General features: G+C 38.0%; 3 protein-coding genes across 6 annotated transcripts; 1 reads left to right on the plus strand and 2 right to left on the minus strand.

The window, feature by feature from the left end:
* Window positions 1–8,069: 8,069 nt before the first annotated feature.
* LOC122009308 (methyl-CpG-binding domain-containing protein 2-like) lies at window positions 8,070–12,151 on the plus strand. The gene is made up of 5 exons (XM_042565417.1): window positions 8,070–8,271; window positions 9,138–9,697; window positions 10,780–10,833; window positions 11,542–11,693; window positions 11,774–12,151. The coding sequence occupies exons 1-5, from the start codon at window positions 8,269–8,271 to the stop codon at window positions 11,791–11,793; spliced, it is 789 nt and encodes a 262-aa protein (XP_042421351.1). The 5' UTR covers window positions 8,070–8,268; the 3' UTR covers window positions 11,794–12,151.
* A 1,060-nt stretch (window positions 12,152–13,211) lies between these two features.
* Window positions 13,212–15,363, minus strand: LOC122009310 (gamma-glutamylcyclotransferase 2-2-like). Its single transcript, XM_042565418.1, has 9 exons — window positions 15,165–15,363; window positions 14,853–14,971; window positions 14,689–14,765; window positions 14,549–14,605; window positions 14,412–14,468; window positions 14,279–14,319; window positions 14,133–14,204; window positions 13,968–14,047; window positions 13,212–13,667 (listed from the first exon to the last, which is right to left on the minus strand). The coding sequence occupies exons 2-9, from the start codon at window positions 14,959–14,961 to the stop codon at window positions 13,534–13,536; spliced, it is 627 nt and encodes a 208-aa protein (XP_042421352.1). The 5' UTR covers window positions 14,962–14,971; window positions 15,165–15,363; the 3' UTR covers window positions 13,212–13,533.
* A 7,883-nt stretch (window positions 15,364–23,246) lies between these two features.
* Window positions 23,247–41,646, minus strand: LOC122009311 (putative acyl-activating enzyme 19). 4 transcript variants are annotated; one of them, XM_042565419.1, is made up of 17 exons: window positions 41,269–41,646; window positions 40,595–41,032; window positions 40,150–40,346; window positions 38,672–38,872; window positions 35,916–36,629; window positions 33,778–34,526; window positions 32,302–32,377; window positions 32,105–32,191; window positions 31,971–32,014; window positions 31,451–31,559; window positions 31,032–31,091; window positions 29,825–29,909; window positions 29,617–29,681; window positions 29,171–29,230; window positions 24,474–24,518; window positions 23,623–23,729; window positions 23,247–23,546 (listed from the first exon to the last, which is right to left on the minus strand). In XM_042565419.1, the coding sequence occupies exons 1-17, from the start codon at window positions 41,573–41,575 to the stop codon at window positions 23,321–23,323; spliced, it is 3,570 nt and encodes a 1,189-aa protein (XP_042421353.1). In that variant the 5' UTR covers window positions 41,576–41,646; the 3' UTR covers window positions 23,247–23,320. The 4 variants fall into 4 exon arrangements, 2 of the variants coding, with proteins under 2 accessions (XP_042421353.1, XP_042421354.1); XM_042565420.1 differs by having other exon boundaries at window positions 41,429–41,547; XR_006119525.1 differs by lacking the exon at window positions 23,247–23,546 and adding an exon at window positions 24,703–24,826 and having other exon boundaries at window positions 23,641–23,729.
* Window positions 41,647–72,089: the final 30,443 nt, after the last annotated feature.

The following is a 72,089-nucleotide window of genomic DNA, read 5'->3' on the forward strand; positions in this document are numbered from 1 at the left end:
GAAATAAATATCAAATATATATGCTTGTTATTATATTAGGATTAAGAGCACACACTTCCATAATAACTGAGGTCTTTGTTCCTTTATAAAGTCAGTATAAAAGAAACGACCTCTAATGGTCCTACTCAATACACTCTTAGTGTACTAGTGTAATTATATAGTTAAGATAAACTAACACCTAATTACACTACGACCTTCCAATGGTTTGTTCCTTTCCATCATGGTCATGAGCTACTGTTTATAATTTATAAGGTACTGATAACATGATCTTCTGTGTGTGACACCACACACCATGTTATCTATAATATAAATTAATTGAACAACTACATTTATCACAAATGTAGACATTTGACCAATGTGATTCTTATTTCTAGATAAATGTTTTATACCAAAAGCTAGGCTTTTAGTATACATTCTAACACTTGTTAATATATGTACTCTGGCTTAGAACAAGTCATCTCCTGGATCTATCTCTATAGATCTTGATGCCCAAAATATAGGTTGCTTCACCTAAGTCCTTCATTGAGAAACAATTCTCAAGCCAAGTCTTCACTAACTGAAGAGTAGGGATATCATTTCTAATGAGATGTATGTCATCTACATACAATATAAGAAAAATGACTGTGCTCCCACTAACCTTCTTGTAGACACAAAGTTCATCTTCATTCTTAATGAAACCAAACGTTTTTGATTGCATCATCGAATCGAAGATTCCAGCTTCTAGAAGTTTGCTTTGATCCATAAATGGATTGTTGCAACTTACACACCTTTCCAGCAAGCTTTGGATCGACAAATCCTCAAGTTGTGTCATGTACACATCCTCGAGTCGATTCCGTTAAGAAATGTGATTTTGACATCCATCTGCCAGATCTAATAATCATAGTAAGCAGCAATAGCAAGCATGATCCGAATAGACTTGAGCATCGCAACTGGTGAAAAGGTTTCATCATAGTCTATACCATGAATCTGCTTGAATCCTTTAACCACTAATCTACCTTTATAGGTATGCATATTTCCATCCATGTCAGTCTTCACCTTGAAGACCCACTTACACCCAATGGGTTTGATCCCTTCTGGTGGATCAACCAAAGTCCATACTTGGTTAGTGTACATGGATTCCATTTCGGATCTCATGACCTCTAGCCATTTCTCAGAAGCTAGACCCTATACAGCTTCCTGATAAGATGTAGGCTCATCAAGACCAATAAGCATTACATCACCGTTATCAGACAAGTGAAATAATTATCTCTCAGGTTGACGATGGGTCCTATCAGATCTATGTAGAGTTTGTGCTACTTGAACATGTAGTTGCTCCGTAACTTCTTGTGGTGTAACAAAATCCTGATCCACAACATCTTGTGGTACCTGTTCAATTTCCATCAAGGTTTCGGTGCTAATTGTGTATCTTGAACTTCTTCAAGATCGACTTCACTCCCACTAGTTTTTCTAGAAATAAATTCCCTTTCTAGAAACACACTAGTTCTGGCAACAAACACCTTGCCATGTGTGAGATTATAGAAGTAATATCCCTTTGTTTCCTTGGGATATCCTATAAAATAGCACTTGTTCAATTTGAGTCCTAGTTTATCTGAGACTAGTCGTCGAACGTAAGCCTCACAATCCCAAATCTTCATAAAAAATATCTTGGGACTCTTCCCTATCCATATCACATTTGGTGTCTTTATGACAGCCTTAGATGGAACTCGGTTAAGTGTGAAAGCAGCAGTCTCTAGAGCATGTCCCCAGAAGGAAATAGGAAGATCTGTATGACTCATCATCGATTATACCACATCTAATAAAGTACGATTCCTCCTTTCTGATACACCATTCCATAGTGGTGTTCCAAGTGGAGTGAGTTGAGATATGATCCCACACTCAACAATATGGTCATGAAACTCTTGACTAAGGTATTCCCCACCTCGATCTAATCGAAGCATCTTAATACTCTTACCAAGTTGATTTTTATACTTCATTCTTGAATTCTTTGAACTTTTCAAAGAATTCTGGCTTGTGTCTCATCAGAAACACATAGCCATATTCACTGAAATTATCAGTAAAAGTAATGAAGTAATGTTAGCCTCCTCTAGCTGCTACTCTAAAAGGGTCACATACATCAGTATGTATGAGTCCTAAAAGATCATTAGCCCTTTCATAGTGTCCACTGAATGGAGTCTTTGTCATCTTGTCTCGAAGACAAGATTTGCATGTCTCATATGATTTAAAATCAAATGAGTCCAAAATCCATCCTTATGGAGTTGGGATATGCAACTCTCATTTTGTGAACTAAGCGAGAATGCCAGAGATATATTTGATTCAAATCATTAGACTTGAACCATTTGGTATTTATGTCATAGATTGGGTTGCCAAAGTCTAGAATATAGAGTACATAAACAGGATGTGCACTACAATAGAACATTTCATTGAAATAAATGGAACAACATTTGTCCTTTATTACAAATGAAAAACCTTTCTTGTCCAAACAAGAAATAGAGATAATGTTCTTGGTCAAGGTAGACACATAGTAGCACTCTTTAAGTTCTAAAACAAGTCCAGTAGGCAAAGATAAGGAATAAGTTCCTACAGCGACAACAGCAACTCTTGCACCATTGCCTACTCGTAGGTCCACTTCGCCCTTTGTCAACACTCTACTATTTCTCAGCCCCTACACATTCGTACAAATGTGAGACACACATCCGGTATCTAATATCCATGAAGAAGAAATAGATAGATTGATTTTTATAACATATATACATGAGGCAGAAGTCTCACTTCTCTTCCTTTTTCAGTTCCTCTAGGTATACCTTACAGGTCCTCTTCCAGTGTTCGGTCTCACCACAGTGGAAGCAGGTTCTTTCCTTAGCAACGCCACCTTTGGGTTTCAGTGCATGAGTCTTGTCATTTCTTTTGGCTTGGGTCTTACCCTTACCTTTAGGCTTCCACTTGCCTTTGCCCTTAGACACCATCAAAATGGTACTAGGCTTTTCCTTCTTAAGGTTGAGTTCAACAGTTCTCAACATGCTCAACATCTTAGGCAGCGGTTTATCAATTTCATTCATGTTGCATTTCATGACAAATTGACTATAGCTATTGGGCAATGATTGCAAGATAAGATCAGTGGCCAATTCTTGGCCTAGTGGGAATCTCAACCTTTGTAGATTCTCCACATTCCCGATCATTTTGAGAACATATGGCCCTACGGGACTTCCGTCTTGCATTTTGCATTGAAATAGTGCTTTAGAGATTTCAAATCTCTCATGCCTTGCTTGTCCTTGATATAGTTTTCTAAGGTGTTCAACCATATCATAAGTATCCATGTTCTCATGTTGCTTCTGAAGCTTAGAGTTCATGGTGGCGAGCATAAGGCATTATACATCTAATGCATCGTCTTGATGCTTGTAAGCATCCCTATCAGCTCTAGTGGCAGTAGAAGGGTGTTGGAGGATCGGTGGCCGGCTTGAAGGGGGGTTGGATAGCTAGGCCACCCCCAAGTCGATTTCTTCTCTACAATACGTTAGTTTGCGCAAGCGGAAATATAGAAACTAAAACAATGAAACACAAACGAGAATACAAACGCTAACACGCTCGATGTAACGTGGTTCGGAGATTGCTTGCTCCTACTCCACGACGTGTCCTTGAGGTGGACGAGCCCTTGATCCTTTGGTGGATCAGTCCCCGGCAATCTCCGGCTAAAGCTTCTCCTTCTCGGTGGAGCAAACCTCTCACAAAGTTCTCTTCCTCTTTACAAGATGAAACTTAGGGCTAGAAGGAAGAGAGTTGGCTTGGAAGCTTTGGGCAAGATTCAGAAGGTTTACAATGAGTATCAGTAACCCCTTCAATGCCCCAAAGCTCCCCTTAAGTAAGAGGAAAGAGTTGATCACCAATCAACTCAAACCCTGACACCAGTCGACTGGTCCATGCACCAGTCGACTGGTGCTAGCCGTTAGGCAATGCCAACGGCTCTCTTTAGAGCCCGTTTTCTGCCAACGGTCATGTACCAGTCGACTGGTCTTAGGACCAGTCGATTGGTCCCCTTAGTCGACAAGGACAGAATGCTTCTGTGCATTCTGTGAACCTGGATCAGTCGACTGGTCCCATGACCAGTCGACTGGTCCCAGTACATTCACTCCTCTCATCCTTTCCGAAGTCGCCTTTGAAGTCCTCTTCCTCGGCCTTCGTCCCTCAGATGCACCCAAGCCCGCGGCTCCTCTCCGTGCCATCCTTCACGCTGCCTTGAAGTCCACTTCCTTCGGCTCCACTCCATTGCTCCTCGTCCGCGCGGTCCCTCGGATGTCTTCCACACCATCCTTCACCAACTCAACGATCCGAGCCCTTGGATGAGCTTCCCGAACTTGGTCACACCAAGTCCTTATGTGTTCCACCAAGTCCTGCATGACTCAAACACATATCAAATACATATGAAAGCCTAACTTAAACTCTTTGACACACACATCAAAACCTAGGTCGATTGCACCAACAAAGGGGGCACTTTAGGAATAGGCTGCTCTAGGACGTACAGTTTTCTTTCTCTCTTGAGAACTATTCTTATGTTTCTATACCAGTCTAGAAATTAGATCCATTGAGCTTATTCTTATCAAGGACAGATCGTAGAGATAGTATCTTCTACTTACTAGACGACATGGTGGTCTACAACAATAAAATGCAGAGAAGTATCATACTCAGATCATTTAATTAGGCCTTTAATTAAATGATTCTCCCTCTGAATTCTAAAGCTTGATAGAATCAAGTTGCTACTAGCTCTAAGCTTAAAAGCAAAGACATTCTAGTGAGACAAGATCCATATTATACTTTATCTTGAGTTAGCTTTGGCTAATCGCCTAAGACTTGTATAAATTAGGTAGACAACGTTTACCAATTACATCCTATGTAACTCTTGTATCCTTAGATGAACAACACTATTTGTTCGTTTTCCCATCTTATAAAATCCATATTATAATTCATCTTGAGTTAGCTTTGGCTAATCGCCCAAGACTAGTATAATATGATTTACATCTTATGGGATATGCCTTTAAGTTCTCAATCCAATTGAGATAACTTAATTAAGTCATACCCAAAGGTCGGTAGTTGGACATCACAATTGTCCTATCACACTCTACCAAGATAAAACGAGCCACTTTGCTTTGGCAAACCTGACTACAGATGATCGAGGTAGTAATGAGTACCAAACTCTGGTAGACATATGTAAATGACATAATTACGATAGCTACACATGCATCACATACATCATGGCATATATCAACATATACACAAGTTTAAACGTGACAAGGTTATGACTCCCATAAACTACGATCTTCTCAAGCCAATGAGAAGAGCGATAAGTCAACCTAGGTCTAAGCCGCTTCTCCAAGCGCTTCCTTGGTTGTCGTGTGTTGTTGTCCTTCCTTTTCACCCGTCTTCCAGAAGACTAACTCTTTCTAATTTTGTACATTACAAAATCTAAAGAAACTTAAGTTACATTCGAGTGTAATCTAATTACAACAAGAATAAAAGGGATGAAGACACGACACGCAGGCCGTATTATGAATTACAACATTACACACATCCAATCACATTGGGGTTAAAGGGTCATAACCATGCACCATGTCATATCTATTCATAATATTTTATGACATAAAATTTACTATGATTTCAACAAACAAATTATGAGCCGCAACGCCACGGCAGCGCCCCCGAAGTAAAATTTATTTTGCATACTCATTTTATGAGTTGCTGCTTTACCCGAGACCTTACTACCCATTATACCAACTATGTTTTGTTCTAAACAAAACACCTCTAGCTGAGACCTTGTTGGTCACACACCAACTTCGTTTTGTTCCAAACAAAACAACTCTAGTCGAGACCTTGTTGGTCACACACCAACTTTCGGTCAAGAGTCAAGATTTGACTGAGTCACAAAATCTAGCCAAGACTCATAGTCTGGCCGAGATTCACTCTCTTGGCCGAAACCTTATGTGGCCGAAACTCATAAGAGTTTGCAAATCATAGTAAATCCTATCATACAATTTCTATATCATATATAAAAATTCTAAAACTTAGCATAGGCCTTTCGCAAGTGGCTCTGATACCACTGTTGGGATCTAGCGCGCCAGAAGATGCAGAAACGCAGCGGAAAAATACTAGATCCACTTATCCAGCGGATCCATGCGAAAGGGAAGAAACAATTTCTATTAAACTAATCTATGCTAAGCTACATGATAGGATTATACCTTTATTGCGTGCCCTTCGCAATCTCGCAGCAACATTTTCTTTGGATCTAGATCTTAGCGCGTTCAAGTGTCCGCGCCTCTATGATATCCACACGAACATATCCTTCGTTCGTCCCACGAACGAAGCCTTCGGAGAAGAACCATCTTCTTGTGCTAGCAAGAAGTATGGTTCGGCCATGGAAGAAAATTTGGTCATGGAAGAAGGAGGAAGAAGGAGGAGGAAGATCAAGAGACACTCATCTCATCTAATGAAAAATCTCACCAAAAACCTATTTATATTCATCCAATGAATATGAAGGGTTTTTGTCTCTTTGTATTCCTCTTAATGGATTGGATTTATTATATTGGATTAACCATTAATCCAATAACCAAATAAGTCTAACCCATTGAGTGTAACCTATCAATCCAATTTGTCTAATTCGGATTGAACTCAATCTAATGAGTGAGTTCATTTGAGTCTAACTTAATTAGTAACCAAAAGGTCTAATCATCTAATGATTAGCTCTTAGGGCTAATTACTAACAGAATGATCGACCATTGATGGCCGACGACTATCATTAATCCTTGGACATTGAATGATCATTACTTTGTGTTTAATGCTGATGAAGGATGATGCTCCTATATAAAGAGAGACCATGGTCGAGAGCAGATAACGCACAAAATGCAAAAGCAAAAGAATCTCCATCCACCTTTATTCCCCAAAACTTTCTCTCCACTGTGCATTTTCACTCAGTGGTTTGCCCGTAATAGCAATCGGATACTTTCTCAGTTCGCCACGAACAACCAATGTTTTGGTTGTGTCCGTGGTTTTACCGTTATATCCTGGGAAATTGACGACCCGAGAAAACTTCAAAGTATAGTTGGAGGTGGGGCAAATCTGTTTTAAGGAAATTATGTCCATCGCAAGCCTTCGAATCGTCAATCGCTCGGTCGGTCTACACTCAGCCGCTCGGCCGCTTTGAACTCGGCCACATTACCGCTTGATTCCACTACTGCTTGCCCGCTCTGCACTCGGTCGCTCTGTAGTCTACACTGAGCACTTGGCAAAAACCAGCTCCCGTTGGTAACCTGAGATTATCTGCTCAGGTTATCTTGATAGATAAGTTGAATTTAATTTTGTGTAATTTTAATTTGGCTAATTTTCTAAAAATTATTGGTAAAATCGACACGGTTTCAAATCTTGGAAACAACCTCTTGCAAAAAGTAGGGTAAGATTGTGTACAATGGATCCTTCCTCGGGATTCCGCATAGCGGGAGTTTCATGAACGGTGTTGTCTTTTTTTTTTATTTTCTAAAATCTCCAAGAGATTGTCTAACATTTATATGAGGAAAAAAATACACATATAAATTCATTGTGTTATTAAAAATCATTATATATACATATTTTAGTGATATTTTTAGTTATATTTCAGATTATGGGTGTCTGTTCGACACAACTAAGGATAAGTAAAAATTTAATAAAATTAAATTAACTGAATTGGATCGATCAAATTTAAAAATTTAGTTCAATTAATTTAACTTTTATTTTTTTAAATCAAATTAATTTTAATTAATTCGATTTAATTTTAATTTTAAAATTCATAATTCTATTCCTCTAAGGATAGTAGTTAGATTTTTATTTAAAAATATAATTGATTAAATAAAATATATAATTTAATTAAATTATTTTTATTTTAAAATTTTGATTTTTCAGTTATTTTAATAAAAAATGAATTAACTAATATTTAATCTTTAATCGGTTTGATTTATTTAATTTGTAAAATAAAAATTGGGTCCGTATGAAAAAATTTCAATGGGTTCGGTTTCTGATTTATTTAACCGAATACTTTTAGCCCTAGACACAACTGGACACAACGTGACACATAAATACCGCGACTCTGATCGCCTGAAACAACATTTGGCGCATCGGGGCGCGAGTAGATCGTTTCCCTTCCTCCACCTGCCTCCTTCCAGATCCATCTCACGCTTTTCGTTTCGAGTTCACTCCGCTCTTGCATCGCCGCCTCCGCACTAGATCTACTCGCCGGTGGTTTCCTATGCAGAAATGGTAGGGTTTACGGTTAATTCGACGAGGTCTTGTGTCCTCTGTTGATTCTTTTGTTTCCTGTTTTTTTTTTCCCTGCGATTTTTACCATAAATTAAATTATTAGCGAATAGAAAAAAAAAGGGTTGAGATGACAGCTTAGGAAATTTATTGGATCATTGGAAATGTATTGATCGGGACAGTCAATTGACTTCTAATGTTCCAAATATGTCGTTTGTGTGTGTAATGCTTCTGTCTAGGGATTTCCGTAACCAAACTACTTAGTTTAATATGTTTAGATCAGTTGTTTGCCAATATCTGCTAATTACTCAAATTTACTTACAACCGGTTTGTAACTAGGCACCAGTTCATTCAAACATCTGATTTTCATGTTTTTGTGACATATCTCATGCATTTGATGATCATTTTATGGTACAAAGTAATTGTTCATATTGCATTGAAAGTCTGTACTTATTTTTCTTGTGTTTGGTATTGTGTGCCTATCATCCTTGGTATCAGATCATCCTTAGAGGACATTTCTAATAGCCCTCTTTTTTATGGTCTTTTGACATAGGGATGCCTAACTGTTTGAGATAACAAGTAGGTGGCCCTTATTTACTCTATTGTAGTTACAGTTAAGTAAGCAAAAAATTGTATATATAACTCATCCTTTTCTTGTTTTTCATACTTGTTTTTTTAGTTTCTCTGGAATTGTATATCTCAGTTACCTTTAGGAAGATTGAGAAAAATGTCTGATCTGACTAACTTACCGCATTTAGTTATTCTATAAATAATTTGGATTTTCAGCTTCTCTAGTCTGACACTATTTGCTATTGTTTGTATCACAATTGCTAGTTATTCTGATTGTGAATTTATCATTTTGGATGCAGTCTCATCTTGGTGCTGTTTCTCCGAAATTTAAAAAGAAACAAGCTAGATCATCACAGAAGTTAACTACCAAACTCCACAGTTCTTTGGAAGACCCCAACACAAATGATTCGGAGGATGATCTACCTGTAGATAATGCTTCAAAGCAATTGGTGCTTCATAATGAGGCTTCTAGTAATCATGGACAAGGTGCTACTGATCTTATTGAAAGTTATCCTAGATCCTCTCAGAGTTCTGTCGCCTCATCAGCATCAAATCATTCTTCTAGAGTCGTGCCGTATGTAGGACACTTCACAGTCCAGTGTTCTGAATGCCTCAAGTGGAGACTTATTCCGACAAAGGAGAAGTATGAAGAAATACGAGAAAAAATCTCAGAAGTCCCTTTCTTATGCACCCGAGCTCGTGAATGGCGCCCTGATATCTCCTGTGATGATCCAGCTGATATTTACCAAGACGGGAGTAAGCTTTGGGCAATAGATAAGCCTGACATCTCTCAAGCTCCTCCTGGATGGGAAAGGTTGCTTAGGATCCGGGGTGAAGGAGGCTCTAGGTTCGCTGACATGTATGTTTTCTTTTTCACATTCCGTCATAATTTCACAGTTATTGGCTTAGCATTATGAAATTATATATATATATATATATATATATATATATATATATAGTTTCTCTAACTTATCTCTTCTAGATGGTAGCCTGTGATGTACCGACACCAAATTTGAATGTGCATTTAATCGGGAAGGCTGGGACCTATATCTAATTATGTATGAAGAGATATTCTAGAATTGCAAAAGCAGGTTGAGTTTCAATTCCTAGTTGATTTAAAGATGATCATTGGAGGAAAGACATGTTATAGATAAACGTAAAGGATTGGAAGCAGTTTCCAAGGTTTAAAATTTTGTTCACGAGCTAAAGTTTCAGTCTTTAGTTAGAAAGAAACAGTACTGATGCCATGTCAGCATGCTGGCCAATGGTGCCGATGGCACTCATCAGGACTGTGAAACGAAGGAGGAGGTTGTGACTAGCTGAGGACCCAATAATAATGGCCTGTGCACCACCGCTCGCGAGTCGAAGTGTTCCACGTATCAATCAGTGAGTGAAATGATAAGTTGCCTGTGCCTACTACCACACGACAAAATTTAAAACCTTGATCTTTACCAACCCTGTAGCAGGTACCTTCTTAAAGATGAATATGTGTACCTGAAGCTAAAAGCATTAACTCACTGAAGTCAGTTGAGCTGATTTGTTTAGAAACTTGTCAAAATTTATTGTTATGGTACTTGTTTTCCACTTAATACTGTTGGAATGTTCTTCAACTTTCATGGCCACATTTGTGAGTCTTCTCATTGTCTCACCGAGTTAGTTTGAGCATTACAAACACAACTTAGCCATCTAAATTTGCGGACACTACTTTTTTTCTTTAATCTTATAGTTCTGATTTTTCTCTGTTCTGTAATAGCTGAACCTGAAAAGTTGATTTAATAAGATCAACCACTCAAGTCTGCTTCTGTACGTGGGAAACCCTGATTCAAGGGAAAAATTTATGATTTGACACAAGCAAAGCAAACATTATAGGCTTGATATTTCATTCTTTTTTTTTTTTTTGTTTAAGAATTAACTTCTCAATTCTCTTGGCTGTTTTTTTAGATATTATGTTACACCATCAGGAAAGAAGCTTCGCTCAATGGTTGAGGTGGAACGGTATGTCTCTTTTTACCCTACAGCACAATACTACACTCTTTGGCTTCCAATCTGGGCTTTCATAGTATGCTCTAGAGTTTACTTGCTTTTTCAAAATACACTCCACAGTTTTGGGATGTCAAAATGCCCCAAGAGTGTTATTTTTCTTTTTAATTTTATTTTACCTCCTAGTTAGAAGAGGAGTCTTGGCTTAATGGTAAAGTTGTTGTCGTATGATCCCGAGATCACGGGTTTGAGTCGCGGAAATAACCTCTTGCAATGTAGGATAACGCTGTGTACAATAGATCCAATGTAGTCCGACTCTTCCACATGATCCCGCATTGCCGGGAGCTTCGTGCACCGGACTATCCTTGATTTTACCTCCTAGCCACTAACACTGTTTTTGAATGACGACAAAAAATAATGACATGATAGGTGAAATGAATACACATGTTTACTGCATCATCCTTTCGCTAAGTAGCCTAATGGTATTAGTGTTTTAGGGGCAAAATGACAAGAATTTTCAGACTTTTGGGGACTTTTTGATAATCATAAAACTCTGATAGAGCATTTTGAAAAACAAGTAAACCATGGACGATAAACTGAAATTTCTCCATGAACTCAAAAAGGTTTCGTTATTTTTTTCTTTCGAAAATGAATATGCACGAAAGTTATCCACATTCTTTGGTGTTCATCCACAAAACTTATATGGCGTGCCATTTCTTGTAGGTACCTACAGGCACAACCAGAGCATGCCAGAGATGGTGTGAATATTTCTCAATTCTCGTTTTTGATCCCTCGACCTCTGCAGGACAACTATGTTAGGAAGCCCTCTGCTACTCGAAATATGAATAAACCCACACCTCTTGAGCCTTATGAAGGCAAGTGATTTCATACATTTCTAGATGCTGAAAAGCCTCTTTTGCAAAAGCTTAATTATAACAAAGGTGCTCTCACGCAGACCAGCCGAAACAAAACTAAAATCCTGCAGATCCTTCAACCTGTGACTCTATAAACAGCAAAAACAGAAAAAAGATTCCAGCAAGAAGACGGTTCGAGTTACTTTGAAGCCCTTGTTTCTGATGCTCAGCGAACTAGATGTTTTGGTATGAATCTTCTGTTAATTTTGATTTTTGGTCTATATGTGCCTATGAGCACAGGATGCTTGTTAATATTGCAATGCGCAAATGTTGGTCTCTAGGGTAAGCCTCTTTTTTTTTGTCATGGGCCAAACATTTAATAGATGTAAATGGCAGTAAGATCATTGCAATTGCTGCTAGTGTTCTTAATGCAATCTGTTTGACTTTTAGTTGGAAAATATGATATTAGGTTAAGTCTATTCACCACGTCTTTATTTATTTATTTATTAACCTTCTAATCTCAATTTAATTTGGGTTAAGATTAGGTTATGTAATGTTTAGAGTGTTGTTTATTGTCTTTTTGTTCTTAAAATTGTCAAAGCAGGTTCACCAGATCTGATAGCAACTCTAGTTTCAGAAAATCTGAAGGCGGCTACTTGTAATATTTGAGTGCTGCATCTTATAGCAGTATTCTGAAAATTGGATTTTGGCTTTATAGAATCGGTTTACTTTTAAATTTTAGGTTGGATAAATTTGCTTCATTGGGCAGCCTGATGCATGAACTTTCCGCTGGTGGGAGAATTCGGGGAGGGACGGAGGGTAGTCCTCCGGTGTGAGATTTTGGGGAGGGTTGGATTATTGAGTTTATTGTACGCAATTTTATGTTGAATTTGTGTTTCAAAGCCCATGGTAATAATTTTACCATTGCGCCAATCTCCAGAACAAATTTGCTTCATTTCTTTAGAAAAAAATTATAAATGATACAAATAGTGAGCGAATTAGATTTAATGACTTGTTTTGTTGATGTATGTGTAGAAGAGGGGTTTAATAAATTTACTCAAATATGAATAAGACACTGTTAATGATCCTGATGAACTTCAATTGCCTAAAACAATTGCATTTTTCGTCTACAATGATTAGGAACTAAAAAATTCATTGCATTAATTAAATGATAGATTTTTTATTTTGCTCTTAGAGAGTGATTTGAACCAGTTGATTGGTGGATCAATTGGCCTCAATGATTGGGGGTAAGCGACTCAATTTGGGCAAGCGGTTCAACACTTGGCTAGAGTTGAGTTGCAATCCAATAGTGGCAAGAACAATTCTCTCATCCCAATGCCTCCATCAACTTATTTTCAGGCAAATAAAGAAGAGGTAAATGACTAACAATTACTAGACTATCAATTTAAGGTGGTATTAGAGATGTCAGAGGCATTATTTTGGACTATCAAAAGACTGAAGAAAAGTACACACCAGAAGTAAACAAACCATATAATAAAAAAAACCCAAGATCCAAAAGTCAGAAATTTGGCAGGCAGATGAGATAATGCAGTTTTTTTCCCTTTGTATAAAGTCAAAAATGAGAGTATGAAGTATAGGAGTATTGAGCCCTTTTCCTTACTACTGATGATAATTGAAACAATTTCTGATTCCCGTGGACAACAATAATCTCTCTAGCAATTGGTATGAAGCTTTAGAGCTAGTGATGTTAGATGCAACTGGTTAAAGAAAGAGGGAAATTAATCAGCAACTACCGAGCTCTTTGTGTTTTTTCTCCTTGTAAATCGATTCGTGAATCCACAACAGTGGCTTCTGAGAGGGATTTGATAGGAAGGAAGTGCGTGTGCGTAGAGGCGGAACTTTAGTAGGCGACTGAACTTCTAAGAGGCAGAACTTTAGTAGGAGACTGAACGTCAACGGGCGTCTGAACTTTCAAACTATCAAGCACATTTCTCACTTCATTGGCTAGCTCGATTACATAGTCGTCTTCATGACCTGACATATCGAAGAATATATGTATAAGTATCTTGTTTTCCCACATTGTCTTGCATAGGGCTTAATGGAGAAATAAGATTTCATGATGTTAGATGTTGATTTAAGTGAGTCTAAAACATTTCCCTGTTCTTATTAATAGCAGTCACAAATGAGTTATGAAAAGTGATTACCAATTGTATTTTTTATCAGATCGGGTTTCTATCGTGTAAACATGATTAAAGAAATCGACAAGTGCATGTTTATGGTGAAATGAGGATGAATAAAATTAAGCAAACAACTAACTTCGCGATGATTTATTACCTATGTTCGACATTGCTTTCTCTAGCAAAAAGAGATAATCCCTGTTGTTTCCACAAGGCCCATTGGCCGTAGCTATTTGACTGAAGAAAACAAGTTGAAATGGTGTCAAAAAGGGTAATACAAATAATTGCCAAGGTAACAACAATGTAGGGAATCTTATCTCACCTTGCCATTTCATCCAATGGAGCTGGACCCAAATAATATTTATTGGCTTCCTTGTCCATTGTCGATATAAATCTGAAAAATTGCACCATAATTTGTCAATTTCAGAGCTTTATATGACCACGAGTTAGGTCGCTTAAGAATCTTACACTAAGACTCCTGTTAAAGCTGGTTCCGAAGTCTCTCCTTCCTGAAGATTAAAAAACAAAAGGCAGGATTAGAAGAAAAAAAAGAGGAGTTTTCAAAAGAAAATAAGCTAAAGAAATAGAAGACTAAGCTTACTCTGTAAAAGTCCAAGTGAGTTTGGATATCATATTCGCATTCTCTTCTCTCCAAATACTGAAAAGCAAGGCAAAAGCTCAGAAGATCCAACAAAACAAGGTGATGAAACTTCAAAAGAAATGAAAGTGTAAATCAACCTTCATTGCTGCTATTTCCTTTTCCAGGCCTCCTCTGACACAATAAGCAGCACCCCACTGAAATAGAATCAATCATTAGATGAAAGGAGATGAACTGGAGACCTAATTTGCCAAACAAGAACTGCAAAGAGTCCACTTACGCAAATGGCTCCTTCCGTGGGTTCCAAAGTGCAGGTTCTCGCAGGATTCTCCGGTGTGCCTCTGTGGTCGATGCAAGCTGGAACAAGACAGGCCAAAGTCAGAACCTCGTCTCCAGATCATGGCGATGGGAATTGGAAGGGGGAAAATTCGGCTAGAACCATACCTAGGTTAAAAACACGCTTGTAATCCTTGATGAAACCTATTATCTTCTCATCAAACTCGAATCCCGGGTTCCAAATCAGAGACCCGTAGCCGAAAACCCAGAGCACCATCTTCGAATCCCTGCATTTCATTTCCACAAAAATCGAAGTTACTTTCCGAGATCTTCCCCACTTTTCTCCCGCATTTGTAATTTTGATCTCCTATCTAACTCCAACTCTCCAAGCATCATCTGATGGCAGATCTTCCTCGAGCAACTGACTTCTCGATTACAAAACTCGATCGAAAACATCAAAAGGGGCGAAAATGAACTCACCGAAAAGGGGGATCTGATTCGAGGAGGGATTCAAGCGAATCGAGCAGGGGGCTGGCGGAGCAGAGATTCCTCCTCCTCCTCCACCACCTCCACCACCACCAATCGGCGAACCAAAGAGCAACCTCAGCCAATGCAGGGCAGAATGGAGATGGATCGAGAGCTTTGACGGAGGGTTTGCGTGGGAAACTAGAGACGGAGATTAGCACCTTTTTAAAACCGCAGGTTGCAAACTGAAATTACAATATAGTCCTCAATCGTAGCTATTTCCATGGAATATTACAGGGGCATTTATGCACTTTCAGTTTCCTGATACGATACAATGAACCTGGACGGTTCGCCCGCGTCGATTCTCGTGCTTTGACCCAGATTTTTTTAATAATTTGTTTCATTGAAATTCAGAAAAAATAAAGTATCAAATCACGTGGAGCTGCACTTGGCCGGGATGCCGACCAGGTTCATACCGCGTTCGCCGAGATCCGCGCACAAAATGACGGTGAGACTTCGGCGTCCACCCAAATCTTTTGCCAAATCTTCGTCGCGCCATAAAGAAATGGTGGGGCCCATAGGGAATTCCAAGCGGTAGTTGTCACAGTTGAGAATTAGTTGTGGACGGCATACCCCCAAATAAAGATTATGTTTACTTCCGTGGAAAGAAGAGGAGAAAAAAATTAAAGAAACACAAATGAAAAGAACATGTTTACTTCCGTGGAAAGAAGAGGATACTAATGGCTTGTATGTTTGGAAGGACAGATTCAAACTTTTCAAAAGGTTTTTCACGCATAAAAATTTTCACTGCTTATTAATGAAAAAGGATGAATTATTTATTTTTCCGTTATTTATGTTAGTATTCTGACATAGTTTTGATGTGGTCAACTGAATTAAGTTAAATTCTGTGTGTATTTGATGTCTTGTGTTTAAGTGTGCAGAAATTTAGGAACACAGGAAGTCGAGCGAAAGACGCAACTAGCTAGAAGAACGGTACGGGAGAGAATCGACAAGCTCGATGCGTCCGAGGGACGAGGTGCTCTGGAAGAGTACTCTAGCAGATGAGAAAGAAGCGTGTGACGTTTCCCAAGGACGAAAAGCCGGAGCAGAAACTTGCTTGAGGAGAAGGCCCAGGGGCGGATCCAGAATTTTAAATTTGGGGGGGCCGCATGCTAAGTGACAAAAATAATTATCGTCAGAAATTTGTACACCCTTGAACGACCTCCGAATTCTCAATTTATGACTGAAATCGAGATTAAAATTTACCTAAAATCACCGTCCTAGGTTACCGTGGTTGACAAGACAACAATAGCGAACAAGCTCAAATGTAGTTCCGACACGAAACAAGGGCCAACAGCCCTTCTCAAGTTGCGATATTACTTCAAGATTTTGGTATCAAACTACCAATAGAAAATTTAGGTTGCGGACTTTCTAAATATATATGTAATCAATTTTGAATTCTGACGATCAACGATGCTACAATTGACAATGAAAGCAACAACAATGATTTTGAAGTGAATTGGAAAAGATCGAGATGTCTAGCCATAGGAGAGAAAATGCCTATATCATAAATTAGAAAAGATTTCTATATAGTAATAAACTAATAATATTATTACTAATAATATTTGTATATAATTAATGATCAGTAGTTTCCTTTTGTTAAATTTAATTTTTTTTTTCAACATAATTCCTATCAGGTAAATTAAAAAACACCCAAAAGAAATATTTTTCTCTTAAATTATATAGCATATTTAATAAGTATATCATTATTATATTAAAATATATTAAAAAGGAAGATTAATTTCATCATCTTGTACTCCTTCACCATTCTAATTATATCGGTATAATATATATATATATATATATATATATCCTAGTATATATAATATAACCATGCACATATAGGGAGGATTTACATGGAGACTTGGGGGGGTCGTGGCCCCCCCAAGTCCCCTTGTAAATCCGCCACTGAGAAGGCCGGAAGATGGGTCCAGGTGAGCCCAATTCTGGATGGACGAAAACACCCAAGCGATCAAAACAGCGAAAAAGCAAATGGAGTGTTGTGGAACTGTTGGAGGCACCATCAACATGTGGAGCTGCTAGAGGCACCCTCAACAGCATTAAAGGCGCCCTCGCGCCTTTTTGGTGGAAGGCGTTTTCAATCCCCTGAAGATAGAGATTATCTTCACATGGATAAAACTTGTCACGCTAGAGGCGCCTTCAAGCCTATTGAACGCACATTCCAGTCTCGGATAGAATTTTCCAATGGCTATAAAAAGACTAGGGGTGGCAATTCGATTCGGGTTCGGGTTGACAGGTTCGGGTTGGCAGGTTGGCGGGTTGGCAAATGACAACCTGAACCCGACCTGATTATTATTTCGAGTCAAAATATTCAACCTGAACCTGATCTGTTTATTTGCACTTGACCCGAACCCGACCCGAACCCGACCCGAACCCGACCCGTTTGACCCGTTTAACCCGCTTGACCCGTTTAACCCGTTTAACTCGTTCGACCTGTTTGACCCGTTTAACCTGTTTGACCCGTTTGACCCGAATATGACCTGAAATCATTAAATAAAATTTGTATATTTAATTAAAAATTAAAAATAACATTTATCTACACAAATTGAAAATTCATATCATAAATGATAAGTCATAGCAACATTGCAATCAATAGCATAACATATCTATATGTTTAGGGTTTTTAACTTTTTTAAATTTGTAATTTTAGTTTAAATTTGTAATTTTAGTTTAAATTTATAATTATTTATAAACGGGTTCGCGGGTTGTAATCGGGTCATTCAGGTTGACCCGAACCCGACCTGTTTATTAATTGGGTCAAATGGGTCGATCCGATTTCGACCCGAACCCGAAACTACCCAACCCTAACCTGATTTTTTCGTGTTCGGTTCGAGTCGTGTTTTCGTGTCGGGTCAAAAATTGCCACCCCTAAAAAAGACCCCTATAGTTACGAAATATTCAACAACTTAAGTATTCATTTCCTAATAACTTTCTAAGCATTTAACAAGTGTAAGAGGCTTCTCCGTCTTCACCGAAGGAGATCTTTAGTGCTTTCTTTTGTCTTAAATTAACAACCACCTAAGTTGTAACCAAGTAACTTTCTTTGTCTCTTTATTTTATTAGTTGTTAAATTGCTTTAAGTTAATTGTGTTACTAATCTTGTTTGAAAGATCGAGAAAGGTCCATTTTAAATTTACAAGCAATTCACCCATCCCTTTTTGCCAACCGTACGGATCCTAATAAGTGGTATCAGAGTCAGGTTCGCTTCAGAAGGACTAACCACCATCTGAAACAAAAGAAATGGTCGAATCCAGCATCTTCCCATCGAAATTTGAGGGAGACTTCGCAACGTGGAAGAAGCGCATGAAGGTATTATTCAAAACCGACTTCGAAATTCTATTAATTATAAAATACGGTTTTGTAGCACTTACAGATCAGCACAGACCCAAGAAAGAAGACCGCATGGATGAAGAAGGAGCAAACCGACTTCGTGGCTAATGGAAAAAGTATAGTTCAATCTGTTTAACGTTCTTTCGCCCTAGGAGGTCAGCCGGATCAGAAGCTACGACTTCACCAAAGATCTCTGGGAGAAATTCTTGGAGTTTCACGAAGATACTTCAAAAGCCAAACTGGCAAAGAGAGACATCCTTCGAAGCCAACTAACGAACCTCCGGATGAACAAGGGAGAGAAGGTAGCCCAACTCCATGCAAGGATCAAAGACATGATCACACAGCTCAACAACCTCGAAGAAAAAGTAACAAATCATGACTCCTTAAGGTACACACTTAATATTTTCCCAAGAACTCAAGTGTGGTCAGTCTTAGTAGATGCTTCCTATATCTCTAAGGACCTAGAGGTATGTACTCTTAAAGGTCTATTTTCAACTCTTGAACTTCACGAGACCCGTTGTGTAAATTCTCAAGAATTAGAAAAATCTAACAACATTGCTCTAAATGCCAAGGACGAATCAGACGTCGACACCTCCTTGGACGATGATGAAACAACTTATATGGTAAGAAAATTTAAAAAAAATTTAGAACTAATAAGTTCAATCAAGTGTAGGCAAAGAAAAGAAAAACAAGGAAGATAAGATGCTATAACTGTAATGAAGAGGGACATATCAAGGAGTAGTACCCAAAGATGAAGAAGAAGGACAATAAGAAGGGACCAAGTACAACAAAGTACAAAACCTTGAGAGTGACTTGAGATGAGTCGTCATCAGAATCTAATCTAGAGGAGTACGCTGGACTTGCACTGATGACAAGTCACCAGGAGGAGAAGAGCATAGATGAAGGGGGAGGCTCCTAAGAAGAAAGCTGCAGCGAGGAAGAAAAAACAGACTTCAGAGCGGATCTGGTAAGTGAGGTATGTTTACTACCCATGACTAGGGGTGTAAATGAGCCAAGCCGTTCGTGAGCTATTCGAAGCTCGATTCGATAAAAGCTCGTTTGAGCTCATTTAATGAGACTCGTTAAGATAAACAAACCAAGCTCAAACTTCACAATATTCGGCTCGTTAGCTCGTGAACATGTTCGTTAAGCTCATGAATCAACTTTTAAATAAAAAAATAATAATTTTGATATTGAATTTATAGATTTTACATTCTACTTATGAAAAACATAAACAAATATATTAAATTTATTTATTAGAATAAAATTATAAATTTTAATAAGAATATTATAATTTTTAAAAAATATATAATTTAGTTTTTAATGAATATTTAAATTTATAATTTATATTTGTTAAGTTTGTTTAGGCTCGATAAAAGCTCGAATAAGCTCGTGAACCATGAATATATTCGTTAAATAAAGTTCAAGCTTGGCACGATTATAAACGAGCCAAACTCAAACATCCAAGAGTTCGGCTCGGCTAAACTTAGCTCGATTACACGCCTACCCGTGACCAGTTATATTCAGGTATTAAATCTATGACTAGATCATTATATAACCTAAAATCTAAAAATAATAATTTTAAAAAAGAAGCTCTTGAATTGAAAACAATCTTAGCAAAAACTTGCTCTTTAAAAATGTATTATAAGTTAAAGGAAGAAAATGAAAAATTGAAGGACCAAATTTAAAAATCTAGAAATTATGTCTGTCTTAATCAAAATCCCTGGAAAAATTATAGAAGTCTAAATTGGTATCTTAAATATCATAAGGGATAAATTAGAAAAATATCACAAAAATATATTCCAAAGAAATTTTTTATTAACCCTATAAGTAAAAAATTTATTTTGGGTCCCAAAATCTTTTTTAGAATAAATAAAGCATTATGCATGTTTAGAAATATTAATTTGCAAAACCAAGTTCGTATGTTTACTGTTAATAATTATTTCTGAGTTTTTTTTGTTACTAGAATAAAAAATCTCTTAGTATTAATTTTTCCATAATTTTTCTTCAAATAAAATAGTTTTTTCTTCGGATAAGTATTTTGAAAAACCTAAGTTTTTAGAAAATTACGGCTATATTTTGAATACATAAAAAAATCAACCTGATTTTTGGACTAATAAAATTATTTATAAAATAATTATTTCTGAAAAGAATCATAACTAGTCAAAACATTTTTTCATATAATTTTTCTGTTATAAATTTTTATCCAAATTTTTTTTACTGATAGAATCATTGAATTTCTATTCAAAAATATATTTTTATAAATTTTTTATAAATAATAAATTTTCTATAAATTATTTACCGAAAACTTTATTTTTAAATTAAAAAATCTTGAAGCTTTATTTTTGAAAATTTTAATTTTTCTTTAACGGTACATTCTTTTATCAATACTTGCAAAATATTTGAGAATTTATTTTCATGATTTTTTAAAATTTAACTTGCAAAACCTATCTTTTTTTGCAAAATAATTTGTTTATACTAAAACACTTGTAAATTTTTCGTGAAAATTTTTCTATTGAACCTTAAGATAAATTTTAAAAATTCAAACTCATTTTTTTTTGCAAATGTGGTTATTAAATTGTGGGAATTCAAATTTTTTTTATAAATATTGAAATATGCTTCCTTACTCTTAGAAAAGTTTCAAATTCTTTATCTAACTTTACTTTTCTCAACTTTATTTTTGATGTGATCAAATGGAGAGAATGAGAGTTGAGAGTTTAAGTCTAGGAGAAATTATATTTGTACTTTTGTAGCTTACAAAAGTTATAATTTTCACTGTGATTTTAACCACTTTTCCCTAACTCTAACTCGGGTTTATGCATATTAAAAAAGGAGAGATTGTTAGCACCCCGAAATAGTTTTGATGTGGTCAACTTAGCTAGGTTAGGTCTTGTGTGTATTTGATATCTTCTATCTAAGTATGTAGGAACTTAAGAGTACAGAAAATCGAGCGAAAGACGCAGCTAGTGAAAATGATGGCATGGGAGAAAGTCGACGGGCTCGGTGCGCCCAAGGGACGAAGTGCTGTGGAAGAGTACGCTGGCAGACGAGAAGGAAGCGCGCGGTGTTTCCGAGGGACGGGAAGTTGGAGTGGAAGCTTGCTCGAGGAAAAGGTCAGAAGATGGGTCCGAGTGAGCCTAATTCTGGATGGACGAAATCATCCAGGCGATCGGAGCAGTGGAAAAGCAAACGAAGTACTGTGGAGCTGTTAGAGGTGTCCTCAACAACGTTGAAGGCGCGAAGGCGCCTTCGCGCCTTTATGGAAGACACCTTCAATCCTTTAAAGGTGTCTTCGATTGGGCAAATAGTAACCGTTAGTGAAGATAGAGTTTATCTTCGCACGGATAAAACTTGCTACGCTGGAGCCGCCTTCAAGCCTATTGAAGACATCTTCTAACCTCGGATAGAATTTTCTAGGGACCCTGAAGTTAGGAATATTCAACAACTCAGGCATTTATTTCCTAATAACTTTCTGAGCATTTAACGAGTATAAGAAACTTCTCCGACTTCATCGAAAGAGATCTTTAGTGCTTTTTTTTTATCTTGGATTAACAACCATTTAGGTTGTAATCAAGTAACTTTCTTTCTCTCTTTATTTTATTAGTTATTAAATTACTTTAAGTTACTTGTGCTACTAATCTTGTTTGAAAGATCAAGAAAGGTCCATTTTAAATTTACAGGCAATTGACAACCCTCCTTCTTGTCAGTCGTACGGTCCTAACAGTTTACATATTATAAAATAACAAACTGATGAATTAATTTGTGAGCATGTTTTTATCTATTCAAAATTGAACGGAACGATTTTCCTTCCCGATCACATCTATACCATCAACCATGCAAGGCATGAGTGGCCTTGCACAACCGCCCTAGTCCAACCCTGAGGAGGCTAGGCTGTGTGGCCGCCAACCCTATACGACCCACTTAGCGTTGCCTTACACGGGCAGCTTTGCACGACCACCCCCCGCCCGACCACACGAGCAATCTTGCATGACCATCTAACCTCGCAAGAGCAGCTCTACAAGGCCGCCCAGCCTAGCGTGGCCGCGGGCATCCCTATTCCCTGTATTTCTCTGTCATTCCCTCTTCCTTTTGGAGAGATTCTTTTCTCTAGTTTTTTTTCCCCTCTCTCTCTTCCCTCCCCGCTGGATTTTTTTTTTAAATTTCTTTCCTTCCCTAATCCGAATAAGCAGAACCTAAAGCAAATATATTTACTCAGTACAAATTTATAAGGTAGTTTTAAAGTATAATTGTATGCTTCAATCAATATTTGTGGGGCACAGGCAATGCCTTATTGAGACACTTACAAGGATGACAATGAAACCTCTTACCTTTTCTCTTAAAACGAGTTGGGAGGGTTTCCTTCTCTTTCATTTTGAATCATTTCTCTATATTTTATTTTTTAAAACAAAAAAAATCTTAATTATGAAACTAACTGTAGGCATCAATTGACCAATGAATGGTTATATTTTGTAATCCATAATAAATTCAGCAGTTAATTATTCAAACTAAATAGTTGTTCAACATACTGAAATTTCAGCAAAACGTTTTCAACTTTTCAAACACATTTTCAAAGGAAAGAGAAGTTTTCATAGAAAATGAATTTGATAAAATACTTTTCAAAAATTAATTAATAAATAAATGCATTCAATTACCTACTTATTTATTTGAATAAAAATTTACTTAATCTTAAATAAAATATTTTTTCTTGAAAATAAAAAAAAAACTATAACAAGAATATAAATCTTGTTAGATGGACACGGTCAGGGAACAACCGTGAGGCAATGCACATAATCATCTCTGCATCCAACAAAGATGCGACCTCCTACCATTACAGGAGATGAGAATATGTCACCTGGGAGTTTCGCGACGGCAAACTGTTCGACCATTGGGGTCGCTGCATCGGCGCTCCGTCCAGCCTCTCGCTTCGCTTCTGCACTGATTCTTATCAAATGGATATTCCCAGAACTGCTGCAAATGCAAGCCAGCCTGAAATGGAAGAGCAAGTTGTGGTTATTCTAGGAATAAAGATCTGGCCGCAGGGAACCACAAGAGTATCACATACCTATCATTCGGACATGATGGGTCAGAAACCAATTCAGTGTGCTCGTCGACATAAGCGGAAGATGTGATTGGATCCCTCATGTCGTATTCCCAGTGAATAGTTCCTTCCTACAATGCAGCACAAGGAATTTGTCAGATCGAGCAATGTCATTGAACTTCTTTTTGGCGTATTATATTCGAACAAGAGAATCTAAACGACTTCTTTGTGCCAAGTGAGGAAAAATAATGGAACACATCTATTAATGTTTAGTTGGGTACTCCTGAAATAGATTCCTAATGACACTTAATCCTAAATAATAGTTCAGATCAACCGACTAATCTCCACATATGTCATTAAAAATGCAACCCCCACTAACATTTCTAATTTATTTGTCAAAATGCTTGCCTCCGAGTGACTTAGGTGGGGTATCTCAGAAGGGTAAAATAAATATTTTACTCTCAGAGGCGGCATTTTGATAGCAAAATGAAAATTGGAAAGGTCTTTAAAAGACCTTGAGGGGCAGTTTGGAAAAGTTATTAAATCTTGAAGGTGTATTTTGACAATTTCCCTAGAAGTAGAACATTAACTAACTTCATGGGCTTCAAGATGAATTGGTAGCTAGCTAATAAATTAATCCGACAACTTGAACCCAAGCAAGAGAAACATGTGCCTGTGATGGTCTTGATGTGAACAAAAAAAAAAACCATCGATCAGCAAGAAAAGCAGGGCAATCTGTAGGAGACAAAGATATAGAATAGGAATAAATTCCTTTGTAAATACACTATTAATTGATACACTCGGAAGGTTGTCTCAATAAGATTAAGTGAAATCATAAAGGGAATGAACCAAATGAGTTGAGCATCAATGTTTACCATGTCAAAGGAGTATAACTTTCCATTTCGGGAACATATTAAGATCTGCAAATGGAGAAAAAGCATTACTCAGTTTTTGTTAAACAATGCAGGAACTAAACCATTCACTCATCATTTTACACTATAACTCATGGAAAAGTTTAAATGTGGTAACAGTAGGAACAAGAGTAACAAAAACATCAGAGTTCTAGGGTTTTCCCGGTGACATGCAAGAATTGTGAATGCTTACCAGCATGGTGCTAGACCAAGAAAGAACCAGCATGGCAAATTTGCTTCTTGACATCCTTACATTACATGCCCATAATAGTTTGCATCCAAATGCCAAACATAAACCATATAACCAAGTATCGAAGCTGAAAACAAGTTATGAACAATGAAATCACTATAAAGAATAGAAAAGGGTTTTCTTTTCAAGCATACATGCATCTTTAACCAGCATCCAGACTTGTTACTGCTTGGCATATATTGTCTTGATGTCTACCAAGTTTGCTGTGCCCTTATCAAGTAAATTGCCTTTTGAAGCATTTTTTAATTATGTGCTACTATATTTCTTTGTTGGCAATCCAGTCACTTGGAATACATCCTTCAGCAACGTGTACAGATAATATCGACTGATGCTGGCTATTAATTGGTGAAACTGAAAAAAAAAAGATTTTGTCGTGCAATTAGAGTTGGCTAGACACTTTTGATCTTGGCCCATAGGTTAGGATGTGTTTTGACAGATTAGTGGTATTAGGCATCTGTTCCTACGCAATTATCTTAGACAGTAAACCAGACCCAGAATGCCAGAGGTGTGCACCTAGATGCAATATTTACAGACACATTTGTGAGCCCTCATGAATGAATTCAGATAATCTCAAGATATCAAAAGAGAACATAAAACATATTTTGCAAGTAGACTGTTCAAAATACATCGTATTTCAAATAGATTGTACTCACTATTTAAGGGGTGGTAATTTCTAACTTCTATCAGTATAATGAAATGAGAAATTCTGCAGAAGATCATTTATTTAAGAGTTAGGGATCTAGATGACCTGTCTATATGTATAGGATGAGAATGGTGGCCAATGTAGAAATAACCTAAAATATGAGTACAACTGTAAAATACGGTGCCCAGATAATGATTAAATAATAAGGTTATTTGAAAAATAATCTTATTGGATTTTTAGGAGTTTTTAGAAATTTTCTGGGAATTTTTCGGAATTTGTATGACGTAGGTTAAGGAGATAAATTATTGGGTCAGGATAAAGCCTGTTTAAATTACCTGATTTAAACGAGGAAATGTTTAATTTCTTTAAATGTTTTCTTTTCCCTTTACTTTAAAAACCTGCCCGTGCCCTAACCTTAATCGCCGATCCTTTCCCTCTCCCTCTCCCGCTCGCGATCCCCTGCCCAAAACATCGCCGACCCATCTTCCCTCTTCGTTGAGCTTGCGACGCCGCGCCCTAGCCAACTCGGCGTCGTTTCCTTCCTCCGGAGTTTCTTCCCATCTCTCCCGAGCAGGCACCATCTTCACCGGCGGCCTCTCCTTCCTTCCCTCGCGCGGGCACCACGGCAGCCGTCGGTCTCCTCTGTTCGAGTTGTGCCCTAATTGATCCAGCAGGTATAATCCCTCCTGTAGGTATGAATGTAGATTTTTCCTTAGTCAGGTTGGTAGGGAACTTCGATTTCTATCCTAGTTTGGCGTAAGGGATCCTGTTTGGTTTCTACTAGCGATGGTTTTGGTTCTTCCCGGTGAAATGTGTGATTCGGTGTAAGGTTTTGATTTCTGGTACTGATGATTTACGTGCACTATCGGGTTTTATTAACATGATCAGTGTTGGATGGAGCTTGAAGTCTCAAGATACTCTCTTCATGTTTTCTGATGGTTGATGTGTTGTGAACGAATTTGATAACTGATTCTTCCGTGAGGAATTGAAGATTGGTTTCTGCGTGCTATTTGTTGCGTGAAGGTTTGGTAGGGATCTTAGGTTGTGAGTTTTCTATGAGATTTGATTCTTTATGATGATGTAGTACTGGTGTGATCTTCGCTTCTTGAGTTGTTTAGTCCGAAATTTTGGTGTGGGAGTTGTGTACATCTGATTGTTGGTAACTTATTCTTGAGGTGTGGTAGCTAGTTAAATCTGAATTTAGAATCTTGTTGCCGATTTGTATGCTTAATTGATGACCGAATTGGATAGAGTGGTTGTGGATTTTTGGTGAATCAATTTAATAGGTTTTCATTCCTTTTGACGGCTTCAAATTCGTTTGGACAGACTTAAGGGTTGTGAATTGATCTTGACGATAACTTTGGATTTCTGAGCAAGTTTGTATATTCCGAAAAAAAAAAAAATCTCGATATTGTTTTGGTTTCGGCAAATAGCCTTGAATTCTGGAGGGATTTGGATGAATCGAGATTCATAGTTAGATTAGGGTTTTTTCGCTAATTGGGTTGGGTTTCGGTTTAGCTAGTGTCGTTATGAAATTAGCTAAATTGTACATCACGTGATTGCAGGACATTGATTGAAGACGGTTGACGCGATCTGCATATAAAGGCGGGTACTTCTTGCTTTGTTTTCTTTTAGTACTTTGACCTTAGTGCATGAATTATTTTGGATAAGGACTGTTTACCTTGACTCCACTCTTATTTTCCTGCGCTTGATACTTCCACGCAATCCTTGAGAAATTCGTTCCATATCTATACAGTCTCTTGTTGTTGTCCATGATCAGTAGCAGATACTAGATACCATGTTTGTATGCTTTGACTGTTATTTATTTATATATTATGTTGAGCATGCTGGCTTCATGTAGTATACATGTTTCTGCTTATATATATATGATGACTGTTGCATTGTTTGCATCATGTCATTGCATGCATGCCGCATCCTCGGCCACTCGAGAGAGTGGTAGCTGGAGTTGATGCCGCTTGTCCTGTCGTGCCGCACTCGGCCACTTGTGTGAGTGGTAGCTGGAGTACGAGCAGCAGGGACCCCGTCGCAGATGTAGCTAGTTAGCTACTATGCAACTGTCCCCTCGGCCACTCGTGTGAGTGGTAGCTGGAGTGGTGTACAGTCTGTCACTGACCCGGCCTCTCGACCATACAGGGGTCATGGTGCGGAGAGGTGGGCGGGAGTGACCATCCGTGCATACGCTGTTGTTATTATATTTGTTTTGGTTGCTGCTGTCTATATATGCTGTTATAGCTTACTTATTGTTGTTGCTCACCTATGCTGCTATGCTTGCTTATGATGAGATATACCTTCGTTGTAGGGGTTTAGTCCTTGGTTTACTTATATGGAAATTTGTATATGTCTTACATGTTACCTCTGTAGCTATGAGCAGTACTATAGCAGACTAGTACTACTTTCTGAACTTCTATACCTAGCCTAGGATATGGTTTCAGGTATGAGCATTCATTATGGTCCTATTTTAGTATCTGCTATTTCTTTTATGAGACTGTATACTCTTGGCTCACTTTCTAGTTATATGTATGTTCATGCACTATCTCTTCCCTTACCCGCTGAGTTCCAATACTCACCACCTCGCAAATTGGTTTTCTTTCGCCAGGTAACAGATAGATGAGTCATGAATGCTTGGAGAGTCTCGGCTGCCGGTCCCACGTCACACTCGAGGATAGTTTCTTTTGGGTCTTGTCACTGTTTGGATGTATATTAGTTTTGCGTATTTTGGTTTTGAACAAGTCGATGTGTTTTTAGAGTCTAGTCTGGTGGTTGTAGGTAATTTAGTTAGTGACTTTGTCGGTCATACATTTGTTTTCTTTTGTGATTTCCGCTGCGTTTACATCCAGCCGTGTAGGCTGAGTATTTATCGTTCTGTCTTCCGCTGTGTGTGTTTCTATTTTGTTCCAATCGTTTAGGCTGATGGTTATAGATGGTGGTTATGTGTTATTTCATTTTGTCCAGCCGGGTAGGCTGAGTATATTAAACTGCGTGTTATGATGTTTTTATTTGTGCATATATTCCAGCCGAGTGTGGCTGATGTATATTTTGTATGTAGTAATGTTTCATATTGTCACCCGTACAGGGGAGGTGCTGCCGAAATTTCTTCGGACAGGGACTCCTCTAGGGGCGTGACAACAACAAACTACTGGGACTGCTAGCAAATCCTTGCTGCCTGTCGAATCAACACATAGGAGCTCTCTCTATCATAGTTAACAGGACTTCCTCACTGAGACCACTGCCAAAGAACACCATCAGATGTGATTCTCAAATTTCTACTTCGTTTCCATGTAGGTGCACCGGCCAAAGGGTGTCTTAGCCCAATATCAGATGGGATGAAACAAAAATTTAAAAATATAGTGATGGTTAAGTACTAAACTGCGATGGTTCTATTAAATCTGATATTGAGCTTGCAGGAACTAGTGACATTATTAGAAACTCCCAAGGCTCCCTAGCTGCTGCTGGTGGTTGCAAACTTTAATAACTTATGTGAAATTTGCAGCCATCAGGTAAAAACTACAGAAGAGGCTGGTTAGTTTCCTACATTCGCAAATGATGCAAGCATAAATGTTTGATCAAGCAGAACAGTAGAAAAACTCATTGTTGGGCATCTATTCTAGATTGATTGATTCAATAGTGCCATACAATATAGGAGAAATCGACCAATTGTGTACCTTAAAAACAATCATTTAAGGCATAATCCATTTAGCATTAATTAACTCTTTTAAAATGCAAAGTAAATGAAAAGGAAAAAAGTACCTTGTCAGCAAGAACAGATGATATGCAAGCTCCAGCAAATATTGGGCCACCAACATGTGCCTGGCAATAATTCAAATACTTAGTCAAAACTTGAGTATAGCAGAAAACCATTGACTTCAACCAATAATATTTTCTATTTGAGTAACTGAGAGCATCTAAAGGCTAAAGCCACTCATCACCTGTGAATCCAGATGGACAAACAGGTTTCTCTTAAAATAATCGTGAAACCTTTGCACATGCTGCCAATAATTAATTTAATAAATCTGTCCCTTTGGACATTAAGAAATGTTATTAGCATTAACATTCATGTCAGTAGTCTCGGCTAAATAATGTGCCTACTGTAGACTTGAAAAATTATTCCATTTTTCAAATGAAACTGACATGAAATTAAGCACTGGATAAGGAAATGGATACTGCAAGTTTTAGGTAAAACAATGAAGGAATACCTTCCAAACTACAGCCCCTGAAAAGCTTAGTGCAAGCACATAGCCATCCACCAGACAACAAATCACTGTTACAGAAACCTCAGTTGAGTAAAAGAGTAAAGGAAAAAAAGAATGTTAAATAGAATATGACTAATCTGATTAGATGAGTAAAAGCCAAAGAATAGTAAACTTCAGACCACTAAAAGAATTCTAAAAGAGAGACAGGTACCAATTCTGCATTTGGAATCCATGGTCAGAGATCCAAAGATAGGTGCTCCTGCCTCAAAAGTCCATACAATGTCGAATGGTAAGGCCTGGTTCATTTATAGTGTGAAACACAAATCTAATTATAAATATGGCCAATCACCCAAAACAAGCTGCATGTCTAATGGGGTAAGACCTGGTTCATTTATTGTATGAAATATAAAATCTAATTATAATCATGGTTAACCACACAAAACAAGCTGCATCTGCGGTAGCTTGCTAAGCTACTAAACCAAAACTACAAAAAGGATGCATGAAATGTTTCTGACAAATGAAACAGGTAGTTGGACTCAGAGCTACGAATTGTCTTGTGACATATGAGATAATGGTAATAAAAATTACAAGGTGTTGTTTATGTAGATTATTAAACTTAAAGATACCCACCCTTGTAACTAATATTTTATAAGTACCTCAATCGAAAAAGAAGAAAAATAGTAAGGTAAATTATGCCTACCACCACAGTTTGTAGGTATTCCATGTATCTGCTCTAGTTCCAAAATTGCCTTATTAGTTCATAATATTGATGATTTATCACTTAAGTTAACAAAAACATAAACCAAAAAATTAAAATCCATATTATCATCTATCCCCTAATTTTCCAATGATAATAAATATATGTTTTATAACATTTACATTTCCAAATGGGATACCAAATGGATTGAAGTGGTGAATTGGTAATTATGGAATTGGAGGGGGTATACAGGGAGTACACATAAATTATCCCGAAAAATGATATGTCACAGTTCCACTTCTTGATATAAGCTGTATGAAGCTTTGTACAAATAACCATGTTCCTAGACAGTTTTTTTCCTATCAAAACAATAATTCTTCTAATCAATCTTTTTCCTGCAATAAGTTTTTAAGGCTTAAACCACTGTGAAGTGATCAGAATTGATGATTGCTAATACATCTGCAAGGTTCTCTGAGAAAGGACATTCAATGTAGCAATTGTGATAAATCAAAGGTAAATACATGAAGCTTCTTGATAAGGAAGCTGATAAATCAGGCCTTATTGTATCTCTGTTAACCTTCGGAGTTAAAACACAATAATACATGAACATGAACTTTTATGCTAAGAAACACAGATAAAATATTAACACGCTGATTTCTTTAGCAATTCTAATTCTTTTGAGATTTTAATTACAAGGGAAAATAATTGATTAATGCAATACCACTGAGGATATGGCTGTCACACGACCACTTGTTGATGCAACATACAGCATGTTGTGTACCTAGAGAGAGAAGAGATATAGTTAAAATTACATGTAATCAAAGCTAGTATTCCTAATATGCTAAAAACCTTAGAGATATATATGCCAAACAAGGGTGTTCATGCCAAAAACAGATACCACGGTATGTTTCAAAAATAAAAGTTCTGAGGCTCTGAGCGATGTGCCTTGTCAAAAGAAAATCAAATAAGTTCAACATCAAAAGTACAGGCAAAACATTTATCTGTTTCAACAAGTAAGCTCAAAATATAGGAAAAGTGATGAGAATCATATTCAAGAAAATGGAATAGTTGTCAAAAGGATGAACATGTTCTGGTTTTCTTGATGAGATGAGATGAGATCAACATGAGGGATTAATTTACCACATCGAAGAAAGGCGACCCAAAAAGGCTCCCACCACAAGATACTTTATAAACACAACAATGCTCCTTGTAGTCCAATGCGTATAGAGAATGATCATGAGAACCACACCTACACGTTCATCAAGAACAACATAATCATGTGAAATTAAACTAAACAGATCTAAAGTTATTTGTTATGAACTTAATACATACTAGTGGAAGGTAATAGTTGTTAGAGATTCAACTATTTTTATGATTATATATTAAAATGAACAACAAAACAAAGATCTATGAAGTTTTGTTATTTATCAGCAAATTAGAGTATGCAAGTTTTTGGTGTCTCATAGTATCATGTAAATGACATTGTTAGAATTAAGTAATTAGAAAAAAAAAAGAAAATAAGGATCAAGTTTTTCGCTTCATTCTCAGCTTTCACACTATTCTTTTCTGAGATGTACAGAACATGTAACTGAGTATTCAAAGTTTTCAACTGTTCAATGTACAATTTAATTTTCAATTTTTACAAAAAACCTAAAAATACCATATCAAGTTTCTGCTCCTCTCCACAACTGGATGCATCTTAACCTACAACAGAAAAGCATCAAATTTTAGTCAATCAAAACATGGTATTTGGATTACAGAGGTTGTAGTTACAGATGTCACAACTTAAATTACCTCTCCATCTGTTTGAAAATACCAAGATATAGTGCCATTTGCAAAATCGAGAAAGTATATTTTTCCTTTATAACATCCTACGACAACCTACAAGATTTTGCATTACCATAAAAGTTCATTTGATAAGCAAGACATTAAAATGTAGCTTCAACTGCAAAAATACATGAACACAGTATGTAGGATACAGACAAGAATACCTGAGAAAAATCACCAGTGATTGCAGCTGAACATTCAATTCGACTATCTAGCAGAACTTGCCATCGCACAGAACCACTATGACATCAGAAAAGGAATGGAAATTGTTTATTATATGCAATTTACATGACCAACATACCATGAAAACACAGACCGGATACCAGTTGTTATGCCTTTTAATCAGAACAAGATTTTTTTTCGAAGGGAAAAACACTGGGTTAAATAATGTTGACATTAGCTAAGTAAGGGCTATAGATTCAAAGCGATTTAAAAGTCAAATGCACTTAATTTTTACCATCAGAAAATTATTTAATCAACTTGCCAATCAGTGATACTCGGGTAAAAAATGCAAGAACCAAAATATACAATATATAATTAAAGAGACAATGTGTCGCAAATGCAAGGAGTTAACCAATCAGTAGAGACCAATATGTACTACCCTGTAATCAAACTGCATGGTCAAATATTTACATAACTATCCTAATATGTGAGATTTAGACATTTATCACTACATGTCAACATGGCTAGCAACAATATTTGAATTCATGTTGGCTTTGATATAGCTAGCACAAGCCCTCTGAACCATTTCAGAATATCACTGGCATGAGCCACAGCACATTTGTTTTGTGCAACCAGCACAAAACCTGCAAACCATGGCAGGATATCACTGGCTTGAGGCCACTGAATGTGTCAAAAGATACTTATTATACAGGGTCAGAAACTTATTGCAAGGACAGAGCAGAAATTACTAGCATGTACCAGCAGGCAAGCAATAGGCTTGTCAACTCTATAGCAGAGCAGTGATACCTTTACATGCATTAATCTAGAACACCATCTATATCTTTGGCAAGTAAATTCATAAGTATTCAAACAAAAGCAGAGTACCCCCAAATTGCAAAGTACTAAAAAAACACTAAGATCACTCATAAATAATTAAGTAAGCAGAATGATGCCCAAATAAATAGGTACTTAGGAAATTCACTTATGAAGACCCTGAAGTCAAACAATGTAATAGTAAACCATGGGAACAGTATGATAGTTCACTAAACATACCATAACTCGGAGGGAAAAAACTACAAAATGAATAGCTGCCAGCAAATTTATCTAGCAGCATGCCTTCTAGACTAGCATACTCATACTGTGGATATTCTGAAACCCCAGGCAGCTATGAGATCCAGGAGATCCAATGAGTTCTTAGATTTGGTTTAGCCACAGTGCTCAGGGGTCACTTTTTCACACACACATTCAATACATATGTTTTCACTTAAGGGTACTTAAGATCAGATGAAATATTTTTGAGCTTTCAGTACCAACCTAATCCAGCTAAGGCAGCAATTACATCTTTACTTCCATTCAAGATACAAACTTTGTTTGTCTATAATCTTTGCAGCCCATATATTCGATTTGAAATGCTATATTCTACTTTTATATTTTAAAAACATTTTACCAAAACTGCAAGAAGAATAAATGACCCTTACCTGAGTGGCTCAATGCATAGAAACATGTGTGAGTGAGATCCAATAAAAAGGTACCATTTTCCATCTGCTATGACTATCAACGGTGAAGCATCAACACATGACTTAAGTGGGATTTTCCAGAGCTCCTGCAAGGAGCCCTTTATACTCCTGGGGGTCCTGATAGTCAACCATGACTTATCCATACAAACCATGTAGGAATCAACTTCGTGCATAATTTTATTGCAGCGGCTAAATGAACACATCTTATGGATATTACAATTTGAATTCCATGGGCCATGATCACCTGAAGCTGCATGATGTGAATCTGGAAATAAGGATGGATCTTGTACTACTAGCTCTGAGCACATACCAGAAGCATTATTACTTCCCTCAAAATAATTATAAACCAGTTGTACATTATGCTCAGCAGAGAGATCATGGACCCTTGTACCTACAAGTGAGGGAGATGGCTCTGGAAGCAGAAAATCACTTTCTGCATTTCCAGTTATAAAATCAGAAGAGTCAAGCACATTAGCATGTGCTTTCAATCTTTTCCTAGGGATAGGATCAGGACTTATCAAATTCTCATGCAATTCCTTATCCTCTATTAACCTATTTAGAAGCTTAACTGGAGTAGGGAACATGTATATTAATCTCATATCAATCTGTAACTTGTATGAAGCTAGGGCAGCAGAAATTGAAGTCCCTCCCATTGTGAAGAAATCATCATCATCTGCAACTTCTTTAACCAACAAAGCATCACAAAATACCTGGTGAAGTAAACCAAAATATGAGAAAAGCAAGTGAAAACATTAATTCTTGTGTGACAAGGGAAAAAAAAGGTTCTCCATATATAAATGGATTTCGAAAATTCAACAGGCCGCATCAGGAAACGCAATGAACAAAATTCATTGCAGCAATTTCTCAATTAGAGAAACTTAGAATTTTACATCAGATTAACTCTAGTGATGGCTAATGTCACCTAGACAAATCAACCCATTGAATCCAAACCCATTAGATATCAAGTATATATTTTATTCTTGGAGTTATCAAAGTAGTCAATTATAAATGATGTTCATCAACTAGCACACTAAAGAAAATGTCTCTTTTTGTTTGGTTACATTAAACATTTTCCTCAATATCTGTTTCAAGTATTTGAAAATTGAAAGGAAAAGAAACATTTTCACCAATTTTTTTATTACATATAATAAAAGTTATTTTTTATGGAGAAGATGGTTAATTTTCCCAAAGAGAAAGGAGGAAACTATTATCAAAGGTGTTGGCAAATGAAAAGTCAATAAATGAAAATAGAAACATGTTTCCAGCTTCCTTAAATTCATATAAACTTGCTTTATCAAATTTTATAATCGTGACATTCTTTATTTGCATTTGTTGGGCCTTGCATCTTGTTCTTATTCTACCATTATTAGCATCAAGCTCCTCATTGTTTGAAATATGTTCATTCTTTCTACATTATTAAGAAGAAGAAAATGCACCTATACACCTAAGGAATTTTTAATATTTACATTTGACATGCACACTAAAAATATATAGAGGTGATACCCCTTATCATAATGATTCTTAAACGGTTGCAGACAGCATAGTCAATGTAGTGTCAATAAGAATCAATGAACTAACTTTAACTACCACATCGAAACATTTAGCCTACCATCAAATATCATATTCAGTTCACAAGAGAAGCTAAATTTGAAAGGAAAAATGACAATGGAAATGCAAGATTCCACTTATGATATTGAATAACAATTTCTCACAATTAACTAGAGCTTTGCCAAATAATCAAAAGTGGCACTTTGCAATTATATTAATACTGATGAAAAAGTTGAGCACAAGTTGTACGAGTATAACTACCTAATTGAAGAAAAAAATTGCATGGAGCATTTAGATTGACTAAAGCCAAAATAAAAGTGTATCTGTTAGCTTAATGAACTTTTCAAAGAATAAGAAAAGATACAACAGAAAAAATATACAATAACAGCAACAAAATGTATCAGAAATAGTCTAGTAAAAGTAATTTGCAAAACTCTTGCATTTACATGGAAAAACAAGGCTGTTACTCATAAAAGTGAGAGAATAAACAAATAGAATCTGAAATGGACGCAGAGAATGATTGAAAAAAGTTAAAAGTTGATAATACACACATCTTTGATAGTTTGTAACTGATTAACAGAAGAACTATTTCTTCCAAAAGGACTGATATGCTGCTTAGGCGTAGATACAGAACTTGAAAGCTCTAGATGATTAATTTTTCCAGAGTCCAAGATTGGCAATGATTCCATACAGAAATAATAGCTAGGGATCATCACAGAAGGAAGTTTCGTTTGTAACCAACTCCGGATAGATGGTATTAAAGATTCAACCATTTGCAGCTTGTCTAAAGGTCTATGATTTTTCTTAAAGCCCTCTGATGATTTCATCACAAAGTATGCCTCTAGTTGAGTTGCTACTCCATCGCTTCCATGATAAGTTACAGCAGCATCATTGATTTCGGGATGGTCCTTCATGGCACTTTCTATTTCCTCCAATGCAACTCGTTGTCCATTGATTTTTACAGTGCGATCATGTCTTCCTAGAAAAACAAGATCCCCACTTCGTAGTCGTCTTGCAAAGTCACCAGTTTGGAATTGTGACACACTACTTTTGCCCATTGGATCATTATTCATGTTGTCATGGTATCCTGCAAACAAGCAAACCCCGGAAACATAGATCTCACCCTCATCAGGACAGTTAGGTTGACCCACAAGCACAGTCTCACAATTTGAAATAGGAAATCCAATAGGGACAGAGCTTAGTGGCTCAACATCCAAAACATCTGCTAATTTTTTGCAATCAAAATATGTGCAGTCACCAGATACCTGAAATTTTAAGTAGACTTTCATTATGAAAACAAAAAGATACAGCTCTAACAATAAGCACTCATCTTTATATGACGTGATACTCTTGCAGCATGGAAAACAAAGTTTGCTATAAAAAAAAAAAACAGATTGTACAATGCTCAATAGAATGCTAACTTAATGAGGCAGGAAATTTTCTTTGAAAAAGGAACCATATCATGCATTCTTTGCAAATAACACATGAAGAAAATATTCCAAGACATCATGTAAATGTCTTTTTGATATTTAAACTAAGATTTCTTTTTTAAACCATAACTTTACATGTTTAAGCATTTCTCTTGAGGAACAACTAATTCAAGATAGCAGAAATGGTTCACAAGATACTAAACTGGATATCTGGTAATTCTAGGTATGACCAGTTAATAGGACAAGGATCAATTCTACTGTTCAGTAGCGTAATGGCCTATTACCAACAGGCATTTGGTGTGGACCTAGATGCAAAACCTAGAACCAACAAGTTTACCTTTAACCAATGCAGCAATAATAATGCTCTTACAACCATACTTGGCATGTCTAATTACAATAAGCAGTAGATAAATTTACATACTTGTTAGTGTTTCTGTGGTCACTAACTGATAAGGAGAGCCACTTAAACAATTGTAAACCAAGTCCTAAATAGATCGAGTGCAAAAAGCACCAATTGATTGGCACTCTGACTCAAGGAAGTTTCTCTAAAGCCAAAAATATCGTCGACATTGGGCATGCACATGAAACAAATTAATTGTTAATGGTTGCCTCTCAATCAATCATGTTGTATTCAATGCTTGGCTAGGCAAGGACAGAGACATTCACCACCATACATCCAGACATGGCCTGACCATGCTGACTCTTGTAAAAGGACACTCCAACCCCACCTTTCAAGACCTATAAAAGGCAGGGTAAATTGATTGCCAAAGGTAACATCCATTCTTCTCAACAATTTTCTCTTTACTATGTTTAATTTGTTCCCTAACCATTGGGACTCTAACTAACTTGGGCGTCTGAGGGTCTATGCTGCAACACGTAGCATTGGCTTTTGTAGGGATGAAGAGCAAAGGCTAGTCTCACAGAATGCAGTCTCTACCCAAGTGAAGTATGAAGTACTTCATCAGTTCATCTGACCAAGTTGTTCTCTAGTATGGCCCAATAAAGTACCATACCAGTTCATCCAACTGAATTGCTCTCTCGTATGGCTGTTGAGGCCCAATGATCCAAATCTTTTAAAGAAATGACCACAGACATAACTTTGAACCTTAATAGGCAGTTAATGCAACTCGCAGACATCTAAAAGACAGCTACAAATAATTCTAGAGGAAAAAAGGCATCAGAGATCCAAATGCTTTCCATTCATATGCACAAAGCTCAATCAATGGTAAATCTGCAAAATGCATGCAGCATATTATCTTGTAAGCAGAAACTAAGCAAGTCTAAGTGGAGGAAACAAGCTAACCTACCAGCTTTTTGATAGCAGACACTTTCATATAATATGAGAGAAATAGATAATTACAAATAGATTAAACTCCCACAATGAACCTCAGTAGAGCCCACACATTGTGATTTTCAATTAGATTGTCTAGATGACTGATCAAAAAAAAAAAAAAAAGACAAGGAGTTACAATATTAGACAAGGGAGGAGATAGAGAGAGAGAGCTCTTCGAACAGAAAGGACCCTAGCACATGGGTAATGGGCTACCAGCTACATAATTGCATTGTAAATCAGCTGCATTTGCATCATCAAGAAGGACTCGTCTTACAATATCTGATTTTCAGTATATTCATAAAGAGTATGTAATCTGGTACTAAAATCTAAATACGAAATAGATAAAAATGAGAAGTATCATATACACATCATATATTGTGAAAAGCAAGCAAGATTTTGGAAAGTGCTTATGCAGACCCATCAGTAGCCCACATTAGCAGGAGACGGATGATGGATCTGATTATAAATGTTTAAAGAAGACATAATGAAGTATTTCACTCTTCTTTGCAAATTGGTGAACAAACCTGAATGCTTAATTGCTGACCTCTGTACTTCCATAGAGATTGAGGATTGTTGTCCAAGGCAGATATTCCTGCAAACTGCTACACAAAGGAACAGATAGAATCTCGCCACTAAGGATCAAGACTTTCAGGGGGTTAGAACTTCTGAAGTAAGAGTCCTCCAACTTAGGAAGAACTAATCTCATCAAGGAAGGAACACAAGTCATTCGTGAAATTTTGTATGCCTGAGAAAACAGAACATTAAGCATCAGATATGGGAAAACTTTTAGCATAATAATGTAATGATGATGAGACGTAAAAAAAAAATAAAAAAATAAACAATACAGGAAACCATATTTCTATTTATGTATCAATTATCTAAAATAGCAGACAGGAAAAGTTGGAAAACAAATAGAAGGTTAGAAATTACTAGTACATATTGCCTCATATTGAACTGATAATATGTCTTAACAAAAGCCAAATTTTCAAAGGGGCATCAGAACACTGGGAATATTTATAAAAGTAGCCAGATAGTGTGACATGTGTGAGGGCCGGTTCAAATGGAGTATTTGTACCAGACCTTTTAAGTGTTAAGTATCTGACCTGTTACCCATTTAGAGGAGAAGAAGATAGGACTCTGAAACTTAGAGAAAAGCTCCAGCTTGGGAGGAAGCAATCAGCAGTGAATAGAAAGGAGAAGAAAAGAAAGGGAAGGAGAAAAAGGAAAATAGAGGAGGAAGAAGAAAGAAAAGGAAAGGGAAGGAAAGAAATTGTTACCTCCATAAAGTGTGAGAAATTTAATGATTTAAAACATCAAAATATTAGTTGGACCAAAGAAGTAGAAATGGACCTATCCAAATGAATTGTTTATCTTATCAAATGAAAATAAAGAAACGTTCAAGAAGAATTAGATAAGATCATGGAGTAGGAGCAGGAGGAGGAGCACCACAAACTGCACATTCGTGATCCTTTTGCTCCTTCACTGAATGTTATAATTGCACATTTGTCAACATTCAGCAGTGTATACAAATACGGACCATTTTAGTTTGATCATGACGACTAGAAATCTAAACGAGATTAATTGAACACAGATGTTTTACCAACTAAATATATTCCAGAATAAATCAACCTTATTTTCCTCTAAAAAAAAGAAACACTAGTGAGCCTAATATAGTATGTTGTCTTTATGCTTGTGAATCACAGACACTTCTATCCACTTTACTAGTCCATTATTTGGTAGCAATTTCAAATATTTGAATTCTCTTGATTATTCAATAGATTAACAATATATATAATACACATAATAAAGAAAAAGGACAGCTCGGTGCACGAAGCTCCCGCTATGCGGGGTCCCGGAGAAGGATCTATTGTCGCAGCCTTACCCTGCTTTTTTGCAAGAGGCTATTTCCAGGATTCGAACCCGTGACCTTTTGGTCACAAAGCAACAACTTTATTGTGCGCCAAGGCTCCCCTTCTATAATACACATAATGATATATAAAATTATTCGTGATAGTTATATACCTTAACGAAATCAACCAAACATAATGGATTAGCTTTTATATCATTAACTGGAAGTATGATGAGTGGTGTGGAAGTTAAGGTGGCTCCAAAGAACTCCTGCAAATGGTCGATGAAGCTAATGGAGGTCTTGAACAACAATATATCCATGTTGCACAATGGAATCAATCCTTGCATCCACTGAAAGCGATTTAGAAGACCTAAAAACAGTTGGATCATTCAGTTAGAAAAATCCAAGTATGTCCCAAAGACTAGTAATAAAGAAACCACAATAAAGGACAGGACTACAGATTTGATAAATGAGTTACAAGTTGAATGTTCCAATATGACCACACTGTACACTAAAGCACAATTCTAAAATCTAATACTAGATATCCTAGCCATACACCATAGCAGATACCAAAGGAAAAAAACTGTAATGTAATGAGTGAAGGGCATGGTAATTTACCTTCTTCTGTACCACAAACACCTTTTGGTTTTCCGGTTGAACCAGATGTATACATCACATAACAGAACCTTCTTGGACTTCTTTCACAAGGCCATATAAGTTCGGATCTGACAATCTCCTTTTTATGGTCCAAAAAAAGATTTATATACAGAACCAAACGACTACTCCTTTTCACTATCCACTCAGCTGCCTTGTATTGCAAAGTTTCATGAGATGACACACATTGGAGAATGAGGCTAGTATTTGAGGAAGAAATAACTGAAAGCAACCTTGATTCAGGCCATGATGGATCTAGAGGCAAGAAAGCCTCCCCACACCTGAGAATTGCAAGGACTGCGACTATATATTCCACTGAAGGAGGAATACAGACGCCAACCACATGTGGCATACCATTATCCAATGTCACTGACTTATCAATCTGATTTGCTCTATCACAACCTGCAAGTTTGGAAGATTATCAAGCGAGCAATTTTAGATGCCTCATCATTGTGCATGACAACAGTAGAATGTTCAAACTCAACTCGATTGCTCCTGCCCTTCTAAAAAAGGCAGGGAAGTAATAAGCTAATCGAAACTAGAATATTACCAACAGTCAGTATTGAGTATCGATAGTGCAGGAAGATTTCCATAGTATAATAGAAGAAAAGCGAACGAGAGACTAAAACCCCCCAAACCTTGCGGCCTGACGAGATCAGCATCGTCACCGCCATCGAGAACCCGGCGTATGCGACGGCTGTATGATTCTACAGCGTATAGGACGTCTCCGCTGGTGAAGCACACGTCGCCGGGATAGATCGGAGGGTACGAAGTCTCCTTAGAAGTTAAAGCTCTCACCGCCTCTTCTTGCCGTTGATGACCGCCAGAAGCATGGACGAAGGCGATTCGGGAGGGGTTCTTGGAGGCGGATTCGAAGAAGCCGTGGGAAATGCAGCAGCGGGCTGCACCGTCGGCGGGGATGCCCTCCTGGTCGCCGGAGGGCATAGCTCCTGGTCACCGTCGGCGGGGATGCCCTCCTGGTCGGCGGGGATTATTCGGACCGGATAATCCGACCGATGACCGGTTTGATATCCTTAGCGGAAGGTTTATATTAGATTGGTACGGCAAAAAGAATAACAAATAGGGCTAAAGGGGTCATTTTAAATATTTACGAACAATATTTATAAAATTTATATGAATAATGTCGATCCATAAAATTGTCTTCAATTTATAAATAAATAAAAATTTTAAAATATAAATTTATAATATAAATTCATTAACAAATCAAACATATTTACAATTATAAAAATTTAAAATGAACCAAATTCTCAGAACTAAGCTCAAACTCAAAAAAAGTTAAATCAAACTTAAATGGACAAAAATAAAAAAGACGTACATAATCAAAAGGGCATCCATTTAAAAAAAAAATTAAAAGGGTGTCTAATGGATATTTTATTCCGATAATAATATAAACTAGCCATGATTAGTTGTTATAATAGCTAATACACTATCTAATAGCTACTAGAATTATTTTAAAATATTTTTGATGAAATTTAAATAATTTTAACTAAGTTGTAAAGTAATTATTACAATGTTATTTTTTATTTTTAATGTTATTATAGTAACTATTAGGGTTGTAAATGAATCAAACGTTCGTGAACAAGCTTGGTGTTCAGCTTGGTAAGAGTTTGTTTATGTTCGTTCAATATACACAAAATTGATTAAACAAACAAGCTTGAACAGCTTGTTAAGCTAAACAAATAAGCTTGAACACATATGTGTTCAGCTCGTTAACGTTCGTGAACAACGTTCGTGAACAATGTTCATAAACTATATTTATTAATAAAACTCTTTTAAATATGCTAAATAAACAATAAAATAAATAAATAAATTTAAATTATCAAGCTTAATAACCAATCAAACAACTAAAAGTTTCAAATAATCAAACATGCATAAATTGAGAGCTCGATAATATCTAAATGAACCAAGCTCAAACCAAGCTCAAGCCAAGCTCGAACCAAACTTGAATTGAGAGCTTGATAACATCTAAATGAACCAAGCTCAAGCCAAGCTTTAAACAAGCTCAAGCTCATAAAAAATAAATCAAGCCAAGCTTGAACACTCATTTCAAAAGCTTGGTTCATTTTAAGCTTGACTCGGCTCGGCTCGGTTATCTTATCAAACAAGCTTGAACACCCCAAATCTCAGCTCGGCTCGGCTCGACTTATTTACAGTCCTAGTAATTATAACTAACTACACGATATATAAGAGTGTAAGAGTTACTCTGTTACACCATATAATAGCTAATACAATAGTAGTGTTGTAACAACTACAGTAGTGAGTTTCTCAAAATTCTATTTTTTGGATTTTTTTAATATTAAAAATTAATATTTTGGTTAAAAATGTATAGAAAATTTATTAACGCTTAAAAATTTTCAAAAAATTTTATTCTAACACAAAATTTACTATTTTATTATTATAAAAATTTTGGATAAAAAATTCTAACAGAAAATTTGCACGAAGAATATTTTTCATAGAAAAGATATTCTAACCTAGCAAATTAATTAAATTAGAGAAAATTTAATCTATACATGATTTTAGAACTCAATATAGATTCCTACCTATAGGATTAACAAGATATATTTTAGGAATATATTTTCATGATACTTTTATAATTTGACTCTTATGATATCTAAAATATCAGTTTAATCCTACATTTGTTTATAAGGTTTGAAATATACGAAACATTTGAACATGCATACTCTTTTTTTCATTTTTTTCTATTTCATTCTTGAAGTTTTCATTTTTAACTTTTAATTTATCGAAATCTTCTAGTCCAAATACATTTGCTAAGATAACATTTAATGCAGCATTTTCTTCTTTTAATTGTGCATATTTTAATTTTAATTTACATGAACTTCTAGAAAGTACTTTTATAAAATCATATAATTATCGGGAGATAGAGAACGTACCTCACTTACCGTATCAATTTCGTACTTCAACGCCCCCCTTTATCGCTATTTTTTTCTTAAGTGTCTCCCCCTTTGATGTGCGCAAATTATATATTTTTAGGCATCTACTTGTATTTTATGAATATAATCTATGTTTATTACACCATATTTCATTATTATGTCATATTTCTATCCTACTTTGTTTGGAGATCTGCTATTTGCATGTTTTGATTGATAGGACACAAATTGGAGTGAAAATGAGACAAAGATGCACATTGAAGCAAACATAAAGAAGACCAACAACCTGGTTGTGCCTCCCACCAGCAACCAACAAGTGAATCCATGCGGTTGTGCCCCCTTCTAGAGCCAAACTGTGTTCCGGTCATGCCATATTTCCAGAGTTACTTCAGAGGATGGTCGTGCCAATTGGCACAACTATGCCTCTCCACCTGAGGGCATTCACGCCACAGTCATGCCCCCAGGCACGGTTGTGTGGCAGAGAACACGAGGGGGGCATGACCCCCTACTTATAAAAGGAGATTTTTTTTTCTCCTTTTTGAAGCATCTTTAGCTTGGGCCTCCGTCTCTTTCCTTAGAGAAGGGTTCTCCCCCCTCGAGGGAACCCTAGAGCTTCATTCTTCGTCGTTCTTCACAATCTATCTACCTTTAGAGCAAGGGAACACCTCCAAATATGCTGGGCTTCAAGGATAAGCACTCTCCTTTATCTGTTTTCCATATATTGAGTTGTAGTTTTCTACTTTCATTATCTTTTAGTTGTATTCTCTTACAATGGAGTAAATTCTCTGATTCTTAGGATGTAAGGAGTATTTGTGATGTTGATGTATGAACTATGTATATGTCATTTCCTTGTTCAATGAAGTGTCTATGTTATATTCTATATGTGTTGTGCCTTGTATGTGTTTGAAAAAATATGTGCAAGGTCAATTCATGTAGATGTAGAGTTTTGTTCATTGTGTAGAGGAGATACTCTAGTTTGTTTAATCAAGGACCTTGTGACAAAGGGTATCTATTACTTTCTAGAGTATCACCCTTGAAACGGAGGGCAATTCCCTACAAGGAAAGCTAATTGGTGTTTAAAGGGTTTCTCCCAAATTAATGTTAAGAAGTGATTTGTGTAATCTAGCGATTGTATACCCGGGGGGCCTATGACAAAGGGTATCCCTTTAACTGGTCTTTCTCTTCAACTTAGTTGCATTAATCTACCTGATCCTGTCCGAAACCGTAAAGCTGGAAAGCTGGGAAGTGGAGGCCAGGAAAGGGATCTCCGGCGTTAGCCCTCCGATGCTCAAGTCAGTCATCGGAAGATGTGGAGAAGTAGAGCAACAGTAACAACACTGGAATATAATACTAACGCGTACTTCCACCGGTGAAGGACCCCCTTATATAGAGCTCTAGTGGGTGGCGTACATGCTTCTTGAGGCATGGGTACGTTCTCCCATATATCCCATGAAAGGGTCTTGTCAGGAAAGTACCCTTGACACCATACCTTAACAGGGCATACATATCCCTGACACGGTAGTAGAAACTTCGGTTGTATGATCCGTCTGTCGATCATGCCTCGTGTTAGCGGTACTATCTGTTGGTTAGTCCTAGGAAAACGTACCGGTTCCACTGTACAAATTTTTTTTTTACAAGTGTCGAACCTTTTCTTAAATAACCTATTGTGTTCTTTAGAAGTTAAATTAGGAATCACAGATGAAACTTAACATCATTAATTCCAAATTTAACTTATCTGTTCTTAATGGTTTAGATTTGAATCGCAAGCGGAACTTAACACTATTGATTCAAATCCACCTATGTTATTAATTCCATTAAATATTAATTTCCAAAATTGGCTTCCAGGATTGCATGGCGAGGCACATGACCTTCTTGGATATGGGAGCAACCACCACCCCCTAGACAAAGCATTTTAAGGAAAGCTAATATTTAATTTTCTTAAATAACTCTAGGTTAACCAAAAATAACAATCGAATCACAAATTCGAAAAAGAAGAAAACACAAACTCGAAAAATAAATTCGATAAACTAGATCTAATTGTTTCTTGTATTTAGAATTCTTACAAAGAAAATAACTAGTATGATGCGGAAGAAAATTACTAGTTATACCTTCTCTTTGTAAGCTAATGACCTCGAGATCTTCTGCCGTATTCCTCGCCTCGCCTTGGACATCGTGTGGGCGACGATCCTCCAAGATGAACACCACCCAAAAGCTTCTTCCTCTTCTTCTAAAATCCGGCCATCAACACCACCAAGGAGAAGAGAGCAAAAGGGAAAAGAGAAGGGAGAGGGCTGGCCACACCAAGAGAGTCTCCAAACAAGAGAATAAGAGTTGTGTCTCATGAGGCCTCCTCACCCCTTCTTTTATATTACTTGTCCAAGGCAAATAAGGAAAAACTTTTGACAAAAAATAAAATCATCCTCTAGTTTTTCCTTTTCCCTTTTCTTTCCTCTTGATTGAATCAATCACCAACATTAATTTTTGATGATTTTTTTTTTTATTTTAATTATGGTCGGCCCCTTGCTTGGGCACCAAGGTGGCCGGCCACCTCATCAAGAGAAAAAAGGGGAAAAAATAAATTTTAAATAAAATTTTATAAGTCATTATAAAATTTTACAAGTTCTCTCATAATTTTCTAAAGTGGGAGTTAAAAAAGGAAAGTTTCTAAAATTAAAATCATGTTTTAAAATTTAAAACTTCTCTTATAAAATTTCCTTTTTTTAACATGATGATAGAAAATTTTAATTTTAAAACTTATCTTCCTTTTTTTCTTAAACCATGAGGATGGTTAAAAAAGGAAAGTTTTAAAACTTTTAAAACTCTCTATTAAAACATGTGGCCTAATTCAAATAAGGAAAGTTTTAAAAATTAAAATCTCTCTTTTAAAACTTATAGTTTTATACAAAGAGAAGATTTTAAAAAATTCAAAACAACCCTCCCTTTTTGAATTATTGTGGCCGACCCCTTCATGCTTGGTCACCAAGCAAAGGGCCGACCCCTATTGAAGAGGATATGGCCGACCCTTGCTTGGTCACCAAGCATTGGACCGACCACTTCTTGGACACCAAGAAGAACCTTACATTTGGATAGACTTGAGGCTATAATGAGGCTACGACAGAGACCTAGAGGAGAAATTGATTTTAGCCTTCCGATGAGCTTGAGTATCCCGTGTTCGCCCCGAACACACAACTCAAGTTCATCGATAATAATTCATTCTACTAGAGAGTTATTATCACACTATCGCACCAATCCCAAATTACATTATGGGCTCCTTCTTATCATGAGTGTATTAGTCTTCCTGTGTTTAAGATTACGAATGTCCACTAATTAAGTAAGTTACTGACAACTCACTTAATTAATATCTAGCTCCAAGAGTAGTACCAATCAACTTCATTGTCATGTTGGACTAAGTCCACTTGCAGGGTTTAACATGACAATCCTTATGAGCTCCTCTTGGGGGCATTCTTAACCTAGATGACTAGGACACAGATTCCTTCTATAATCAACAACACACACTATAAGTAATATCATTTCCCAACTTATCGGGCATATTGATTTATCGAGCTAAACTTCACCCTTTGATAAGTCAAAGAAATAAATATTAAATATATGTGCTTGTTATTATATTAGGATTAAGAGCACACACTTCCATAATAACTAAGGTTTAGTTCTTTTATTAAGTCAGTACAAAAAGAACTTACCTAAATGGCCTTACTCAATACACTTAGAGTGTACCAGTGTAATTTATTAATCAAGATAAACTAATATTTAATTACACTACGACTATTTCGATGATTTGTTCCTTTCCATCTTAGTCGTGAGCAACTGTTTGTAATTTATAAAGAACTGTCAATATGATATTCTGTATGTGACACCACACACCATATTGTCTACTATATAAATTAATTGAACAATTACATTTAACAAATAAATGTAGATATTGACCAATGTGATTCTTTTATTTCAAAAATAAATGTTTACAAAAGCTAGACTTTTAGTATACACTCCAACACTATCTCCCAAAAGGATGTCGAGAGATACTACAGTGGTCCCGCTGCTTAGCCGAGCGAGGTAGCCGCTCGTCCGAGACTTCGCTCCATCCATGACTAGGTCCCGTTGCTGGGCCGAGCGGGGTAGCTGCTCGGTCGGGACTCTACCGCGTCCCTGGCCAGGTCCCGTTGTTTGGTCGAGCGGGGTAGCAGCTCGGTCGGGACTCCGCTGTGTCCTCGGCCAGGTCCCGTACGACATCCTACCACTTCGTATCGAGCATCAGCTTTCTTGCGTATCATCCCGAGCTTGAGTGGGGCTTAGCTCGGATCTGTATCCTTCCGGTCGAGGCCTGACCACCCGATCGACCATTACAATTATCCTCCGCTTGGCCCTTTGACATTCGGGTGTTGACCTCCTTGACTTTGACCTCCACCCTAGCAATTGACCTCGTTCCAGATAGGTTTCCCTCCATCGCCGCATCACAAGTCTCCCCCTCAAGTCTAGTCGAAGGAGGCTACAAGTCCGACTAACTAGACCAGTAGTCTTTGATGACTTATAGTCTTTTGTCATTCAGCCTCGCAAGGCCCGATCGGGTATATAAACGCCACTCTGCCTAATTCCTTCAAAGTGATTGTGTTAAGGCGGTTCGGCTGTGTCTTCCCCTACATTTCGCACCCCTGGATCGAACGACTTAGGTCGATCGACCACGAGGTTTATAAACCTCGCGTGCGTCGCCTTCTTCCTTACTTCGCGCACCCTTGTCTTCAAGTTCTTCGGCTACGAGTTCTCCGGCTATGTTTCATTTCTTCTCTCTTCGACGATCTTCCGTAAGCTTCCTCCCCATTTCAATCGACTCTTTTCGTTGCACTTCAATCTCCTTGTTTTTCGATGGCAAGCTCCTCACAACCCCCCGTCATCGTTCCTGTGCTCTGGTACACCTCCATCGAGTCCAGGTTTGACGACGACGACATTGAGAGTTTGAGAGTCGCTTACAAATTTCATCTGACTATCAAATCAGTCTTCCTTCAGCTTTTGGCCGCCTGAACGAGCCACTGCCAAGTTTTTTATGCTTCTTTAGGGATCAATTTATCGCCGATCTGTGATTTCTGATCCACCCTTTCTTTTCTACCGTTTATAAATATTTTCATATTTCTCTCCATCAATTAGTGTCGAACTCCTTTTGGCTACTATGCGGGGTCATCGTTCTATTCCATTTGCACGACATTCCCCTTACTCCTCGTCTCTTCCACTATTTCTATTATCCTAAATTGTCCGAACCGGAGACTTTTCTCTTTCAAGCCCGAGTGGACCTAGTCTTCTTTGATAAGATGTCATCCTCCAACAAGCATTGGAAGGACCACTTCTTCTTTATTCGCTTTCCCGAGTGACCAAACTTTCTAACCAGCTGGCAGTTAGAAGTGGCAAACCCTCCGGAGCTCAAGAAATACAAGAGTCAATCGGACTACCTCCACGTAGCTTTAGGCTTGGCCAGTCAGAAGTACCATATCCACAAGTTGTTGTTGGAGGGTGTCCTCTACGTGTTTGGCCTGAGCCCGATCCACACAAGGCTTCTATCCAACCCTAGGTATGCTCTTTCTTTCTCCCAATCTTTGAATCTAATTGATTTTTCTTCCTTTTGTGCAACTCGAATCATGTTACGAGCGCGGCTAGCCGACGAGTGAAAGCTTGTGGATGCAGACATCAACGCTGCGACTGTAGCTAAGCTGGAGAGTCGCGGTTTTCAACCGGTCAGCTCCAACGAGGATCCACTCAGCGATGAAGGAACACAAGTGTTGGGGAGCGAAGTCGGCAAAAGCCAGACAGCCGCGAGCGACGCAACGACTGCAACAATGAATCTTCTGCCCGTTCGACCGTCAATGGTACTTATATCGGTCACCTCAGAGTCGGCCACATCCGACGAGCCCATTCGACAATGCAAGAGACGCCGAGAGGAGGGATCCTCCCGATTTGCAACTTCTGCCTTGTAGACCCTAATAACGGTCATCTCCCGACCCTCCTCTAAGTGGGTGAGACTTCTCTTCTGCCTCTCGAACAGGGAATCAGGGAACTCCCTGCATCCTTATCCTCCAACCGGACACTTTAATTATCCGGGCTACCTTAAGGGACGATTTGCGCACCATCGATCACCTTCATGCCCTCGCCTTTGCCGCCGGCGCAAGTGTCCCGCATCCAACTAATCTCCTCACTGCCCACGAGCAGGGCAACTTTTGAACCTTCTGGTCCAAGCAGCCAGAGATTAATAACGGTAATCATCCACTTACCAACTGGCGAGTACCGCAGTTCGGACGACCCAGCGTCCCTCACCCCCGAGCATCAAATAAGAATCCAAGGGTCGCTCGTGCAGATATGGGTTGATGCCCGAGCCCGTGCGGCGATTATAGCTCCGGGGGAGCTGGCTAATATCCACACCCAAATGTCCACTAGGGTATGTATACCTTTATTTCCTTTTGTCCCTCTTTTTTGCTGTCCACTTGACTTATATAATGTTATTGTCATCGCAATACTGGGTGGAAAGCTTGACCATGTGCCACAGGCTTGCTTATCCGGAGCATGAAGTCCAACAACTTCATGCTCCGAGCGGCCAATCATTTGCTTCTCAGGCGCAACTGGAGCAGATGAATGCTGAGATGACTCAATTAAGAGCTGATCTAAATAAGAGCTCCAAGCAACTTGAGACGGAGAGGGGCAAGAGCGTCGAGCAGGCAACACAGCTGGCTCGGCTTAATAAACAGGCTAGCTCTTTCGAGTCCAAGATCCACTCGGCCAACACCAGGAAACTCTAGGCTATCGAAGACTTGGAAATTAAAAATAAGGAGTTTCGGGTGTTAGCTCAAAACCTGAAGGAGGTGGAGGCTGAGTTGAACTCTGAGCGAGAGGGCAGGTTGGCCGATCGATCTGCAGCGAAGGCCCAGCTCAACGCCAAAGATGAGGAGCTGGCCTATTTGAAGGAGGAGTTGTAGGCATCCCGAACTGCCCTCGAAGCTTATCAAGGCGGGGAGTCCAAGCGATTTAAGCTCATGAAATGGGCATATCTTCGCTCAAACACTTTTCAACGACAAGGTCACAGATCGGGTGCTCCGTCTTTCTAACTCCGTGATCGATAGGATGCTCGACCAACTAAAGGGCGGCGACTATATTCCCACCTCTTTAAGAAATAAAGTCATCAACCGAGACAAGATGACCTAGTCGATGCCTGATGACGTTTTGGATTATCTTCAGTGAGCATGCTCCCGCATATCCTGTCTTCTTTTTGTACCACCTTTTTGGGCATGCCGCCTGTCTAGCGAAACTTTTTAATTAATGTCACTCCTTCGTTTTATGTCGTTCGGCTATTCCTTCTCATTTTTTTTATTTACGAACCACCTACCATAATATGATTGCCAATGTGGATTTTTGACCTTCCGATCGGCAACGAACTATCAGTTTTCAAAACCGATCGATCAATTCAGGATTCCTGAATGGCCACCTTATAGTGAGAACTATTATTTTTTAGCTACTTTTCTGTGTTGGCCTTTGACGCCGATTGAAGTCTCGGGTTTAAGGTTGCCGCTCGACCGCTAGTAAAGACTAGGGATTAAGATCGCCGCTCGACCATTGGTGATGGGGGTTTAAGGTCGTCACTCAACCGTTGGTGAAGATGGGGATTTAAGGTCACCGCTTGACCGTTGGCGAAGACGAAGGGTTTAAAGTCGTCGCTCAACCGTTGGTGAAGATGGGGGTTTAAGGTCGTCGCTCGACAGTTGGGGAATACGAGGGTTTAACGTCTTCGCTCGACGGTTGACGAAGATCGAGTTTAACGTCGTTGCTCGACGAAGACCGGGGTTTAACGTCGTCGCTCGATGATTGACGAAGACATAGGTTTAACGTCACACTCGACGGTCGATGAAGACAGGGGTTTAACATCGCCACTCGACGGTCAGTGAAGATTGGGGTTTAACGTCACCGCTCGACGGTCGGTGAAAACTGGAGTTTAACGTCATCGCTCGATGGTCGGTGAAGACTGGGGTTTAACATCACTGCTCGATTGTTACAATGTGTAGACAGAGGTTTATAGTCACCGCTCGACTTTTAACTTGGTCAATCGACTCAAGAGTCTGGGAAACTTGTGCTTTTATTCATATTTGTCCTACATCCATAAGACATATGTGCACTTATACAGGTGTGTTTATATTTATTTGCGCACCTCGCTATAGCCAATGATGGATTCTGAGTCACCGAGTGTGCGTCTTGCTCGTTTGGAATCATCGCCGATCGATCCACCGGCGATCATGTTATTTCTTCCCTAGCGGACATGCTCCTGTTCTCTTTATCTGAAGGTTTACCCCATTCGACAGAGCTTGGGCAGGATCCTGATCGTCCCTTCCTTGAGATTGATGATGGCGTGGCTTAGCCGTCGTCCTTTCTTCCTCCCTTCACCCAACTGATTGACGCCTATATCGTCGATCAGGAGATGGTGGTCGATGACGACGTTCTCTCTGTGGTGGCTGGCTATCTACCGGCGTCAGGTCATAGCAATCCTGGGTGTTGTGTGTTAGTGACTAGTGGATGGAGCAAAACATTGGCGTCCACACATGCCTCGTGCAACCTTTGGGCGACCGACTGTCACATGTTGCACAACATGTGTTCTAGGTTCGTGGTCTGGCTATGATCCCCTCGATTAGGGGTCATTGGATGGCTGATGGCTACTCGATGTCACCTTTCAGGTGCACCTCCCTTCTTCTAGTTGCTTGGGCTTCCTCTAGGTTTATGTATTCTATTGCCTTCCTTTGCAAGTGGTCAAAGTCCCTCAACGACTTCTGAATGAGCGATCGAAAGAACTCCCCTTTGATGAGCCCTTAGGTGAAGGTGTTCACCAATACATCTGAGGAGATCGTTGGGATATCCATAGCCACCTGATTGAAGCGTTGGATATTGGCCCTCAGTGCCTCTCTAGGCGCTTCAATGAAAATAAGTTTACGCTCGTCTTCTGGTGGCGACGGCTACTGGTGAAATAGTGTAGGAATGTCGCTCGGAAGTCCTTAAAATGGTGGATTGAGTCGATCGATAATCTCTTGAACCAGCGTTGCGTTGATCCGGAGAGAGTGGTGAGGAAGACCCAACATTTAACTCCATTGGTGTACTGATGAAGTGTGGCCGCATTGTTGAATTTGGCCAAGTGGCCATCTAGGTCGGTGGTTCCATTGTACTCTCTGATCGCTAGCAGAGTGTAATGTTTTGGCATTGGGGACGAGCCGCAGACTTGTATGCATCCGAGGGATGAGAGCCAAAGGAAATAGGCTTGAAGGCAAGAGGTCAAGGCTGCAAAGAAGCGTTAAGTGAGTCATAAGGGTGAGGGTCCGAGTGCTGAGAGAATGTACTCGGGTACCAGTAGACTGCTGGTTTCACCAGTCGATTGGTGCAGTCGACTGGTTCAGTCGACTGGCAGCGAACAGAATGTTTCTGTTCGCTCGGTCAGAGTGGAGCAGTCGATTGCTAGTTTTAGCAGTCGACTGGTATCGAGCCGTTGGGATGTAACGGTCGAATTTCCATAAAGGGCAGTCGACTGCATGTTTTAGCAGTTGACTGGTAGACGGGGGTTTCAACCCATGACCTATATAACCAAGGCTTGGAAGCTTGGTTATCCCAGACAAAATTGGACTTGGTTAAAGTCTAATTAGTAGTCTTTTATGCTCAAGAGATCTTTGTGTGCCAAGAGGTCTTGGTTGGAGTTGTGGTGGCGTTTCTCCACCCACAAGGAGATTGAGCTAGCCGGAGTTTGCTGGGGATTAATCCACCGATGGATTGAGGGATCGTCCATCTTACGGACACGCCATGGAGTATGAGCAAGTTATCTCCGAACCATTTAAACAAACGTGTTAGCGGTTTGCATCTCTTCCTTTGTATTTAGCTTTCATATTTGTATTCGTGGTTGTATTCTTTGTTTTCAGCTTTGCACTAACGAATACGTAGGAAGCGATCGATTTTAGAGGCATCGTCTATCCAACCCCCCTTCAAGCCAGCCACCGATCCCCAACAAGTGGTATCAGAGCGAGACCTCTCTCCGTTGGACTAACCACCAAGGAAGCACAAGATGACCGGCTTGATAAAACCACCAAAGTTCGAAGGCGGAGGCTTGTGGGACATCACGTATTGAATAATGAAGATAGAGGTCTTCTTCGACACGGATTGGGATACCATGATGGTGATCAAGGAACCGTTCGAAGTCCCAAAAGACAAGAAAGGGAAGAAGCTCCGACCACGACATTGGACGGAGGAGCAAACCACACGATCGGAGGCAAATTCAAAGGTAATATCAATGTTGATTGAAATTTTACCTTCTAACGTGATAAGTCGTGTAGGTGAACATAAGAACACCCACGAGTTGTGGAGCAAGGTAAAGAAAGTTCTAGGAGAAGAACTTTTGCCTACATATGAAGAGGTAGAGCCTAAGGAGATGGGCTCAGTAGCTCAAGAGGTAGAGGAGGAGCAACCGGAAGTCGATTCATGCTCAACTTCCGAGGAAAAGGATGAAGAAAGGTCATCTACAAGTGTGGATAAAGAATATGAGGCATCATCCACATCATCAAAGGTTGAAGAAGAATCCAAGACAAGTGAAGAAGAAGAAGAAGTCTTAGAAGTCAACCTAGTGAGCACCTCCACCGAAGTCAAGTTAGAGGACCACATCATTTGCTTCAGTTGTAATAAGAAGGGGCACTACAAGAGTAGGTGCCCAATGGGTAAGAAGAAGGTAACTCCTAAACTCATTTAAGTTAATTTAAACACTAACAAGGGCTGTAAGAGTGAAGAAGCCCAAAGGAGGAGATTGCGCATTGTGTGCTTCACGTGTGGGAAGAAGAGACACTACCACACAAAATACCCTAGGAAGGGAGAGCTCAAGAAGTTGGAACAATTGAAGAAATGGGAGAAGAAGAAGAAGAAGAGCTCAAGTCAAGGGGGAGCTTTAAGGGTAAGGGAGGTATACCCTAATTTGAAATGCAATTCAAATTTTCATTCCTCCTTGCATGCTAGGAAAAATAATGTTAATCATTATATGCCCATGCAAAATTTTGGATTTAAATATCATGATAGGAATAGGGTAAGTGTAGATCAAAACCCTAGAAGACCAATACATGATAAATTTAGAAATGGTAGACCTAAGGAGACTCAAGGCATTAATCCCAAGAAGGGGAGACACATGCCTAGAAAGGGTAGGTCTAGGAATGTCCATGGTGGACATGTTGACTCTAGGTTTAGGAACCTAGAAAGGGAAAATCAAACTTTGAAGGCAAAGCTTGATAAATTGGAGAAAACCCTAGAAAGATTCAATGTTGGATCTAAGGGTTTAGGCATGATGTTGAGTAGTCAAAGACCTAACAATGATAAATTGGGTCTAGGATACCGATCTAGGGTCTCCAATGCTAAGGGAAAGTCTTATGCTAGGGTTGCATATGACTATAGCAAGGAGAAACCAATAAATGGCAAGGAAAATCCATTTAAAGGTAAGGAGAAATTAATCAAAGACAAGGTGTCCAAGATTAAAAAGGTTAGACTTGTAGGCCAAGTGTCACCGGAGGTGTACCGATGTGGCCTAGAGATTGTGGATGAGTCACCTAGGGAGGTGGCTATGGCTAAGAGCTCTAGGGGGAGCTCAAAGAGTCAATTTGGGACCCATGGCCAATGGATCTCAAGTGAGGTTTACTTGGGAGTCTAGAGGGGTCATAAAATGTGCCAAATGGTTTGCAGACGGACTTGAGTCTCAAACCTAGGGTTTTGACACAATTGGTTTATGTTTCATACTTAGAAATATGACATTGGGGTCATATTGCATGATAATTAGTTTTGGATGTATAATGTCATATAAACCAATGTTAGGGATGCATTGTGGGTTAGTATGGGCAAATACATCAAGAGGAAGTCAAAACTAGGACTTTAGGTCAAGGTTCAATTGAATAATTTAGCTAGTTTTATGTTTTGTGCCAATCTTGGGATTGGTGATAGATACATTTTTGGATGTATTTTTTCCAAGTAGATATAGATAAAACAGACCTCTCCATAAAATTTAGAAATTTTTGGATGTCTGTGGAATTATTGGCGCACTTCTAGAATTGGGTTCAGAATGCTGAAAGGGGCTGAAACAATGTACCAGTCGACTGGTACAGTTACCAGTCGACTGGTAACAGTGAAAATCGAGCACAGAATGGTTCTATGTGTTGTTTTGATAAGGGCAGCCGACTGGGTCAGTCGACTGATACCGGTCTGAGTTTGTTTTCAGCATTGGTTTGTGACCGAGTCAACTCGTTCAGGTGTATGAGATTCATGGAGAATGAATACATGAGTTTAGGGTCAGTTGGATGATAGGTTTTCAATAATTGGGATATTGTTAGAAAGCTTTTTGGATGTTAGGCAAAGGGGGAGAAGTAAGGTTTAGTTGGGAAAACCTTAGTGCCTTTGCGTAGGGGGAGCCTTGGGATAAGTTCTTAAAAATTCTTGTGATAAAATTCCTAGATCAATGGGGAGCATAGGTGTAGGGGGAGCCTTGAGATAGGTTCCAATGCATGTTGCATTGTTTTCCATTCGGCGGAGTAAGTCCAAGTGTGTAGCCTTGGCATCGTAAGTCCATTCGACGGAGTAAGTCCAAGTGTGTAGTCTTGGCATCGTAAGTCCATTATTTTTAGCATGTTTATTTGCTATTATGTTTTCTCTAACTTAAACGTATTGCCAAACATCAAAAAGGGGAAGATTGTTGGAGCAATCCCAATGGTCCATGGGATCATGTGTTTTGGTGTTTGGGTAAAGGGTTTAAGTTAGGTTCACCCTTGTATTTGATATGTGTACTTGAGTTGTGCAGGACTGCAGGATACACATGTGACTCAGGTTGACAGCTTCGGGTCCGGTGAAAGATGGAGCATCCGAGGGACCGTGGACAAAGGCCGAGAGAAGTGACTTCGAGGCATACGCAAAGGATGACATTGGGGACGAGCCGCGGGCTTGTATGCATCCGAGAGACGAGAGCCAAAGGGAATAGGCTTGAAGGCAAGAGGTCAAGGCTGCAAAGAAGCGTTAAGTGAGTCGTAAGGGTGAGGGTCCGAGTGCTGAGAGACTGTACTCGGGTACCAGTCGACTGCTGGTTTCACCAGTCGATTGGTGCAGTCGACTGGTTCAGTCGACTGGCAGCGAACAGAATGTTTCTGTTCGCTCGGTCAGTGTGGAGCAGTCGACTGGTATCGAGCCGTTGGGATGTAACGGTCGAATTCCTACAGAGGGCAGTCGACTGCATGTTTTGGCAGTCGACTGGCAGGCGGGGGTTTCAACCCGCGACCTATATAATCAAGGCTTGAAAGCTTGGTTATCCCAGACAAAATTGGACTTGGTTAAAGTCTAATTAGTAGTCTTTTGTGCTCAAGAGATCTTTGTGTGCCAAGAGGTCTTGGTTGGAGTTATGGTAAGGTTTCTCCACCCACAAGGAGGTTGAGCTAGCCGGAGTTTGCCAGGGATTAATCCACCCACGGATTGAGGAATCGTCCACCTTACGGGCACACCGTAGAGTTTGCTCCACTCTACAAACAAATGGCGTTAGTGCTGGGCTAAGGAAGGGATCCCCGACATTGACCCTCCGACGTTCAAGCCAGTCACCGGAAGATGTGGAGAAGCAAAGCAACAGTAACAACAGTGGAATCCAATTGTAACGCGTACCTCTGCCGGTGAAGGACCCTCCTTATATAGAGTCTTGGTGGGTGGCGTGCACGCTTCTCGAGGTATAGACACACTCTCCCATATGTCCCATAAAAGGGCCTTATTAAGAAAGTACCCCCTGATACCATACCTTAACATGACATGCATATCCCTGACACGACAGGAGAAGCTTCGGCCGTATGATTCGCCTGTCGACCATGCCTCATGTCAGCGGCACTATCTCCGAAAAGGATGTCGAGAGATACTACAGTGGTCCCGCTGCTTGGCCAAGCTGAGTAGCCGCTAGTCCAGGACTTCACTCCGTCTATGACTATGTCCCATTGCTGGGCCGAGCGGGGTAGCCGCTCGGTCGAGACTCCGTGCCATCCCTGGTAAGGTCTCGTTGCTTGGTCTAGCGAGGTAGTCGCTTGGTTGGGACTCTGCTACATCCTCGGTCAGCTCCCGTGCGACGTCCTGCTACTCCGTATCGAGCATTGGCTATCTTGCGTATCATCCCGAGCCTGAGTGGGGGGTCAGCTCGGAACCGTATCCTTCCGGTCAAGGCCTGACCACCCGACCGACCATTGCAATTGTCCTTCGCTCGATCCTTTGACTTTCGAGCGTTGACTACCTTGACCTTGACCTCCACTCTGACAATTGACCTCGTGCTAGATAGGCTTCCCTCCATCGCCGCATCACTACCGTTAGAAAATAAATTGGATAACTCTAGTGATTGTATGTATACCCGGGGGTCTTAGGGTAACCCTTTAACCAGACTTTCTAGTGTTGCTTCTTTACTTAATAGCATTAGAACTTGGGTAAACTCTTCGATGCGACCTGCGTAGGGTTGTGTCGAACTTTAGTTAGAAATCCTGCAAAGTGTAGGCATGGAGGTAGGGAGATGAACAATGCATAAGGACACCAATTAACACCATAATGAAATCAAAATCTTAGAATCTATCACATTTCACTCACTTATGCTTATTCTCTTTCTCTCTCTACTCTCTCTTGTTAGATCGAGATGCACATGAGTAGGAATGACAATTTTCCCTGCGGGTTTGGGGCCCCGCGGGGAAAACCCGAAATGGGGATGGGGATCCCCGATTTTTCGGGGATGGGGCGGGTTCGGGGCGAGTATGGGAATACTATCCCCATTCCCGAACCCGCCCCGAATATTATTATTATTATTATTATTAATAAATAATAATATGTTTTTTTAAAAAATATTAATAATAGTGTTAATATTAATATTAAAATATTTGAAAATGCTATTAATAATAATATTATTAATATTGATATTAATATTATCATTAATAATAATTATTAAATAATAATAATAATAATAATATAAATTAAATTTGGGAATGAGGCGGGGATGGAGATTTGATCCCCATGGGTTCGGGTTCGGGGAATCCCCGAACCCGAAAAAATAAGAACGGGGCGGGGATGGGAATGACAAATCTGCCCTCGCCCCGCCCTATTGCCATCCCTACACATGAGAGGGGGGTGTCACATGATTTAAAAAAAAAAAAAATTTCTTTTACATTTTTTTTTTTAAAATAAAGTAAGTACGCGTATCGGAAGAAGCGAAAATAGGAAAGTACAAGAACACAAGTAGTTTACTTGGTTCGGAGCCTTCAATGATTCCTGCTCCAAGACCCAAGTCCCACAGACCTATCGATGGGTAATCCACTAATAACCTCTTCCAGAACCACCAGAAGAGGGGATCGAGTACAAAAGAAAGAATAGGAAAAGTGTAATAAACTACACTTTCCTTTATGCAAATTTAAGTACAGAAATCAAACTTCATTACCCAACACTCTTTGTAGACAATTGGCTTAAGCTCGATGTTGGATGACTCCTCAGTAGTAGTTGGATGTAGCAGAGTCATAGCAGAGAAGCAGTAGGAAGCTAGAGCAGATGAAACATCAAACGGACATGTAGAAGAGATGTTGTAAAAGTCTTGGTCGAATGTCTATTTTATAAGGGATAGAAGGCATCTTCAATAGCATTAAAGGCGCCTTCAATGCCAACTTCTATCCCTTAAAAATCAGCTTTTTATCGTCAATGATGTAGAGACCTTATCCGACCGAAGGTGCCTTTCAAGCACTCGAAGGCGCCTTCCATAGCTCTACTTAAGGCACATTCCGTCTCCTAAAAAGCGCCTCGGGTACTATTCACCCGATGCCTTTTGTGTTCCCTTTGTCCTATAAAATATGTTAGTCCAACACAAGAATATTTAACCTACAAAATAAAGTTAGCATAATAATAATATGATTAATTTATGGCTCAGACCCTATCCTCTAGACCAAGATCTAGTCAGGATCTCAATTTTGGTTTTAGAAATGAACCTAAATTGGACTGACGCCTACTGTCCCCTCAATTGGGATGCGTTCTCACTTAGTCACTCTCCTCCAGTGAATTATCTCTACTTGCCAAATGTCAAGTCACCTCCTTGGCGTCCATTCTGACCCACCAGGTCGTCTTGTCGGAATCGCACATTCGGGTTTCGCAAATCAGGAATCGAACATTCCGATTTCCTGCCAAAATCGCACATCCAAACTTCCACTCATTGGGAATCAAACATCCCGACCTCTTGCCAGAATCCCACATATAGATTTCTTGGTTCCTTCCTGGTATTTGGTCCTCTCGACCCTTCAAGTTAGTCAATCTTGTGCGCTTGGTAACAGAGTTAGATCAATAACAAATCTAACTTTGATCCACTTATCATTCATCAAAATTTAGGTTTGATTATTAGTACCAATTGTACCAACAATCTCACCCTTTTTGATGCAATGACAATCTGAGTTAAAATTAGAAAAAAAAATGCAAACATAAAAAGAAATGACTTTAAGAGGAAAAAATGAAACAGATAAGTTTTTTTCTCTTTATCATTTTAGGGTTAAGTTTTTCATATTTTTATTGATTTCCTTACTTAAATTCTAACCCTCTCCCTTTGACATTAATCAAAAAAATATGTAGATAAATATACCAAATTATGAAAAATGTAATATTTCAAAGTAATCACCAAAACCTACAGGTTTATTGGAGAGATGAGTTAATAAAAATTTTCTAAAGTATTTTAAAAGAAATTTTTAAACTTTTCAAAAGGTTTTCAACATTTTGAAAATTGGTTTTGCAAATACAAACCATTTGTAAAAATAATTTTGTAAGAATTTTATACACTATTTTTCAAGATAGATTTTAAAACACTTATTTTTTTCAAAAAAAATAATTTGTTGTAAAGTAATTTTTACAGTTTCAATTGCTCAAGGCTACTTTTAAAGAGTTTTGCAAATTATCTTTCCAAAAAAAAAAATCGAAGTATTTTCAAAATAATTGTTGAAGTAAAATAATTTTAGAAATATTTTCAAAATAGTTTTCAAACACATTTTTTTTAAAAAAAAAAGTTTGTCAAAGATATTTTTCAAAGTGGAAAGATAACCTTTGCAAAAATTTTATAAAATTTTTCAAAAACTTTCCAAAGTGTTTTCGAAAACATCTTTCAAAATATTTTTCAAAGTATGTTTAAACAATTTTTCAATGTAAATTTTAAAACACTTGCATTTTATTTTTCAAAACAGATAATGAAAAAGGATAAGAGTTTTTTCAAAACAAGTTTTGAAAAGAAGTTTTGGAAGCACTTTGCAAAATAGGTTTGGAAATATTTCATAATATTTCAGAAGTAATTGTTGGACTATTTGCAAAGTAAGTTTCTGTAAGGCTTCAAAAGAATTTTTTAAACCAACACATTATAATTTTTTTAAAAAAATTAAAATAAAACTCTTTTGAAAGTAGTTTTCAAATGTCCTCCTCCTAAACCTAATATTAGTAAAAAAAAATATTTATTTAAAAATTATTCTTAAATGTCTAATCGTTAGTTACTAACTAATTATCAGAAGATAGCAGTGCTCACTTGGTTAGTTAAGTTAAGTAATAATGTTCAGTTAGAAATTTATTGAAAAAGTACTACTTAACTTAATTAATATACTGTTGTATTTATCGCTTAGACTTACGTTGATGTATTGATATAAGCATCTGAAGTTCTGGTAAAAGGCCTATGTATCTCACGCTATTCTAAGTTTTTGAATATACAATCAAGGTAGACCTAGTATATTTATGAGATGTTCATTACCTAGATCCATATGATCATGCTTTCTAGGGGATTGTCTTAGACTAAGGCTAAAATAAATTTTGAAATACTAGGGAAATGAAAATTTTAAAAAAACATAAGTAATGAATTTTCCTAAAATTTGAAAATTGTTTAAGGAGAAACACATCCTACTCTTTAATTAAATTTTCAAAATGAAATATACTAGATTATCTAAAGTAGTCAATAAGTAGCTGCATAGATAGATCATGTCAGACAAATAAACAATATATATAACTGTACAAAACAAAATCATGTCTGGTAATTATCAGCAGGTGGAGGCTGATCAGTTACTCGTAAAGCTTGAAGAATGACCTACATTTGTAGGTCTAGCTGCCCAAAGCCAGTGGCCATCTCACCACGAAGAGAGGTGAATAGAGTGGTCATCTCACCTCGAAGAGAGATGAATTCCTCCGAAACTGACTGTCGGATCTGTGCGGAAGACTCCTCAAGTATAGCAAGGTGATCCTCTACAAAAAGTGAGGTTTGAGTTTGGGTCGAAAGACGTCCAAAGAGCTCCTCAACTGTAAATGTTGGCATCTCCTCCCCCTCGGCCAGAATGACTAGTGGGATATCCTCCTCGGCCTTGTCTGGAACATTTGGTTGAGGGCTCATTCTCCAAGCTAGTACCCCCTGAGCTGTAACATCTATATGCACTAATATAAGCCGACGCTGATCAATCTCATCATATGCGCTAAGGGAAGTAGACGTACCCTGGGTCATATCTACCCCTATGGTCGAAAATATGAAGGTCAAGATGTGATAGTAGGGTGCAATTTGTACTAACAATCTAACTTAGATTTTAATGAATGATAAGTGAGTTAAGTTAGGTGTTGTCATAGTCTAACCTTGTTATTGAGTGTGCATGGTTGACTAAACTCAGTCAGGATGTTCGATTCTTGGTTGGTTAAAGACAGGATGTGTGATTTCGGCAAGTCAGGATGTTCGATTCTGGATAGATTAAAGTCCAGATGTAGGATTCTAGCAAGGATCAGGATGTGCGATTCCCAATTGGAGAAGTTTGGATGTGAGATTCTGTCAAGGGTTAGGATGTGTGATTCTTGATTGGAGAAGATCGGATGTACGATTCTGGTAGGTCGGTAGGTCAGAATGTTTGATTCCCAAAGTTCAGATGTTTGATTCAAGAAGGTATCTCTACACCTGGTAAGTAGAGGTAAGTCACTGGAGGAGAGCAACCAAGTGAGGACGCATCCTCGTTCAAAGGGACAGTAGACGTTGGTCCAATTTAGGTCCATTTTAGAAACATAAATTATGACATTGACTAGATTTTGGTCTTAGGGAGACAAGATCTAATTACTACTTATTATTATTATTGTGCTAACACTTGTCTTGCAGGTTATTGGACTAACACTTTTTACAGGGCAAAAGAAGTACAAAAAGTCTCTGGTGAACAGTGCCCAAGGCGCCTTCAAGCATTGGAAGGCACTTTCACACTATTCATGAAAGGCGCCTTCAGTGCTATGGAAGTCACCTTCCGTAGGATAAATTTTAGGCTTCGTCGCAGATAAGAACTAAGTTGTTCAGGATCAGATTTCTCATATGGGAGGTGCCTTCAAGACTATGGAAGGCGCCTTCCAGACCCTTTATAAGGGTATTTCACCCAAGCCATTAGACATCAACTCCTACACGAGCTTCTACTCATCTGACCGACTTTCCAACTACTTCGACTTCTTATTGCTTCATAGAAGTCTATCTGCATCCAGGCCACCCCTTCGAGTCATCTGATTATCTCTGGCAGACCGACAACAACACACGAGCACTCTTAATTGTTGGTAATATTTTTAAGTGTTGCACTTTTTGTTACTGCTTTAAAAAGGGGAAGTGTCGGCTGTTATATTATCCCTATCTCTTGTATCCGATCACCTTTTTTGACGGTTTTGGAAGAGGCATTTTGTGAGTTGCCCATCAATAGGTCCGTGAGACTTGGGTCTTGGAGTAGGAGTCGAAGGCTGCGAACTAAGTAAAATTAACTATCTATTTCTATTTTTCGTGTTTGATTTTTCACCGTGCACTTTGTTTTTCGAAATAAAAAAAAAGTTGGTTTTCTAAAACCATGTGATTCACCACCCCCCTCCTCTCACATGCGTCTCAATCTAACAAGTGGTATTAGAGTAGGTTATACTCTGAATTGGTGCAACCACTAATCAAGCTGAGAGAACTATTTTCTTTGGATTTTAACTTTTTTGCAATTGATTTGAGTTGCTAAAATTTATCATTTCAAATAACTATTTCTAGTTCGGTTCTCACTCAAAATTGGTGCAATACCATTTGAGTCGTAAATTTTTCTTCTCTCTCAAGCACTACTAATCCAATACCAAGTCTTGATACCTTCTTCTAGTTTTCCTTTTTCAGTAATCAAATAGCCCAACTTGAGGGATTCAACACCACTCGTCCTCCTCTCTTCAACTAAAATGACTTTTTGTATTAGAAGATGATGATGAAAGTTTACCTGAAGATAGATGTGTTAGAATGTATAATAAAAGCCTAGCTTTTGGTATAAACATTTATCTAGAAATAAGAACCACATTGATCAAATGTCTACATTTATGATAAATGTAGTTGTTCAATTAATTTATATTGTAGATAACATGGTGTGTGGTGTCACACACAGAAGATCATGTTATCAGTACCTTATAAATTATAAACAGTAGCTCACGACCAAGATGGAAAGGAACAAACCATTGGAAGGTCATAGTGTAATTAGGTATTAGTTTATCTTAACTATATAATTACACTAGTACACTTAGAGTGTATTAAGTAGGACCATTAGAGGTCGTTTCTTTTATACTGACTTTATAAAGGAACAAAGACCTCAGTTATTATGGAAGTGTGTGCTCTTAATCCCAATATAATAACAAGCACATATATTTGATATTTATTTCTTTAATTTATCAATGGGTGAGATTTAGTTCGATAAATCAATAAGCCCGATAAGTTGGGAAATGATATCACATATAGTGTGTGTTGTTGATTATAGAAGGAAACTGTGTCCTAGTGATCTAAGTTGAGAATGTCCCCAAAAGGAGCTCATAAGAATTGTCATGTTAAACACTGCAGGTGGACTTAGTCCGACATGACGATGAAGTTGAGTGGTACTACTCTTGGAGCTAGATATTAATTAAGTGAGTTGTCAGTAACTTACTTAATTAGTGGACATTTGTTATCTTAAACACAGGGAGACTAACACACTCATAATAAGAAGGAGCCCAAAATGTAATTTGGGATTGGTGCGGTAGTTCAATAATAGTTCTCTAGTGGAATGAATTATTATTGATACAATTAAGTTGTGTGTTCGGGGCGAACACGGAATGCTTAATTTTATCGGGAGACCAAAACCAATTCCTCCTCTCGGTCCCTATCGTAGTCTCTTAATTATAGAGTACTATACCCACCTATACCCACCTTCTTACCCATCCCATAGGGGCCGGCCAAGCTAGCTTGGAGACCAAGCTAAGGCCGGCCAAAGTTTGGTTCATGGGTGCTTCAAGGTGGCCGGCCCTAGCTTGGGTTCAAGCTTGGTGTGGCCGACCCAAATTAAAATAAAAAGGATTTTTATTTTTTTAAAATTTTTCTTATGTGGATAACATGATTTAAAAGAGAGTTTAAAAATTTAAATCTTTCCTTTTATAAGATTCTACAAAAGATTAAGAGAAGAGCTAAATCTCTTTCCTTATTTGTAGATTAAAAGGTTGATTTTAATTTTGGTAAAAACTTTCCTTTTAATTATGTTCATGATTTAAAATAAAGTTTAAAAATTAAAAATTCTCTTTTATTAGTTTCTACAAAAGATTAAGAAAAGATTTAATATCTTTCCTTATTTGTAGATTGAAAGGAGATTTTAATTTTTAGAGATAACTTTCCTTTTTGGAAATTATCCACATGTTTAAAAGAAAGATTTTAATTTATAAAATTTCTTTTTATTAACCAATCATGAAGGGATTAAAATTATTGGAGAAATTTTTATAAATTTCTAGAAACAAATTAGGAAGTTTTAATTTTTGTTTTAATTAAAACTCTCCTTGTTTTGGGGAAAGAGGTGGCCGGCCAAATAAATTGGAAAAGAGAAAATTATTTTAATTAAATAAATTTTCCTTTTCATGGCAAAAGAATTAAGGAAGTTTTTATTTAAATTTCCTTATTTGCCAAGACCAAGGATTATAAAAGAGGGGGTAGAGGAGGCTTCATTGAGAACGACTCTATTCTTTTTCTTCCTCTCTTTTCTTCCTTGGTGTGGCCGGCCCCTAGAGGTTCCCCTTCTCCTTCTCTCTTCTCCTTCTTGTGGCCGAGACTTCATCATCTCTTGGAGGCATAGAAGTGGCCGGATCTAGCTTGGAGAAAAGGAGAGAAAGGAGTCTTGTTTCATGCATCCCTTGGAGCTTGGTTGGTGGAAAAAGATCTTCATCTTTTGGAAGCATTGTGCTTGGCCGAAACTTGAAGAAAGGAGAAGAAGGTGCTTTGGTGGTTTCTCATCTCGGAAGATCGTTGCCCACACAATGTCCGAGGTTAGAAAAGGAATACGGTAGAAGATCAAGAGGTCTTTCTAAAAGGTATAACTAGTATTTTTCCTTTCCACATCATACTAGTTATTTTAGGAAATAATACCAAATACAAGAGACATGCGATTCTAGTATTTCGAATTTGTTTTCGATGTTGTGTTTTTTTTAGTTTTTCTTTTCCTTGTGTTTTGATTATTCTTTTCGGTTGACCTAAAGTTATTTAAGGAAATTAAATATTAACTTTCCTTAAAAGGCTTTGTCTAGTCGGTGGTGGTTGTTCCCATATCCAAGAAGGCCATGTGCCTCGCCACGTCAGTACTGGAAGCCAATTTTGGAAATTAATATTTAATGAAATTAATAACCTAGGTGATTTGGATCGAACGTGTTAAGTTCCGCAGGAGATCCGAGTCTAAACCTAAAAGAACAAATAGATTAAACTTTGGATCAAACGTGTTAAGTTCCGCAGGCGATCCAAGTTTAATTTAAAAGAACACATGGTAGCTAGGAAAAGGTTCAGACCTTTGTACAAAATTTTTGTACAGTGGAACCATTAGGTTTTCCGAGTAGCAACCAACAATTGGTATCAGAGCAAGGGTTTTGCCTCTGTGTATTTGGTATTAGTTTAATTATGCACATGTCATACATAATTTAGGCAGGTTAATAGTAGGATGTGCTAACTTTGTGGATGCAGGATCCAACTATTATGGCTTATAGTTATTATGTGTGTAATTGGACCCTTGGACATGTCAAGGGCATTTTATTGTGTGTGCATGATTGTATTATAAAATACAGCAGGAGCTGTATTTAGTTTTATTAGGATTTTATTTTTGATCTAGTTACATGTACATTCCTTTTATGGAATATAGGATCGATGGATGTAAATTTTATTTTATGTTCGATCTAGTTTACATGTACATTCCTTCGAGGAATATAGGATCGAAAAATGTAAAATTCTATTTATGTCACGGATCGAATTTTGCAAGGCGTGGAACCTTTTGAGGATTGAGGCGCAGCGGAACAAGGAGGAAGATGGATGCGACAACTAGACCCGGTGGCGGTGGCCAAAGATGACAGCAGCTAGGATTGGCGACACACGAAGGACAACAATAGATAAAAGTCATAATAGTTGAAAATTAGTTTTTCTATTTATTGCTTTTTATGCTGTGTTGTGTGTGCTTATTAGTATGCATGCTAAGTAGGCTAGCATAGTCAAAATTCCTCACTTTAAATAACTAAGTGGGAAAGGGATTTATTTTAAATAAATTCCACGGTCTCCATTACTGGTTTATAAGTGATGCAACAAGCTTGCGCGTTGGCTCTGAGTGCCTTCCTCCATATCGGATGAGCTTGTTTGTGGATCACTAGCTTAAACTTCCATTTTGGATGACTATAGGAAGTTAATTAAGAGCGTGTGATCTTCCCCATCGGAAGGGACACAATCTTATTAACGGACTTAGTGTCAAGTAATGGTATACACTTAGGCACGTCTAATAGTATCCTTCCCATCGGAGTCACTGCTATTATTTGTGTGACCGAAGAAAACCAACTATTGATTTGTCAAATAAATAAGTTGACAAGATAATAAAATTAAAAACCCCTCTTACAAATGTTTGATTTTGTATACGTCCATACTATCGTGGCATACAAAATTCACGGTGTTTGAGATAATTTTATTTGTCATAAAGATTTATTGACAAAATAATTAATGGGTAAACCCCTCCTCTTACAAATGTTTAATTTTGTATACGACCACACCATCGTGGCATGCAAAATTCACGGTGTTTGAGGTGTTGGTGAATTTAAATAATATTGTTTGAGGAATCAATGTTATTTTAAATTCAAAAGTTTTGACCAAATATTTGATCAAAGAAAGATCAACTATTAATTTTATTCGTCATAAAGTAAAGTTGACGAGATAATAAAATTAATGGATAAAATCTCTTCTTTGATTTTATATACGTCCACACTATCGTGGCATACAAAATTCATGGGGATTTTAAGGAATTAATCTTGACCAAATATTTTTGTGATTCTTAGGATTTAAAATATTTGTCAATTCCCTAGTTGTTATACTATAGAAAAGACTTAGTAGTCCCGATTGTAAAAATTGAAAATAGGACTTGGACATTAAGGTAATATGTCTTTTTAGAACTAAAGAACAATATAGATGTATTTAATTCATTAGTTGAAACATGTTTAGTGGTGTTATCTACCAGAACCTGGAGTGTAGATACAGATGCCATTAATCATGACCGCAATTCATTGCAGGGCTCCAGGAAACCCGACAACTAAATGAAAATAAAAACATCGTCCACATGGACACTGCAATGGGAGATGTTTATCCTTTAATAGGAATAAAATATGGATTATTAGAAATTGTCTTTACGTACTAAGTTTAGAAAGAACCTGATTTCAGTTTCTAAACTATTATAGAATAGATATTGTGTCTATTTTGATAACAAAGCTGTTATCAAGAAAAATAGAGAAGTTATCTATTCTGGTATGTTGGTTGACAATTTATAATCCAATAACTCCCACGATGCAATAAATGAAAATTATAACACATCTTCTAACTTTAAGAGGAAGCAACCTTCGGAAATGAACCAATTATATCTTTGGCATCTAAGGCTAGGTTATATTAACTTGAGTAGGATTCATTGGTAGCTGATGAACTTTTGGGTTCATTAGTAAATCTTTCCAACCTGCGAGTCTTACTTGGAAGGAAAAATAACCAAGAAGCTTTTAAGTCTAAGGGGTATGGAGCCAAAGATATGTTGGAATTGGTTCATTTTGATTTGTGTGATCCTATGACTATCCAGACAAGAGGTAGTATCGAATATTTCGTCTATTTTATAGACAACTATTCAAGATACAAATACATTTACTTGATGTGCCGCAAGACTAAGTGTTTTTGATTAGTTCAAAAAGTACAAGGCTGATGCGGTGAAAAGTCAAAGTAAAAGTATCAAGACACTACGGTGAGATCGTAGTGGCAAGTACCTCTTTGGGAGAATTTAGGAGTCACTTATCAGAAGTAGGGATTCAATCCCAACTAACTGCACCTGGTACACCCTAATAGAATGGTGTAGAAAAAGGAAGGTATAGGACTCTTATAGAAATAAGTAGATTGATGATGAGTTATTTGGAAAATTACCAAATTCATTTTAAGGATATACTCTGGAAACGGAAGTGAACATAATACCTTCCAAAGTCAGAACTCTCTACTCATATAGAATTGCTGAATAAGCGTAAGCCTATTTTGAAGCATATTCGGATTCGGGTAGTCCAGCGCATATGCTGAAGAGAGATAATGATAAGTTGGACAGGAATTCACTTGTTTGTGGGTTATCCTAGAGAAATAAAAGTAGGATTATAGTCTTAAAAATCAGAAGGTCATTGTTAGCATCAATGACCGATTTTTAGAAAAGGACTATGTAATAAATCACGTGCCCATAAGTAAATTTGTTCTTAAGGAAATAATAAAGGACATGTCTAACCTAGTACCAACTGTACAAGATGAAATATCACAAGAAACTGTAACACGTATCACAATTGCAGAAAGTGCCTCGTCGTAGTGGGAGTGTTGTTAGGCAACCTAAAAAGATTTATGTTTTGGGAGAGTTTTTGGACTCGATCCCTGGAGGACATGAACCTGATCTCCGGACATATGACGAAACACTCCAAGATAAAGATGCAGCATCTTGGCAAAGAGTAATGAATAACAGAATTAGAATATATGTATTCTAATAAAATCTGGAAGCTAGTAGAACCACCAAATGGTGTAAAAGCCTTTGGGTATAAAAAGGTCTATAATAGGAAAAGAGAGATAGACAGGAAGGTAGAAACTTTCAAAGCAAGGCTTGATGAAAAAAGAAACTTTTTCATTGGCAACCATGCTTAAATCTATCTGGATTCTTTTATCTATTAGGCAAGTGGATGTCAAGACAACATTCCTTAATGGAAGTCTTAAAGAAAGCATCCATATAAAGCAACCAGAAGGGTTCATTGCAAAGGGCTAAGAGCATCTTGTGTGCAAGCTCAATCAGTCTATGGACTGAGACAAAGCTTCAAAGGTCTTGGAACATCCGGTTTATCAAAGTTATCCAGACCTATGGATTTATTTAGTAACCGGATAAGTCTTGTGTATACAAAAGGTGTGATGGAAACGTGGTGGTATTTCTTGTACTATACGTAGATTACATTTTTGATAGTTAGAAACAATATCAAGGTGTTATCGGAAGTAAGGGTATGGTTGTCCAAGCAATTCGTTATAAAGGACTTAGGAAAATAAGCACATATTCTTGGGAACAAGGTTCGCAAGAAAAGAATGTTGTGCTTATCTCAAGCTTTATATAACAAGCTCGTTTTAGCATGCAAAACTCCAAGAAAGGTTTTCTACCTTTTAAGCATGGAGTGTCTTTATCTAAAGAGATGTCTCCGATGACATCAAAGGAGATTGAGGACATGTAGGCAGTTCTTTATGCTTTGAAAGTTATACAGCCTAATGTATGCTATACACGAGATCAGAAATCTGTTTTATCAAGGGCATAGTTAACAGATATCAAAGTAACCCTAGACAAGGACATTAGACTGCAGTAAAGCATATATTAAAGTACCTTAGAGGCACTAGAGATTATATGCTAGCTTACAAGGCAGTTAATTTGGTCCCTGTGGGTTGCACGAATTTTGACTTCCAATCAGATAGGGACAATAATAAGTCAACCTCGGGGTTTTGTGTTTACTTTAGGAGGAAAAGTCATAACTATGGAAGAGTGATAAACATAGGTGTTTTTCTGGACTCGACCATAAAAGCTGAGTATATGGCAAGCCTCTAAGGTAGCCATAAAAGCTAAATGACTCAATAACCTCAAGATGGACTTAGATATGATTTCTGGTTTGTCCAAAGATTATTACAATTCATTGTAATAATAGTGGTGCAGTAGCAAACTCAAAGAAACCATAAGTCTATAAGGTAAGTAAACGCAATAGAGCGTAAGTACCACCCAATACGAGAAATAGTATAAACGAGAAGAAGTTGTTGCTGCCTAGATTGCATCAAGTGATAACCTAGAAGATCCTTTCACTAAAGCCCTTAAGGCAAGAGCTTTTGATGGACATGTTGAAGGTTTGGGAATCAGATGTATGGTAGCAGTTATGGCAGCTTAGTCTTTTAGTATAAGTGGGAGATTGTTAGATGTATAATAAAAGTCTAGCTTTTGGTGTAAACATTTATCTAGAAATAAGAACCACATTGGTCAAATGTCTACATTTATGATAAATTTAGTTGTTCAATTAATTTATATTGTAGATAACATGGTGTGTGGTGTCACACACAGAAGATCATGTTATCAGTATCTTATAAATTATAAATAGTAGCTCACGACCAAGATGGAAAGGAACAAACCATTGGAAGGTCGTAGTGTAATTAGGTATTAGTTTATCTTAACTATATAATTACACTAGTATACTTAGAGTGTATTAAGTAGGATCATTAGAGGTCGTTTCTTTTATACTGACTTTATAAAGGAACAAAGACCTCAGTTATTATGGAAGTGTGTGCTCTTAATCCCAATATAATAACAAGCACATATATTTAATATTTATTTCTTTAATTTATCAATGGGTGAGATTTAGTTCGATAAATCAATAAGCCCGATAAGTTGGGAAATGATATCACATATAGTGTGTGTTGTTGATTATAGAAGGAAACTGTGTCCTAGTGATCTAGGTTGAGAATGTCCCCAAAAGGAGCTCATAAGGATTGTCATGTTAAACCCTGCAGGTGGACTTAGTCCGACATGACGATGAAGTTGAGTGGTACTACTCTTGGAGCTAGATATTAATTAAGTGAGTTGTCAATAACTTACTTAATTAGTGGACATTTGTTATCTTAAACGCAGGGAGACTAACACACTCATAATAAGAAGGAGCCCAAAATGTAATTTGGGATTGGTGCGGTAGTTCAATAATAGTTCTCTAGTGGAATGAATTATTATTGATACAATTAAGTTGTGTGTTCGGGGCGAACACGGGATGCTTAATTTTATCGGGAGACCAAAATAAATTCCTCCTCTCGGTCCTTATCGTAGCTTCTTAATTATAGAGTACTATACCCACCTTCTTACCCATCCCATAGGGGCCGGCCAAGCTAGCTTGGAGACCAAGCTAGGGCCGGCCAAAGTTTGGTTCATGGGTGCTTCAAGGTGGTCGGCCCTAGCTTG

The sequence above is a fragment of the Zingiber officinale genome, chromosome 8A (genome assembly GCF_018446385.1).
Source record: "Zingiber officinale cultivar Zhangliang chromosome 8A, Zo_v1.1, whole genome shotgun sequence".
NCBI classification, from domain to species: domain Eukaryota; kingdom Viridiplantae; phylum Streptophyta; class Magnoliopsida; order Zingiberales; family Zingiberaceae; genus Zingiber; species Zingiber officinale.

Coding starts and splice junctions, on each gene's coding strand:
- LOC122009311 (XM_042565419.1), bottom strand. CDS start 41,575: ATGCCCTCCGGCGACCAGGAGGGCATCCCCGCCGACGGTGCAGCCCGC. Junction 41,033..41,268: donor TGATCTCGTCAGGCCGCAAG/GTTTGGGGGGTT, acceptor CCAAACTTGCAG/GTTGTGATAGAGCAAATCAG. Junction 29,910..31,031: donor TGACAGCCATATCCTCAGTG/GTATTGCATTAA, acceptor TAAATGAACCAG/GCCTTACCATTCGACATTGT.
- LOC122009310 (XM_042565418.1), bottom strand. CDS start 14,961: ATGGTGCTCTGGGTTTTCGGCTACGGGTCTCTGATTTGGAACCCGGGA. Junction 14,048..14,132: donor CCATTGGATGAAATGGCAAG/GTGAGATAAGAT, acceptor TGTTTTCTTCAG/TCAAATAGCTACGGCCAATG. Junction 13,668..13,967: donor GAAAGCAATGTCGAACATAG/GTAATAAATCAT, acceptor TCGATATGTCAG/GTCATGAAGACGACTATGTA.
- LOC122009308 (XM_042565417.1), top strand. Junction 9,698..10,779: donor GGCTCTAGGTTCGCTGACAT/GTATGTTTTCTT, acceptor CTGTTTTTTTAG/ATATTATGTTACACCATCAG. Junction 11,694..11,773: donor ACCTCTTGAGCCTTATGAAG/GCAAGTGATTTC, acceptor GCTCTCACGCAG/ACCAGCCGAAACAAAACTAA.